General features: G+C 40.9%; 2 protein-coding genes and 1 pseudogene across 4 annotated transcripts; 2 read left to right on the top strand and 1 right to left on the bottom strand.

The window, feature by feature from the left end:
• Positions 1–16,513: 16,513 nt before the first annotated feature.
• LOC105049343 (protein MANNAN SYNTHESIS-RELATED 1) lies at positions 16,514–27,706 on the bottom strand. Of its 2 annotated transcripts, XM_073260783.1 has the most exons (7): positions 27,447–27,706; positions 27,196–27,317; positions 26,382–26,535; positions 26,199–26,269; positions 18,945–19,030; positions 17,887–18,469; positions 16,514–16,963 (listed from the first exon to the last, which is right to left on the bottom strand). In XM_073260783.1, the coding sequence occupies exons 2-7, from the start codon at positions 27,295–27,297 to the stop codon at positions 16,685–16,687; spliced, it is 1,275 nt and encodes a 424-aa protein (XP_073116884.1). In that variant the 5' UTR covers positions 27,298–27,317; positions 27,447–27,706; the 3' UTR covers positions 16,514–16,684. The 2 variants fall into 2 exon arrangements, with proteins under 2 accessions (XP_073116884.1, XP_073116883.1); XM_073260782.1 differs by having other exon boundaries at positions 27,196–27,706.
• Positions 27,707–43,894: 16,188 nt separating this feature from the next.
• Positions 43,895–46,502, top strand: LOC105049344 (uncharacterized; annotated as a pseudogene).
• A 2,913-nt stretch (positions 46,503–49,415) lies between these two features.
• LOC105049345 (coatomer subunit beta-1) lies at positions 49,416–57,496 on the top strand. 2 transcript variants are annotated; one of them, XM_073260606.1, is made up of 5 exons: positions 49,416–49,640; positions 49,743–51,905; positions 55,071–55,580; positions 56,660–56,745; positions 56,917–57,496. In XM_073260606.1, exons 2-5 carry the CDS (start codon positions 49,854–49,856, stop codon positions 57,119–57,121), a joined length of 2,853 nt encoding a protein of 950 aa, XP_073116707.1. In that variant the 5' UTR covers positions 49,416–49,640; positions 49,743–49,853; the 3' UTR covers positions 57,122–57,496. The 2 variants fall into 2 exon arrangements, with proteins under 2 accessions (XP_073116707.1, XP_029121602.1); XM_029265769.2 differs by having other exon boundaries at positions 49,792–51,905.
• Positions 57,497–72,089: the final 14,593 nt, after the last annotated feature.

A 72,089-nucleotide genomic window follows, 5' to 3' on the forward strand; every position in this document is an offset into this window, starting at 1 on the left:
TATCATATTTTTTAATATATTTAGTTTGTAACTAGAATCGAAATATAATTTGAATAGGAAGAGTGGATTAGATTTTAGAAGATTTAGGCATTTTCACTTTCTTTTGAAATTAAAATTGTTGGTGCAAAAATTCGCTGACGTCGGAGAAGCTGAAGTCGAGGGAGTCGCGGTCGCCGTCGGGACCTGCAAAGAAAGTTTAAATCGGAGTTGGAGGTGCTCCGGCAAGATCCTCCGACGCTCAAGTCAGTTCTCCGCCTCAATAAGAATGGAGTGCTCGAACGAAAATTTTAGCAGAGTTTTGAGATAGAAATTAGAGCTTAGAGAATAACGTATCTGGAGTCTTCTTTTTATAGGCGGAGGGTGCAACAGACTGATAGCGACGTTTGTAACCGCCTGGTAGTGGGCCGCTCGGGACCAGGAGGAGTTTGTTAGGAAGAGTAGTGGAGTGGAATCGTGGCCATCATCGTGGCCTGCCACGTGAAGCCTGTTGCGGGGAGTGGAGCAGTGTCCATTGTCGTGACTTGCCAGAGAGTGGTGAAGCCGCGCGGAATCCATCGCAGGAAGTGGGGCAGAGTCGTGACCATTACTATGGCCTGCCAGGGAGTGATGAAGCCGCGCAGAATCCGTCGCAGGGAGTGGAGCAGAGTCGTGGCCATTACTATGGCCTGCCAGGGAGTCCAGGCCTGTCGGCCGAAGCTTGGTTGAGGTGTCTAGCGGGGAGAGGCAGCTATCCATCTGAGAGGAGCTCGGATGTTGCTGGTGAGCCTTCTACCGTTGGATGCCTTGGGCGTTAATACTGCAGGCGAGGGCCACTTGCTGTAGGAGCTCGGTCAGAGGCTTTCCATAGACGAAGTTCGGTTTCACGCAGAATTCGGCAAAGGGTCGACCGGCAGCGGATGTCGGACGGCGTTGGAGAGGTTCATCCACTGGAGGGGTCCAGCTGCTGGAGTCCGTGTGCCGTAGGAGTTCGTCCGGAATCTATCCGCTACAGGAGTTTGATCGGAGTCCGATCTCCGTAGAAGTCCGGATGGGGATCATTTGTCAAGGGACTCGGCCGAAGCCTGCCTACAATAGAAATCCGAAAAGAATTCGTCCACAATGGAAACTCGGGTCAAGGCTTACAGTGAAAATACGGCGCGGACCGCTCGTAGTAGAAATTTGAAGTAGACCGCTTGCAGTAGAAGCTCGGGGTCCGGCCCTTGTAAGAGTTCGGGTGAGGTCTACCTGCAATCAGGAGTTCAGGATGGAAGTCTGGCTCCCGTGGGAACTCGGATGAAGTCTACCTTCAGTCGGAGTTCAAGGATGAAGTCCGGCTCCCGTAGGAGCCCGAATGAAGACTACCTGCAGCCGGAGTTCGGGGAAGAAGTCCGGCTCCCGTAGGAGTCCGGATGAAGGCTACCTGCAGCCGGAGTTCGGGGAAGAAGTCCGACTCCCGTAGGAGTCCGGATGAAGACTACCTGCAGCCGGAGTTCGGGGAAGAAGTCCGGCTCCCGTAGGAGTCCGGATGAAGACTACCTGCAGTCGGAGTTCGGGGAAGAAGTCTGGCTCCCGTAGGAGTCCGGATGAAGGCTACCTGCAGCCGGAGTTCGGAGAAGAAGTCTGACTCTCGTAGGAGCTCGGATGAAGACTAGAAGGTGGTCGACCATCGCAGAAACTTGGGTGGAGTCCGTCCGTCGTGGAGAATCCGGTCGACACTGGTGGGAGTTTACCCGTCAGCAGAATTTGGGAATGTTGCGGAGGCTCGACCGTCGGAGAGGTTCGGAAAGATGTCGCCGAAGGTCGGACGTCGGTAAAATCCCTGGAGGGTCACTCCTGACATGAACTTCGACTGGGGGGTATTTTATACCCAACACCAGTCCCCCTACTTCCGAGTTCGAGTTTTGAATGAAGGAAGTACAGAGAAATTTTCACAGCCGAAGTTGCCCCTTTGAATCCTGCGCACGACCGTCCTCGAAAATCCTGGCATTTAATGCGCGCGTGCTAGAGTCTTTTTAAATCGGGGCGATCCGAAGAGTCCTTTCGAAATTTCCGCTGGAGCGTTGTCCCAGGTACGATGCACTAATGGCTTTGTCAGCTATCAGCCGCTTTTAATCGCCTGCTGTGGCGAGTGGGACACATGGCGAGCATGGATCGGCCTGGGGAGATCCACGATCATTATAGCGCCGGATCCCAGGGTCTATTTAAACCCGCCTTTCCGCCTCCAGGAGTCTCATTCTGCCTGAAAGTTTTGTCGGTGTCTGCCTTCTCTCCGAGAGCTCTGACCTTCCTTGGCGTCCACTTTGGCCTTAGGCGTTCTTCGAGTCATCCCTGTCCTTGCACCCCTGCATCCTTCGGAGCGACTTAGGTTAGTCCCGGAACTTTCGTTCCTTTTCTTGCCATCTAGGTGCCCCTTCTCCTCCATTCTTCTTCTGCCGCATTCCTTTGGTTTGGTCCCCCGCGAACCTTTCGCCTCTTATTTCGCCTGATTTCTCCGAGATTTTTAGGGTTCTTGTTTGAAATATCTTCTGGCACCTCCGCCTCTAGCGGTTCCAGGAGCTCGTCCGTCTCAGTCCTCCAGAACTCTCATACTGTAGACGAACCCACATCTAGGGCTGGGCCTCGTCCGATTTTTGCGCCGGACGTCATTCCCTGTTCTCTGACTCCGAATGAACTTTTACTGATAAAGATTCAGTATGGAGTTCCTCCGGAGTACGATCTGGAGCTTCCTGATCCCGCCGATCGGGCTAGCACCCCCCCACCTGGCCGTTTCTGCCTGCACCAGGAGGCCTTCTGTGTCGGGCTCCGGCTTCCGCTTCTGCCCTTCGTCGTCGCTCTTTTTCATTTTTTAGACACTTCTTTAGCTTCAGTCGTGCCGAATTTCTTTAGGTTTTTGATAGGGTTCCTCTCCCTTTGCCACGTAGTCGAAGTTCAGCCATCTCTTTCTTTGTTTAGGTATTTTTACACCTTCAAGAGCCACCCCTCGGCAAAGGACTAGTGGTACTTCTTCCCCCAGTTCGGCAAGAAGGGGTTGCTGAAAGGTGCTCCCTCTTCAATCCATAACTAGAAGGGGAAGTACCTCTACGTCCAATGTCCGACCTTGAAGCTAGGATTGCCCCCTTGGGGCTCCCTGAGGGACTCTGTCTGCCGGGCTCCCAGCCTGGGGGAGGACGACCTTCAGGCCACCCGGAAGCTTCTTAGTTATCCAACTCCTTCCCTTCCCAATCTTCTGAAGGAGCAGTTTTTGTTCAACATCGGCTTGAGCCCCCTGGATCCTGCGAGTATTCCATCTTTCCTTTCTTTTTGTTTCCTCTTTCTCTTCTTCTCCTCTCCCATTTTCTCTTTTTTCTCTCTCTTTTTTTTTTTTAACCGCGCATCACCTCTTCCTTTTTCACTCCATTACTGATCTCTTTTTCTCTCTCTTCTTTTTTTTCTCTTCTTTTTTTTTTTTTAGGAATGGACGCTTGCCAGGGGCCTCAAGGTTCACAAAAGAAAAGGCACCGCGGGAAACGAGCTTGGCCACGCCTGCCCAGGTGGCTCTCGCGGTCGATGTTCCTTCAGACGCTGAACCCCCGGCTCCCCGGGCCTCTTCAAGCAGTTCTCCCGCTGAGGTTCCCGCCTCGGGGGCCCGCTTCGAGAAGGTGCCAGGGGTTGAGAGGGGGAGGAGAAGGAAGACGGTGGCCCGCAGGGTGAGCGGCCGCCGAGCCGCCATCGAAGAATCCCACGGTTCTGAGGAAGAGCCAGTGGAGAATCCCTTTAATGACAGGGACCTGATAAAGTGACTGGTCGATGGCTGCGTCCTTCCCAAAGTCGTCCAGAGGATCGTTCGCGCCGATCCCAAACAGCGGGTTTGGGACTCTCTTGGATCCTTTCTCGAGGTAAACAGGTTCACTTTCCTCCTTCTCCTCGCTCCTTCGTTTAATTAATTCTTCAACTTTCATTCTGACCTCCCGACCGTCCTTGTAGATCGGGCACCAGCTCCTTGCCAACATCGAGGCGATGAACTGGGTGAGGAGAGATGCTATCCAGGCGGAGGAGGGCCGCCGGGCCGAAGCCGCCCGCCTCAAAGAAAAGGCTGTCGAGGTAGCCAACCTCTGAGAGGCCCTTGAGAAAGAAAAGCAGGCCTCGGAAGAGATGGTGAGGAAGGCGGAGGCCAAGGTAGCCAATTTGACGGAGCAGATTCTGGTTCTGGTCTCGAAGGCCAGGGTCCAAGCGGTGGAGGAGTTTAAGGCCTCCGCGGAGATGAGGGATCTGAACGTCAAGTTCGGCCAAGATGCGTTCATCAAAGGGTTCGAGCTCTGTCAAGAGAAGATGGTCAAAAAAATTTTCGAGCTCGACCTCAGCTTCTTAGACGAGGCATCCGAAGACGAAGTCGGGCCCTCTCCTACTGTCGCTGCCACCGCAGCCCCCCTTCCAAGAACACCGAGCTCCCCAACTCCTACTTCAGAGGTCTGAGACCTCTGACTTTGTATTTTTCTTTTACTGCAATTTTTCTTTTCCCTTTTATCTTTAAAAAATATTCAATTAATAAAATTGGGTTTCTCCTTATGGAGGGCTTCTCCACTCTTTTTTTTTTCTTTCTGCGATGAGACGTGCCTTGACGCTTTTGTCTCCCGATGGCAGTGTCCTGCCGAAGTGCTTCCCTTGCCACAGAGAGTTCTGCTGAAGTCCATGATCCAACATCTGAGGAAGAAAGTTCATCATTTAACAAAAAAGTCGAAGGAGATGGAGGGCAAACTTCGCAGGTTGAGGGAGAGCTACTCTGAGGCCACCGTAGAGGCCACCTACTTTCGGAACCTCCACGTGAAGGGGATCATGGAGTACAGTCGGAGGAAAGCAAACTTCGAGAAGAAGCTCGAGGAACATAAGAAGCGCACCAGCGATCGATCTTGAGCTCAAGCTTCCAAGATCAGCTCTCTCAGAGTGGAGCTGTCGGCTGCACAGGAGAGGATCAGCCAGTTGGAAGGAAGCTCGTCCTGGCTTTCGATTCGGGCCGACTGCGATCGAGAATGGTCGAAAAAATTCTCCGACCTTCAGCAACAGCTCCAGGATGCTGAGGCGAACTATAACGCGTACCGGGCCGGCTGGTGCAAGCAGGTGGACGACTACAGGGGGATGCTCAGGATGGCGACCGACGAGGTTGCCCGCCTTCAAAGGCAGTTATCTGAAGGAGCTCCGTTTGCTCCTGTTCGGGATTCCGACGAACTCCAATCTCTGAGAGGAACCGTAGAAGAGCTATCTGTCATCCTTGGGGAGGGGAAGGCCGAGCTGCAGTAATTGAAGATCCAGCTGGTATACGAGCAGCAGGCAGTCAAGGATGCGGAGGCAGAATCCGAGGTCCTGAGAAAGAGGCACCGAGAGATGGAGAACAAAAGCCAGCGGCTTTATCGGAGGTATATGGAGATGCTAATGAGAGAGAAAAAATTGGAAGAAGAAGTCGAAAGCTTAAGGCACTCTCTGATGAGGGTCGAAGCCGAAAGTTCGAAGTCGGAGGAAGCTGGGGCCCCTTAGGACTCTTTTTGCCTTTCGTCCTTCTATGTGTCTTCTTTTGCCGTTTATTTGTTTGTTGTTGTTGTTTTTTTTTTTGCCTTCTGGGCTCTGTAATGCACACTTTGCTAACAAAATAAAAGGAAGATCTTTGTTACCTTGCCTGCACGTCGTGTTGGATTGTCGTCCGTCGGACTTCTTTCATTTTTTATCCCGTGCGATGTCGATGTTGTCCGAAGGTTTCTTGTTCATCTTTGTATCAGGTCGTCATTACCGAATTTCTTGAGTTTTTTGATTTGTTCGACGTCGACCTCGTCTGAAGGTTCTCAGGCATTGCCGTGTTGATTCATCTTTTCGTTCGTGACCATAGATCTCTCTTTCTCTTTCTCCTACTTCACGGAAACGAGGTCCTTTGTGTCTTTGATATAGTTTGGCCTTCATTTTTTCGCTGGTGTAGTCTGCCGCTTTTCCTTCACATCTCCCTCTTCCTTTTAAGCAAGGGTTTATCTTGGTTTTTATGGGGTCGCGATAGCGTAGAAGGGCCGTCAAGAAGGTTCTCTTCTTTCTTATCAGGTCTCGAATGGCCGGACCTTAGTTGGTGTCAGGACGATGTTCTTCCCTTATTTCTGATGTAGTCGATCTCAGCTCAGATTAGGACGAGGTTCTTTCCCTGCTCCTAACAGGGCTGTGGGGGCACATATGGACATTGCAGGGCCTCTCCCCCCATCCGGTCTCAGAGTAACCGGACCTTCGACTTTGCTCATGTTAGGACGAGGTTCTCCTCCTGTCCCTAACAGGGCTGTGGGGGCGCATATGGGCGCTGTAGGGCCTCTTCCCTCATCCGGTCTAAAAATAACCGGGCCTTCGACCTTGCTCATGTTAGGGCGAGATTCTCCTCCTGTCCCTAACATGGCTGTGGGGGTGCATATGGGCGCTGTAGGACCTCTCTCCCCATCCGGTCTAAAAATAACCGAACCTTCGACCTTGCTCATGTTAGAGCGAGGTTCTCCTCCTGTCCCTAACATGGCTGTGGGGGCGCATATGGGCGCTGTAGGGCCTCTCCCCCCATCCGGTCTAAAAATAACCGGGCCTTCGACCTTGTTCATGTTAGGGCGAGGTTCTCCTCATGTCCCTAACATGGCTGTGGGGGCGCATATGGGCGCTGTAGGACCTCTCCCCCCGTCCGATCTTAAAATAACCGGACTTTCGATTTCGCCCATATTAGGTGTTGTTTTTGTTGTCTGAAGGGGTTATCCCCTGTCATAACAAGTCCATGCCAAAAGGAAAAGATGTGCAAATCTAAAAGGAATCTTGATTTAAAGCGAAGTCGTTCGTAATACATTTACAGGTTTTTCAAATCTCAAGGCTGTAGAAGGTCTGCTCCCCATCAAGGTTTTCCAGAGACGGAGTTGATGATCCCAATTGGAGGCCGATCTCCGGGCTGCTCTTTCCTCCTCGGTGGCTCAGGTTGCGGCAGGGCCCTTGGCCGATCTTCTCTACCCTCAGGCCGGCATCGAATGAACCTGTCGAGCAGACCTCATCTGATGAGCTCCTCGATCTCGTCTCGGAGTTGAATGCATTCCTCTGTGTCATGGCCGTGGTCACGGTGGTAGAGGCAGAACTTGCTAGGATTGCAATTTTCGGGGTGTGTGCGCATCCTTTCCGGCCTTGGAAGCTGCTCTCTGACTTCCATCAGCACCTGAGTTTTCGATGCGTTGAGGGAGGCATAGCTGTAGAATCTTTCTGGGGGAGAGCCCCGTCGAACCCGATGCTCCGGGCTTCTCTGTCTGCGTGCTCGGGGAGGAGTCTGGGTGCGCTTGTGCCCGGAAGGAGTTCGAGAACGTGGCCGAGCTTCTCTCGGCCCTTTTTCGACCGCGGGCTTACTCGAGTCTCCCGCCTGCCGCTCTCTCGCGGTCTCCTCATCCTTCATCTTGAAGGCTTCTTCTGCTTGGGCGTACCCTTGGGCCCGAGCCAACAAATCAGCAAAATCCCTGGGGTACTTCTTTTCCAAGGAGAATAGAAGGTCGTTCTTCTGAAGGCCGCCTTTCAGAGCGGCCATCGCGACCGATTGGTCTAAGTTCCGGACCTCCAATGCGGTGACATTGAAACGGTTGACGTAAGTCCGAATGGACTCCCCCTCCCTCTGCTTGATGTTGATGAGAGACTCCGAACCCCTCCGGGGACGCCGGCTGCTAACAAAATGAGCCGCAAACTGGTGGCTCATCTGATCAAAAGAAAAGATGGTACTCGGCTTCAGCGTCGAGTACCAGTTTCTCGCTGCTCCCTTCAAGGTGGATGGGAAAGCTCGGCACAGGATGGCGTCTGGCGCGCCATGAAGTAGCATCATTGTCCGGAAGGCCTCCAGGTGGTCAACTGGGTCCGAAGTTCCGTCGTAGCTTTCAAATTGAGGGAGCTTAAAGTTTGGCGAGATCGGTTCCGGCATGATCATTTGAGAAAAGGGAGGGTCAGTACAAATGTCCTCACCATAAGTGGGGGGAGCGTGGCGGAGTTCTTCGATCCGCCGGTTCATCTCCTGGAGCCTCTGGTCCAGGAAGTCCTCTCGACTACGAATCTCGAGGGTCTTCTGGCAGAATGGAGGTAGAGATCTTTCAGGAGTAGAATCGTGATCTGACTGAGGGCTCTCCACCCTCGGATTCGTCTTTCCGAGAAAGACGGGGTGACTGGCCCATCCTACCGTCGGATTTTGGAGTTTCGACGGCATTCTCTCCAGTCGCACTGACGCCTGCGGCTGTTGCTACTGCTGCATGGCCTGCACCGCTTCAGCGAGGCCTCTGACCTGCTGAACCAGTAGGTCGAATTGCTCCGCACCAACCGCCGTTGCCAGAGGAGGAGGAGGAGCCTGAAAAACTGGAGGTGAGGCCAGAGCCTGAGATCTGACCGCGGAGGCCGTGGATCACCGAGTGGACGCTTTGCGGGGAGGCATCGGGCAAAGACCTAGTGGAGGAAGGAGAAGAGGATGTCGAAGAAGATGATCGGAGGTGGTCCCATTGAGCGCTTCTTTAAGAATAAGGGTACTGCGAAGACACAGCCCCTTCCTCTAGCGCCAATCCTGTTGGTGCAAAAATTCGCCGGCGTCAGAAAAGCTGGAGTCGAGGGAGTCGCGGTCGCCGTCGAGACCTGCAAAGGAAGTCTAAACCGAAGTTGGGGGTGCTCCGGCAAGACCCTCCGACGCTCAAGTCAATTCTCTACCTCAACAAGAATGGAGTGCTCGAACGAAAATTTTAGCAAAATTTCGAGATAGAAATTAGAGCTTAGAGAATAAAGTATCTGGGGTCTCCTTTTTATAGGTGGAGGGTACAACAGACTGATAGCGACGTTTGTAACTGCCTGGTAGTGGGCCGCTCGGGGCCAGGAGGAGTTTGTTAGGAAGAGTAGTGGAGTGGAATCGTGGTCATCACCATGGCCTGCCACGTGGAGCCTGTTGCGGGGAGTGGAGCAGTGTCCGTTGTCGTGACTTGCCAGAGAGTGGTGGAGCCGCACGGAATCCATCGCAGGAAGTGGGGTAGAGTCGTGGCCATTACTATGGCCTGCCAAGGAGTGATGAAGCCGCGCAAAATCCGTCGCAGGGAGTGGAGCAGAGTCGTGGCCATTACTATGGCCTGCCAGAGAGTCCAGGCCTGTCGGTCGAAGCTCGATTGAGGTGTCTGGCGGAGAGAGGCAGCTATCCATCTGAGAGGAGCTCGGATGTTGCTGGTGAGCCTTCTACCGTTGGGTGCCTTGGACGTTAATACTGCAGGCGAGGGTCACTTACTGTAGGAGCTCGGTCAGAGGCTTTCCGTAGACGAAGTTCAGTTTCACGCAGAATTCGGCAAAGGGTCGACCGGCAGCGGATGTCGGACGACGTTGGAGAGGTTCATCCACTGGAGGGGTCCAGCTGCTGGAGTCCGTGTGCCGTAGGAGTTCGTCCGGAATCTATCCGTTACAGGAGTTCGGTCGGAGTCCGATCTCCGTAGAAGCCCGGATGGGGATCATTTGTCAAGGAAACTCGACCGAAGCCTGCCTGCAATGGAAATCCGAAAGGAATTCGTCCACAATGGAAGCTCGGGTTAAGGCTTACAGTGGAAATCCGGCGCGGACCGCTCGTAGTAGAAATTTGAAGTAGACCGCTTGCAGTAGAAGCTCGGGGTCTGACCCTTGTAAGAGTTCGGGTGAGGTCTACCTGCAATCAGGAGTTCAGGGCAGAAGTCTGGCTCCCGTGGGAACTCGAACGAAGTCTACCTTCAGTCGGAGTTCGGGGACGAAGTCCGGCTCCCGTAGGAGCCCGGATGAAGACTACCTGCAGCCGGAGTTCGGGGAAGAAGTCCGGCTCCCGTAGGAGTCCGGATGAAGGCTACCTGCAGCTGGAGTTCGGGGAAGAAGTCCGGCTCCCGTAGGAGTCTGGATGAAGACTACATGCAGTCGGAGTTTGGGGAAGAAGTCCGGCTCCCGTAGGAGTCCGGATGAAGACTACCTGCAGCCGGAGTTCGGGGAAGAAGTCCGGCTCCCGTAGGAGTCCGGATGAAGGCTACCTGCAGCCGGAGTTCGGGGAAGAAGTCCGACTCCCGTAGGAGCTCGGATGAAGACTAGAAGGTGGTCGACCACCGCAGAAACTTGGGTGGAGTCCGTCCATCGTGAAGAATCCGGTCGACACTGGTGGGAGTTTATCCGTCGGTAGAACTTGGGAATGTTGCGGAGGCTCGGCCGTCGGAGAGGTTTGAAAAGATGTCGTCGAAGGTCGGACGTCGGTAGAATCCCTGGAGGGTCACTCCTGACACGAACTTCGGCTGGGGGTATTTTATACCCAACAGAAATGAAAATAGAATTTTCTTTACTCATTTTCATTCTCATTGTCCTTCTAAAGGCTAACTCTCTCCAACCAAATATATCAAGATGGTAATTAGTGATCTGAATCAGTAGTGGTTTGAAACTTAAGATGATCTGATCCTCAATGATTCAAAATCACTGCACTTGATGAGCCACGATCTAAAAAGTGATTAAAGATTCTAGATATTTACGGATAACATATTTGGTATTCTATAAAAACCCATGATTATTAACCATACAATATCAAAACTATCCCTAATATATTCTATAAAAATATATTTATTAATCATATAAAATATATTATAATAAAATATTAATATATTTATTAATAAATTTTTAAAAATATATTTATTTATTTTGTAAATTATTAATATAATATATAATATCATAAATATGATATAGATATAGTATATTAATAGTATATTGATATACTAATTTTTTTCAATGAACTAAAGAATATTTTTATTTTTAAAGTTATGCCCAAGATCTTTGTCCTGGGATAATCTTAGATTTCCAATCTCAAAGATGGATATTTTATCATTAGGTTGGATAGTAATTTGAGGAGTGAGGTGTCACATAGGTCCTAGGATCATCGTGATACAACTAAATATGATAATTTCATCACTTCCACTCATATCATCTTTAATCTTAGGATGATCATCCTATATTAAATATCCCCTAGGTGGCATTTCTAACTTCAAATAAATTGATAAAGTTTATATAAAATTAGAAGTACAAGCAAAGCTCAAAGGCTGACTCCCATGCTGTAAGCTTAGTCATGAGGTCTATAAAATTGGGAGAAAGGAAAGGACAAGCCCATCTTGTTACTAAAGTAATTATATACTAGCTTATAAATCCATCCGATGTATAGGATGCAATGACCAAGTAAGAACTAAAATTCATTTGATCGGTGTTTCATTTTTTCGGAATAGAGATATCTCAAAACAAAAAATGAAGGGTCATATACCTAGCCTACTCAAACAACCAAGAAATTTGACAGCAGATCACCCTCCTCCTTTGGTCTTCAAATTTTACCGTTCTCCACCCTTTTTTAAATCTTTTTTTACCCCCTCAGCAACTCAAAAGTTACACTTGCAAATTGTTCGTATTGTCACTGTTGAAATACAATAAGCAACAGGACTTTCCATCTAATTAGATCCAACTTTAACTACAAGATCTCTGCTATAGTGTTTAGTAAATAATTCCATGTTTTGTTCTATTACATTCCCCAAAGATATTCTTTGGCATCTCATCTTTTTACTTGTTCTTCGTATCGTGCACCCACACCCGCCAACCTATGTTTTGATGTCAAATTTTCTCAATTTTTTCTCATCTTGATGTGTTATTTCTTTTAATTTTGCTACATATGTATTACTGTCATAATTATCATGATATCCTTTCCAGTATATTTGTTTGCAATTGTTAGTTTGTAGGTTTTGGTGTAACCTAACTCTGGGATCCCTTCTGCACTGATCCATATACTTTGTCAGTCCCTATAACTAGTTAATTCATGAGCTCTATATTTCTTCCTCATGCATGGATTAGTTTGTCATGCAAGGTAGTTCAGATTGTATGTAAATCCATATCTTAAAAATAATAACCTTTATTATTAGGAAAATTATTGTTTCAATATTAATAACTACTAATATTTGATATCTATTGACTTTAATTTTTTGTGTAAACTTAAAATATGCGAGGCATGTGTTGCATTCCTATATATAAAACATGTATTTTATCCATATGTTGTATTCCTCCAAATAAAAGCAGTGCATAATAATGGTATAGTTTTAGAGATAACGAGCTTGCCATTGATCTGGCCTTTTGATTCTTTTTTTTCAATGTCCTATTTTAAACTAAAAGAGCGAACTGCTAGCAACAAAGGAGGAGCTATATCTCTCTTCCCTTGATCTCACTCATGGATAGCCAGCAGTAAAGGACAACGGTGATCGGTTGAGTAATGTAGAGTTTGGTATTCTCTAAGTTGGAAGTATGTTAATCACTAGTCTTTTATCTAGACTTGAGCCCGACTCAATCAATTAGATTGGTATAATGTTTATCCAGGTGTAAACTTCGGAACTAAATCAAACATGCTATTTTAAATCAAACATATTATATTATTTTTAAAAAATATATATTTATTATATGAAGTTTGTCTTTATTCTAAGTATTTTATGTTTATTCTAATATGATCCCATATAAGACAGAGAGTAACTTACTAAGTTTATGATTACTCTAGAGAGTTTGTATTTATATTTATAGAGTTTATATTTATTCTATTAAAAAATTAATATTTATTTTTCTTTCTTGTTGTTTATTATAGAAGGATCCTTGAGTGACCCAAGTTTTAGGGCCCAAACTTGTATTTATTTTGGATGGTTTTTGTTTATCGTCATAAAATCTGTATTTACTTTTTGGGAGTTCATTTTTATTATATAAATTTTTTGTTTATTCTAGGTCAGTTTGTATTTATTCCAGCATTATCACATGCAAGACAGAGAGCAACTCTCAAAGTTTGTATGAATCTTAGATATGTTTGTATTTATTCTGGAGAGTTTGTATTTATTTCCATAACATTTATATTTATTATATCAGAAATTAATTTTTGTCTTCCTCTCTTATTATTTATCATGGGAGGAGCTTTAGATGATCCAAATTTGAGGGCTGGGTCTAATTTGTGTTTATTTCAGATGCTTTGTGTTTATCACCACAAATTTTGTGTTTATTTTAAGGAGTTTGCATTTATTATACTTGTTTAATTTGAGGCAATTTGTGCTTATTTTAGCATGATCCCATACAAGATAAAGAGCAACTCCCTAAGTTTATATTTATCCTAAATCTAGTTTGGAGAGTTTGTGTTTATTTTTATGAAATTTATGTTTATAGTTAATATTTATTTTTCTCTTTTATAATCTATTGTAGGAGGACACTATCCAAATTTTAAATATGTGTGTGTATATATATATATATATTTTAAAATAGAAGATCTATTTTGGCAGAGCTTTCTTTTGATATTTGTCAAAATAAAAAAAAAAATTCATTTAACACCTGTCAGAGTGGAAGGGATCTTTATTTATGAGGAAGCATGAGGGATCTCTTTGTTTACGAGGAAAACAATGGGTAATGCAGCTAGCCCCACCGTGAAAACTAGAAAATGTCGGAGTAGTTCAGCGCCATGGGATTCAAGTGATTGGGCGCCGTGGGATTTATTTATTTAAAGAAAGGGATGTTGCTTATCCATGGAAGGAGGATAAATGACTTTTAAATAATAATAATAATAATAATAATAATAATAATAATAATATTATTATTATTATTATTATTATTATTATTTTAATGAGGTCAGTGGTCTTGCGGGTGCACAGCTGGCTAACATGTCCTCAGAGATAGTGCGGACCTCAAGAACAAAGTTAAAACTCTCATGGATATATGAGTGGGTGCTGATATACTCGATCTAGATGAGATTCCAACTCTTCGAGGGCTTCTTGAGTTCCATCGTGATAGCAAAAAAGGAGAGAGAGCGAGCTCCGAAGGTGAAGAACAAAATAGGGAAAAATGAATGCTAATATAAAAAGAGGGTGAGGGTTTTAGGAAGAACTAGGCGGCAAGAGGCTCACAAGGAACTCTAAATTTAGAAAAAAAATAAAATAGTTTATAAATAGCTTATAATCCATATTATGCATAAAATATTTTTTTACTATTTTAATTATTTTTGAAATACATATACAATAGATATTAATAAACTAATAAATAAAATATTTTTTAAAAAAATTACATTCCATGCATAGCATGGGGTTATAAGCTAGTTTGCATTTATTTTGGATGATTTCTATTTATTGTCATATAGTTTATATTTATTTTAGGAAGTTTATATTTAGTATATGAAGTTTATGCTTATTCTAGATCAGTTTGTGCCTATTTCAGCATGGTCCTATGCAAGATAGAGAGTAACTCCCTTAGTTTATATTTATCCTGTATCTATTTATATTCATTTTAAAGAGTTTGTGTTTATTTCTACAGGATTCGTATTTATTCTATCAAAAGTTAGTGTTTATCTTCCTCTCTTATGGTTTATCATAGGAGGATCCTTAGATGACCTAATTCTTTAGAAAAAAATTTATGTTTATTATGAAGATTTTTTGTTTATTCTGCAAAATAGAGTTTAACATGGGTCAGTTTGCGTTGAGCCACTTTACATCATCTATTATAGAAACTAAATATCTGAAATTCACAAGCATCAATATAATATTAAATATACAAACCAAATAGAATAAATCACATAATTATATAGGAGCAATATATTTATTCACAACTATATACAACCGTATATCTTTACATCTTAACGATTGAATATATTATATATAATGCTTATTTATAACACCTATTCAAGTCATAATAGTGCCAATCATAACATAATTACATGCATATGATCTATAGCACCCATGGGCCTGCACGGTTGTTGAATTGCTCTTCCTCAGATAAACCATCACTAATGTAGGCTTCAAAATTATATCTCTTGCATAAAGTATAACCATCCAGTAAGCTACAAGAAAAGAATTTCATCACCAATCTAGCATTTGCCTTGTATGTTCGAATATTATGACTCTATTGATGATATTTCTTATATGTCCATTGTTTTTTTAGTGCAATTTCTATTGAATACTTGAACCTACTGAGTTTTTTATGACCTTTGTACTTAGAAACTAGAGGATTTTTAATTATTACACTATTATCACTTATTTTTTTATTTGGCTATATTGTATCATAGCTATCAGAAACTGAGTTACAGTTTTCATCTATAACACTTTATTTTTTAAGTAGGCTTTTGCTCAATGTACAAATTTTTACAATAATCGACTTCACCTTATTTATGACAAGATCATATGTTTCATAGAAAGTATGTTTTTCAGAGGTGGCAATCCAAGAAGAGGGGATAAATTGAATTTTTTTAAATTTTGGAAAGTACTTATACTAAAAAATGATTTTAAAAATATTTGAATAGTGCTTAGCAGAAAATAAATAAGCAGCAAAAAGATAGAAGATATATGTAAATTTAAAATATAGAATAAAATCTTTAAACTCCTAAAGAAGTCAGAGTGGTTGAGCTCTTAAATACTTTAATTTCTTCCTGTAATGCTAGGAGAAGATTGATGGAGACTTAAATACTTTTATTTGGTGGTTACTAGCTCAATTAAGTGCATACTTCCTCTCTTTTGTATCGCATATAAATGTGAGAAGATGAAAATTGAAAGCCCTTTGAATGTCTTTTTCTTTCTTTTTTTCTATTTTCTTCTTTCTCGTTGAATGGCTCACTTATTGCTCCAAAAAATTGATTCTCCATTTGAATCCTCTACATCTATGGCCTCAAAAATAATTTTGTATGTATATATATACACTTTCAATCCATCATCTTTTATGGCAACAGCTCCTTATTAAATTGTTTACTCATGGTGTTAATATATAAACTTTTTAAGTATAAAAGTATAATATTATTCTTTTATAATAATACCCCTAAGCAACTAGCTACATTGAAACTACAAGATTGTAGTCTCATGGAAGAACATGAATGTTCCACGAATTCCAATGCCTATGGGTTACTGGAAGCCATATTCAGCGCACCATGAAATAATGGCCTGCCCATAAGGTTCCCACCATTGTAAAGTTCAAAACTTTTAATGGGATAGATGGGTAAACTAGATATATATTATAAAGAATTATATCTTTTATAAATATATCAAGAATATTGATGCAAAAGGATAATAAAGCTATTTATTATCTAAAATAATTATTTATTAACACAATCAGCCAAAAAATTAACCGGAGAGGCATGGAACTTGAGATGATACAATAGGCGTAGTCTAACGCATTTACTTTATGTAACTTCAGATATTAAACTTTAGATAAGGGTGACTTTTCATTAATTGGACAAGTTTGTCCTTCCAAACCCTATCATTCTATAATATAAAATAGATTGTGTAACAACACCATGATAATATTCTGTAATACATGATGTATTATAAAAGAAAATATTTATATTGTATATATTTTCTGGGTGTATTTCTACAAAAGCCTCATATGTATCCAAAAGACTATATGAACATAATTCTGGTGTGGAAACAAATGGAACATATATTAAATTGGGATGTACTCGACACTCTTTGTGACTTTTGTTCCCTTCAACAAATTGTGATCAATGATCCAACCAATGCAGCTCATGACGCTTGTCATATACTAAATAAAGCTGCTTTTATTAACTTATTTACTTCAGTACACTTTGAAGGTTCACTACACTGGAAAAGTAGAAACAGAGAAAAGGAAACTCAACACGAAAAGGATTGTAGAAGTGATTCCACGAAGAGGGGTAGGGCTCTTGCGGCTCTATATTTTATCTAGCACACGTTTAGCAATAGCATGAGTATGCCAGATGGTTCTTCTTGGTGACGTAGGCTGAGATGAAGTTAGAAGCTGGAGCTGAGGAAGCACGCACTTGGGAGGGTACAAGGATTTGCGTCCGGCCAGAAGCTATTCTCTTCCCAGCAACATTTCCATAGAACAGGCCAGAAATTGCAGGCACAAACACATCGCTGTGGGAGCAAATGTGGAAGTCAAGAGCTTTCTCTAATTCAGAACTTTGTGACCGGAGGAATGCACCTTTCTTGTCCGCAGGTATGATATCATCCTGCAACAATACCAAAAGACAAGCAGGTAACACCTCACAAGCACAGCATGGTAAGCGCATTGGTGCTACTTGATAAGGAAATGTCAAAGCCATGATCCAGACCGCAGAGAGAGTGACAAGAAGCAGTTCATTAACAAGTTCATCAATGTTTGGCACATTATATCAACCATCAGATTTTCAGAAAAAAACAACATGCAAGTTTGGTCTTTAGGCTGTGCCTGATTGTTTCCTTGATTGGTTTTTTTGTGAACATACAAAATGAATACCATATTATAGGTTCTTTTAGAAGATGAATGACACCATGCAAGACAAGGTTATGTATTAAACTTGGATATCAGCATGCAAAATATAATATCAGATCACCTGTAAAAGTATAACGTTTCTCATGGCAATGTAGGAGAAAAAAAGTTTCTGCATTTGTCATAATACCAAAACATTTACTGTATTGTCAGAATAAATAAAGCCTCAAGTTGTAAAAAGAAGCCTCTTTATAAATGTAAGGAATCCATTGATAACTTTGTGTAAGAGTAGTGCAGCACTGAATGACCTAAAATGAAAAATCACTTACTCCTTTCTATGCTAAGATTAAGCAATGAACAGAAAGAAAGCTTACATGTAAAAGCCCAATACATAATTTAACTTACACGTCAGCCATGCAGCATATAATATAAGCTCCCACATAAAAGTATAATTTGATGATAATGAATGGGAAAAGAAGAAAGCTTCTGATATTATCATAAGCATAGCAGTATTTGTGATTTCACAAAAGAAACTTTTGGTTACTCAGGCCTGCTCAATAAATGAAAGATTGCTTTTATAAGTCAAACTTTTGTTTATTATCCTAAATGCTATATAACAAAAGGTCAGTGACATTCTTGATAAAGTTGGGGTGAAACAATAAGTGATTAAAAGACGTTACTCACCTTGGTGTAAGTTTTTGGGAAGATCTCTTTCAAAGAATTAAGACTTTCATGCCACCAAGTCTGAGTCAGATAAATAGTGGTATCTCCATTAAAGCCAATTTTCCTCAAAAAGTCCCCAATCTCCTGTGCACTGTAACAACTTTTCCTTCCTCTGTCTCTACTCTCTTTGCAGCTCTTTTTCTCGAGAATATCAACCCTCAGGTCAACTGCAATGAAATGACTGTCTGATTTGCGGCTAATTGTTTTCAGCCTCTCCACCATTCGTTCAGCCACTTCATAAATTTCAGGTTTCAGTTCAAGGCTACTGAACATTGCTAAGCAAGCAGTTGAATCCAAGTCATCATTCCGCTTTTCCCTCACTTTCATATTTATCGAAGGGAAGAAAGTTGCAAGCCTCAAGTAATTCTTCGTTCGGAATATTGGTTCAACATTCGCCATAATGAAGTCTTCCGACACCCTATTAGGGACTCGGACAACTGCTGGCTTTTCAGTTGCCACCTCAGCAGGTACCTCCTTAACTATCTTTATCACACCATCCATGCTCCTCATGAATTTATCTGAATCATACATATCTTCAAAATTCCTGCAAATGCATTGAGAATTTTGAATCCTCAAATGGATTAGAAGCTATAAAATCGGCACGCAACTGTGAAACTGACTTAACTTTTATCTCATTCTTGGCAATCAAAAAATAATATTGGAGGTAAATAGGTACTAAGAGAGATTGCAAATTATCTTTCATATCATAGGATAAGGTATTCATTATAGAAGCAATTACCTAAATAGTTTAGGCCTAAGGAGAGAAGAAGAGGTTATTGCAATTCCATCAAGCAATTGAAATGAAATTTAGTAATGTTTTTATTACATTTAAAAAGATAATTGATGCACTCTGTTTTTCATGTTGGTTTTGCACAAAAGAAATAAAATGCTTAAACTTAAGCTTTTGTCATCACGGAGGATGCAGTATATTAGGTAGCTGAATAACTGGACAAAATAGAAGGCGAAACCTTTCACCGGGGATGCAAAAAAAAGCATGTGCTTACAATTGAAGCACTTACTTCTTTTGACCCAATTCACTTCCTCTGATGTCAGGCAGCACTAGTGTAGCACCCAGATACCTTGCAATGACCACCGCATCTGTAAGCTGATGAATGAAAAATGAATACAGATTACTTAAAATTTTCCCGACACATTACATTTTAATAATGTGGGTTGCATTTTGGTCAAAGAAAAGAAGAGAGGGAACTAATTAATACTGACTATGAATGATAAAATCAAGAAGCATAACAAAATAGACACATCTGCCACATTAGATATAGGATGTTTTGCTTCCAAATACGAGAATAGAACAACTAAACCTTAATCCATAGTTCAGGTCATGAGATCAATGGATTTGCATCATGAACTGGTAGACCCAGCTAACATGTTTAGGGGGTTAACCCATTTTAGGTCAGTTTGACATGAATATGACCAAAACCTAATTAACTTATTTAACCCAGCTAAATACCATGGAAGGGCATTTTTAGTCCTTTAGGTGGGGATATAAATATCTAAGAGAGGAGAGAAAGGTCTCGGTTCCTCTTCTCCATCTCTCTCCCACTTTCCCATTTTTCCCATTTAGAAACCCATCGGTTACAACATGATCTGTACTCTGTTGACACCCATCTCCACCCTACCAAAATGCCTCATGCCCCGAACTTCATGCTCTTCCAATGCAAAGATCAAGCCTTCAAGCTCTTACTACTGAAAACCACATATCTCCATTCAATCCTTTTCACTGGTTTTATTCTTTTTTAATGGTTGCTAAATAAGAGATGATAGGGATAGGGGAGGTTTTCTTTATTAAATAATTTTCCTTTTCTTTTCATTTAGAAGCGGGCCTATTAGAGAAGAGCTTAGATGGGGTACTCTTTTCAATACAAGAAAGGAGAACAAGGGGAAAGAGGGGCTTCAAGGGTCCATTCTTTTGTGGGTTAAAAATTTACTTGGGAATCTATATTTTCCTAGGTAAATATTTTCCAGCAACATTTAAACAAAAAAAATAATTTATCCATATTTTTTTACACATAGGAAAGTGGCTTCGAAGTCTGTTACCATGTTCTTTTATATTACTAATTTTCTAGATAAGTTGCTAATCCATATTTTCCATAATTTCCTTTTATGCCTCATAGATTTGGACAAAGTGGATGACTGAGTTATTGGGCATTGAATGATAGAGGCGTTGGAAATGAGGATGGGACATTTTAGAAATAAAATTAAATACCTACTTTACTGACTAATGAAAAAATGATTTAGCCACCTTCTAGATGGATAATATTTTTTCCTCATTTTATGAGTAAATGCTATCTATGAAAAATAACTTACCCATCTTGAAAAATGTGGAATATAGTAAGTTGGTCAATGGAAAAGTTGACCAACTTTCCCATGATATGTACCCACCAAAGAACGAGAAGGGAAACAATGACCCTCTCCTCTTCCCCTAGTAATGGTGATTAACACATTTCTAACCCCTTATTTCAATTTCTCCTAACTTTATGCATGTTATAGATCAAGTACAGTTGACCATGCTAGGTTGGGTTAATCATGTCAAGATAATAAACCCCTTCCTCCATAATTTCCTCTACTTTTGTCTATTATGCATGAAGTCAAGTTAACAGTGTTAGGTTAGGGTCAATCCAATCAACCATGTCAACATAAGAAGTAAATTAAGCCATCTCCAATATAATCTGACATGAGCTATTGTTAAATAGGTCAACCCTATCATGGCATGCCACTCATTTAATAAATAGGTCATCTTTGGTTTTGAGATTGTCACTTATTAAACATGTCAGGTTTCGATTGATAACTTTCTTACAGTAGGTGCATCTCAACCTGCCTGAACCTAACTAGATCCAAACCAACATGAGCCATCATCATCCATGAAGTGGGAAGGCAACTATGAACCATAGCTATTTACATGACCCAATCCAACCTAGACCCAACACATCTAAGTTGACCCACTGCATTCATGGCTCCAGTACAATTCAAACATTCCCAACCCACTTGGTTGTCAGACTAGGTTTAAGTCAAAGGGTCTCGAGCCATTAATTCAAAGCTGAACTATTAAATACATAACATAAACATTAGAAACATTTGGGTAATATAAACCAAATATGCTAATCTGACAGCTATAGGCTATAATTTGAGAGAATTTTATGCCCTAGGAAGATATCAACTCCAAATCCTTATCAGAACCTAGAAGTTGCCTCCAACCTTGCCCTCTCCTCTCATTCATCCCATCTCTAGGCCCGATCTCCCATCAATACCAACATCAACCTCCTCTTCTTTACCTAATGAAAAGCCCTTGCCACCAATGAGGCCGCTCTCCTCCCAGTTCCCTCACCACCAATCTCTCACCTTAACCGGTTACTGCCATTCCCATTGAACTCACTCTATTGCCACCCCCTCTTCTCCACTTCTCTAGCCGCCCCACTAACAAATTTGGCAATGCCAACTCATCTCGGTTATCACTACTAGATCTAGCCAACTCAGTGTAAATGCAACAACCACATGAACAATTCCAACCACCCCAACACAGATATGGTTTCCCATCATCAAATCTAGGTAACCTAACTTGATCCCACTGCCCCATCACCAAACCTAGCAACCCAACTAGCTTTGGCGGCCATATCACTAGATTTGGCTATCTAACATAGATCTGACTACCTTAATGCAAATATGGCTTATCCATTGCTGAACCTAGCCACCCTGTCACATTGCCAATTGCTCCAACATATCCAACCACTCAAACATAGATGGCCAAAGACAACCACCCCAAATAGATCCAACTTGTCTACCACTGAATCCAACTGCCACAACATAGATCGTATCATAGTATCACTAGATCTAGCCACCTTGATGCTTGTCTGTCTTTCCCACTACCTGATCCAACCACTTCAATCAAGCCACTAGCTATTATTATTAGCCAGGTAAATAGCTCATGTTTGTGTTAGCTAGGTTATCTTAAGTAGGATCAAGAATGATCATGGTTGACCCACTAGTGCACCATGTTAGATTTAAGTTTTTCGCCTATATGAACTTGACATAGGGCATGGAATGAACCCAAATCCAACCCAACCAACATATTGCTACCACTAAACCATGATGTTGCCTAAACTCTTGATACATTACTAAGAATCCAAGTGTCTTAAAGCACATAACATATTAACCTCCAAAAAGGAGCAGATCTACGGCACTTTTGTACTATCTAAATATATGAACATAAAAATGTGCCTATATATAAACCAAAATATATTGACAAGTAAACTAAGTTAACTAGCTAATGGTTTTTTTTTTTTTTATTGAAAAAACTCCCATTCACACCATCTAAGATTAGAGAGAGAGAAGAGAAATATGTATGATATCTAGAATGATGACATCCATAGCATTATCACTTGGAATAAAGTGCCACCTAACTAGACACTTGGCTTTAGGAGTGCCACAAAGTGTCATAGCATATCCATGTGTTGAAAAATGCCAACACCCAACACTATGAAGTTCCTAAAAACAAAAAGTGCTCAACTAACCAAAGAAAATTATTGTAAGCATATTTTTCAATAAAGATAACCAGCACATGTGCATACACTAAAAGAATTCCCATATTTATGGAAATTAAATTACAAAGCGAAATAAGCATAGCCAACAAGAAACAAAGTGTGACTAGAAGTTTGTGAGTAATTAAACAAATTTGCTAAAAGCATATTGTTCATAAGATAATCACCGGTGTTAAAATTTGACACCTCGAGATTCAGCCCACATTGAGCTCACAGCGAGGTTCACGGCGAAAAACGGAATCCAACGAGATCAAGATCACCCCAAACAGAGCTCGAATGGAGGAGATACGAGCTTTTGAAGTCAGCACGAGATCCGAGCCGGTGGAGGACCGGCGGCGGCGCGGCCGCAGGTGGCGGCGCCCGAACAAGATGGGGCCAACGAGCGAGACGCGCGACCCAAGCGCGCGGCCCAGGCGGGCGGGCGGCCCAACCGGGCGCACGGCCCAGTCGGGTGGGCGGCCCAGCTTGTGCTCGGGCTCGCGTGCGGGTGCGGACCAGGCCCGCATGCGCGGGCTAGCCCAGGCACCTTGCCTGGGCCTGTACCCCGGTCCACCGTGGACTGGGCGGTCCACAGCTGGGCCTGTGGACCGCGTGGGCGTCTCCCACGCGTTTCACGCGGTCCACGGCACTATTCCGTGGATCGGAGTGCGATTGGACGGCGTAGGTGACTCCCGGTCTTGATCCAAGGGTCTGGGACTTGATTTGGGTTGATTAAGGAGTCCTAAACCTAATCTAAGTCATGTTTAAGCCTATAAAAGGCCTGGAACAGTGAATTGTGTGGTGTGTGGTCTTCTGGTTTTGCCGCAAACCGCCGTACGGAGCCATACGGAACCCGAGAGAAGAGAGAGAGGCGGAAGCGCTGAGAGAGAAGGAGCAGGAGACTCCTGGACAGCGGATGCCAGGCACTTTAGGGGTTCAGGGGGTCTTCCAAGAGAGAGCTTTTGTGAGAAAAATTTCTAGTGAGAGAGAAATTAGGTGTACAAGGATTGAGGGTGAGATCTCCTCTTGTAATTTTTTTTTTCATAGTGAAGTTTGCATGCGCCGTGGAGGCGAGCCCTTTTGTGGCTGATCCACGTATTTTGATTTTTTTGTTTTGTTTTTTCTTTCTTCCTGCTGTATTGTATGGTACCGAAAAGATTTTGGGAGGTGGTATCCTATCCAGACATCCACCCAACAAGTGGAATCAGAGCAAGGTGGTACAAGGACGCAGATTGCAGCGGTGATGAACAAGACTGAAGATGGAGAAGACAGGAACAATCAAGATGGAGATCAACAAGTTTGATGGTAAGAGCAATTTCTCTTTGTGACAGGCAAGGATGAAAGACGTGCTCATCCAACAGGGATTGATCGATGCTCTCTTGTGCGATGAGAAGCCGACCACCATGGAGGTGCGGGATTGGAAACGGCTACAGATGCAGGCGGTGAGCACCATCCGCATGTACCTGACGGATGAGGTGATGATCCATGTGCTGAGTGAGATTTCTCCGACGGTGCTGTGGTCGAAGCTCGAGGAGTTGTACATAGCGAAGTCTCTCACCAACACTCTTTTCCTCTGGAGGCAGTTCTACCAACTGCAGATGATTGAGGGACAGCGTGCAGGAGCATCTCAGCCACTTCCAGAAGATCTTCACCGATCTCCTCAGCGTTGGTGAGAATATTGAGAAGAAGACCAGGGCGCTGGTTTTACTGGCGTCGCTTTCTCCTTCGTACGAGTCCTTGGTGACTGCTCTTCTAGTGGGGAAGAACACCATCAAGATGGACAAGGTCACCGCGGCGATACTCCAAAATGAGGTTCTCAGAAGGGAGAATCCAGCTTCGAGCTCAGATGACGGTCCAAGTCCAGGTCCAAGTCCAAGAGGGACTTGAGCAAAACCAGGTGTTACCAGTGTGAAGAGTTGGGGCATCTAGCCAGAGATTGTCCTCAACTCAAAAATCGGACGGTGGCTGCTGTAGCAACGGCCGGCAGCGATTCAGATGGAGATGTCCTAGAGATATCTGACGAAGTATCTACTTCTTTCCAGCAGTGAATATTAGATTCTGCATGCCCCTATCATGTATGTTGCAGAGAGGAGCAGTTTGACTTTCTGAAGAACAGTGAGGGCACTGTATATCTGCCGGATGGATCAAACTGTGCGATCAGAGGCATTAGGACGGTCAGCTGGAGGACACATGACGGTGCAGTGAAGAGATTGGGGGAGATCCAATACATACCCGATTTCAGACAGAATCTTATCTCACTTAGCAGACTGGATTCGAGAGGCTACAGGACGGTAGTTGGTGGAGGAATCCTGAGAGTGCTACGCGGCGATAGGATTGTGTTGGAGGGGAAGAAGGGGAGCAGAGGATATTATTACCTGGCAGGAAGTCCAGTGCAAGGTGGAGCTCCAGGTGGAGGCGGATCGGGCATGAGACAGGAGACTCGGAAGGACGAGAGACGACGTCGCAACGTGAGATTCCTATTGCCGCATGACGATGCCCCGAGCAGGTCTCAGGTCAGGAGGAGCACAGCATACGACGGAGATGGGATCGAGCAGCCTGGCTCGACTCCCATGTTTGCCCATCCATGATCAGCAGGCGACTGCCCCAGGGCATGGGGGCGAGGAGATCCAGAAGCCCTCGGAGTTTGGAAGAGACCGAATATCGAGTCGATGTGGAGATTGTTAGGATTTGACACCTCGAGATTCAGCCCACAGTGAGGTTCGCAGCGAAAAACGGAGTCCAACGAGACCAAGATCACCCCAAACGAAGCTTGGATGGAGGAGATACCAGCTTTTAAAGTCGGCACGAGATCCGAAGAGGCGGAGGACCGCCGGCGGTCTGCGGCGGGCCGGCAGAGCGGCTCAGGCAGGGCCAACGCGCTGGACGCGCGACCCAGGCGCGCGGCCCAGGCGGGCGGGCGGCCTAGCCGGGTGCGCGGCCCAGCCCGTGCTCGGGCCTACGCGCACGGGCCGACCCAGGCCCAGGCGCCTTGCCTGGGCCTGTACCCCGATCCGCCGTGGACCGGACGGTCCACGACTGGGCTTGTGGACCGCATGGGCATTTCCCACGCATTTCACGCGGTCCACGATACTATTCCATGGACCGGAGAGCGATCGGACGGCGTGGATGACTCCCGGTCTTGATCCAACGGCCTGAGACTTGATTTGGGTTGATTAAGGAATCCTAAACCTAATCTAAGTCATGTTTAAGCCTATAAAAGACCAGGAACAGTGAATTGTGTGGTGTGTGGTCTTCTGATTTTGCTGCAAATTGCAGTACGGAGCCGTACGAAACCCGAGAGAAGAGAGAGGACGGAAGCGCTGAGAGAAAAGGAGCAGGAAGCTCCTGGACAGCGGACGTCAGGCACTTCAGGAGTTCAGGAGATCTTCCAAGAGAGAGATCTTTTGTGAAGAAAACTTCTAGTGAGAAAGAAATTAGGTATACGAGAGTTGAGGGTGAGATCTCCTCTTGTAAAATTTCTTTTTCATAGTGAAGTTTGCATGCCCTGTGGAGATGAGCTCTTTTGTGGCTGATCCACGTATTTTGATTTTTTTGTTTTGTTTCTTCTTTCTTCCTGCTGCATCGTATAGTACAAAAAGGTCTTGGGAGGTGGTGTCCTGACCAGACATCCACCCAACAACCGAAAATACAAATATTAAACCATTGCCCTGCATAACTGAAATAGACTGCAAAGAAGCATTAGATGCACAACCAACAAGAAACATTGTGAGACCAAGATACCTGCGAGACATGGTACTCAGGACCACCCGTCAAAGAGAACGTAATGTAGCCTTTTGGTTGCTCTGCCTCCACTGTGAATGCGAGTTTGGAAAGGGAAATAATCAAACCATACTATTTAGATTCTTAGAGATATTTCCACTATGATAATGATAAATGAAGTTCTAAACAAACTTTACAACTTACTTATAGCAGGTTTATTCCAACAAGTTTTTAGTCCTTGGCCATATTCACTCCAAGGCCCTTCTTTCACTTTAGAACCTTTGCGTTCTTCTGAATCTTCAACTCTCATTACACTATATGTATTATCCGGCTCTGACGATAAGGTGAGAAGACCCACCTACACACACACAAAACAATCTATGCTTGGTTATCTATCAATATTTAAACTGATTTCAGCATGCAAAAACTAGGATGATTTTTCATGAACTCAATGGGGCATCGCAAATCATGGGGAACTACATGAGTAAATAAATAAACTTCTTCCAAGATTATAACCAGGGTCTTGCCAACATTACGTAAATGACAAAATAGAACAAATCAATGTCATGTTTTCATAGGGAAAACGAACAAATCAATCTCATATCCAGCATGTATTCAATATATACTATATGAGCATGGCATGAAACTAGACTACTTTGTCTCCTTGGATGGATGGTAAAACATTGTAAAAGAAGAAAAATGAAAAAAAAAAAAACAAAAATTAACCCAGAAAGATGCAAACAGAATCGTTAAGGCTCTGTTCTTATGCAAGCCAAGAAACAGAGAAAACGGGATCCACTACCAAATCTGAACATTACCATCCAACCACCAAACGAAGTCAAATTTCTACAAGTCTTGATATGAAACCTCGATAAAAATACCGATTTCGACCGAGTTTCCATCACACAGAATACTTCAAATCACCGACAATCAAAGCAAGAAGACCAAATCAAGAACCTGAAGGAAAAACCCCCAAGAAAAAAAAAAAAAAATCAATTCAGATCGAGATATTAATCACCTCCGCATTATCGAAGTGGTCCTTCTTGATCATATTCCCAAGCATCGCAAACATGGAGATCGTCAAGAACGCCGCCAGCACCTGTCTCGGATCCACCGCCATTTCCCCTCTTCCAGAAGCACCTCAAGAAGAGAGAAAAGAGGGGAAGAGCGAGGAGAGAACCAGAGCGGAAGAGTTGGTATGGGCCTCAGAGGTCCGCAATGGGATCAATTTAAAGACGGGAAGGGGAGGAAAGGGCCGAGAGCTTTTACTGGGATCCGGCCAAGGGAGCGACAGCTCAGAGAGAGAGAGAGAGAGAGAGGAGTCCAGAAACCCCCAACTTCGGCCGAGGATGCGACGGTGAGCGACACGAGGGGCGACGGGGGGAGGCGACGCCTGACGCTTGTTAAAAAGAAAGAAAGGATGGGAGTTTCCGAGTGCCGACACTCTACGAGATAGAGAGACAGGGAGAGCCCAGCGGAAAACGAGACCACTCCTCGCTCTGAGTCTCTGACTAGTGACTACCGGTCCTCCTTGCTTTGTGGGCTTTTTCTCTATCTTTTCTGTTCACTCCCACCTTTTCTATGTTTTTTTTTTTTTTGGATTGATTTGGTTTCTTTTGGTTGGTGAACACTGCTGGTTTGGTGCGATTTTTATTTTTTTTTATTTTGTTTATATTTGGAAAGAAGGAGAGTAGGCCGTGGAGAGATTTAAAAAAATGGTAATCAGATGGACATTGAAATGGACTGCTCAACTTGAAGTGATCTACTTGATAATTGGGGTTTGGAGTTTGGTTGAGGGCTTGTGACTGGTGGTTACTTTTGGAAGAGGTATCTTCGGACATAAGGGTTTATCGGGTCGTGTAATAATTGTGGCTGACGGTTGCCTCGCCTAGCGAACGTTGGGCCAGCTTTGAGACCTTTTTATGTGATCTCGGATTAAGTCATAACTCAAGCTTACTAATTAAAATTTAAGAAATTCTCTACTTGGAAACTATTCATTGAATGTAAATTTAGGAAAATGATTAGTAACTAGTAATTAGTCAAACAAACTTAATCAGGCATGAGGTTGGTGAGAAGAGTAAGAATTGATTAGCTAATTAGATCAAACATGAGACTAAAATACTATTACACGATGCTTTTAGTTGAAAGATTTTGGTAAATCTTGTACGGACAAGTGGCTTAAAGATGACGTTTATAATGCCAATACTAGCTCAACTACAATCACCGGCGGTGCCTGCAAAGTGGCTCATAGAACGACAGGCAATGGTTTAAGTTCAACAGTACTTGATACTGTGTGCAGCGGCTGAAATATGCCAATTCATGGCTTAGCTGGCTATCATAACCGCACAAAAGATGCACAATACGTGGCTCATGAAGCAGTGTTCATGGCTCCAGTTAACCAACAGCTGGTGCCATGCATAGTAATTACGCTTTGTTGATTCACACGTAATTATTGTACGCTGCTCCTCGAGGCACATAGTATGCATGAGAGATGGTTGAGATTATAATATCTATCAAAATTTTAGATGAACTATATTTTTATTGATGTTAAATTAATTAAACATCTTTTTACATCAAAATCTAATTTTAGAAGGTGTAGCAAACAAGTACACTAATTCCATAATACGATAAACAATGGTAACCTATTTCTTTGTATTATAGATTTGACAAGGTCTTTTGGCATATGCATCTATGAATATTTAAATCTGTCATGAGGATACGTATAGGATTATATTTAGTTCTATATTAGTCATGTTCTAGATAGGTCTAGAATATTATATAGAGTAAAAAACTTAAAAATATTTTTTAACTAATTTTTTTTGAATAAAATTTTATATTATTATTATATATATATATATATATATATATAATATATATATATATATATATATATATATATATATATATATATATAGTTCGGATCGGAAGATATATTTGATTCATTCAAACTAGACTACCAGACTTGTTCGAGATCAAAGATAAAAATAGGCAAGTTGGTAAAGTCGTTAGATATAGGATATTAATTATTTGGGTTTGATTTCTGCCCTCATGCCAATTTTACCAAACTTTATCCTGAATCATATACAATTGCCCTTTGCATGCGTATTAAGTGTAAAAGGTACCTCATGTCATTTGCCGGCATTGTTTTTGCATGCTCGTGTCTATATTTATCATTTTTTTTTCATAAAAAGTTATTGTCTTTGGAAAAGTCCAGAGCAGATCCCCACAAAAAATATTCTGAAATGGAGGAGACAGCATCATGTCGACGTCTTCAAACCCAGGCGCAAATTGAGGCAGCTGAATGCCCTTTGCGGAGGCCCAGGTCCGAAGATTTGATGTACTGCGAGAACGAGAGAAAGATACGCAGGCAACTGCCGACTTTGACCAGATCTCTGTTCAAGGACCACCGAATCAGGCATACACTTGACGTCAACAGTCTATCTATTTATTTAACCTACATCGTGTGGGTTGCTCTCAGGCCAAGGTGGGTTGGGTCCGGATCCGTCTTGATCATGATCCAACATGAGGTGACTTCAGGTCTAAAACTTAGACCAAGATCAGACCTGGCCCATTCATTCAAAGGCTGAATTAGGTAGGCACAGCTTAGTGATGGCCGTTCTTTACGGAAATTTGGACTTTAGTTTGGGACACTAGCGGCCATGATCCTTAATTTGAGCTGATAGACCCCAGAATGTGATGACACGTGTAATAAATTTTTATTATCATGACATCCTCGACGTATTAGCAAGCTACATGGTAGAGGATTGCCCTCCCCCAATAGTTCTATGGAAAAACCACTTTATATACCTTGGTTTTGACTATTTGTATGATCAGAATTTGTTGATCAAAATTTAATTACTTCTCGGTCCATTTTTCTGATGGCCATTTAACTTTCTATCTACAAAGCTATGTACAGCATGGGATACAAGCATGCGTATAAAATAGGGGTACCTGTGAATAAAATATGTGTAAATGTTTAGAACCGTACACAAAAGATTAAATGGTTAACGGAACTTGTTGAGGGACTCCATACCAAAGTAGTTCGATCCGATTAGGGCTATCGACGGGCTGTTTCAAAGAACTGGACCTGTTCTTACCAAAAAAAAAAAAGAAAAAGAACTGGACCTGAAAGTCTCGGTTTGTGCTTGAATTGTGACCTTAAAGCCGAACTAGGTCAAAATACGAGAAGGTCAAAAATACTCACGAGCTGGGCCCGGAGTTAGGCTGAAAACGTTACATGAAGGGGGCATTGTCTTCCAACAATAGAAATTACCCCTGCTCGAGTGTGGTCTGTTCCAGTACCATCTAGCCTGGTTCAAGCCACGCTAGTCCGGGGTTTTGCAAAATTTTTTGTGCACCGTGGGTGGACGGTGTAGAAAATCCGATAGGAATATACCATCTCACCCGATTGGTTGACATAATCATCATTTTTCAACACGTATTTAATATCTATAGTCAGTTTTTTCATTTAAAAAAATTTATATGCACTTTCATAGGTGGCAGATAGCTATAAAATCTTGTTCAAGTAATTCTTTATGCATTATATGCAGTATAGTAAAATTGATATGAAATATACCGTCCAATCATATTAGATCATATAGAGCAATTAATAATAGAATAGATATTTAATAATGTTCAGCTTTTTTCTATCAGATTTTTGCTGATAAAAATATCCTTTCCCTTCATAGAACAAAAAAAAAATAGTATTATCACTTCTTAATATCTTATATGATTTTTGTGAGTATATATGATATTTTAAATAATATATATAATTTTTTATATCTTTATATGATATCTTGTTGGTTATTATGACTTTCTGATGTCATATATGACTTACTATATCTTTATATAATATTCTGTGAATATATATGACATTCTAAACAATATATACTTTCTATGAAAATATATATGACATTCTGAATACTATATATGATTTTCTGTAAATATATATATTATCCTGAACAATATTTATGATTTTTTATATTTTTTTATGATATACTGTTAGTTATTATGACTTTTTGATGTCTTATATGACTTTCTATTAGTTATAATAACCAATCGGATATCATATAAAGATATAGAAAGTCATGTACATTGTTTAAGATGTCATATATATTTACAAAAAATCATATATATTATTTAAGATATCATATATATCAATAAAAAGTTATATAAGATTTTAGAAAACCATATATATTGCTTAGGATATTATATATATTCACAAGAACTATATATATTATTCAGGATATCATATAAAGATATAGGAAGTCATATATATTATTCAGGATGTTGTATTTATTTACAGAAAATTATATAAAATATCAGTAAGTTATATTATTATTATTATTTTTTGTTTTAACGGAGGGAAATGATATTTTTGTCATTAAAAATCTGATGAAAAAATTGAATGATATTAAATATCTATTTTATTATTAATTATACTGTATGATTTAATATGATTGGATGATATATTTCATATCAATTTTACATGCGGTGCACAATAAATTACACAATCTTGCTATTGGTTGTTCCAAATGGCCCATGGCCGTGCTGAAATAGAACTTCGCCCAAACAACTTCTGCAGCTGTGAATTCTTCTTTTCGTGGAAAATGACAGCAAAATGGGGTTTTAACCCCACACTTCTACGGCTCTAGGTACTTAGAGACATGGGCTCGAAATAAAAGGGTGACGAAATAAAATTTGGTGCTCCAACTGCTTATGTGTCAACAAATATCTTTGTGAACACGGAGAAACCATACCCTACACTAGGTGCGCCATGTTAGTGGTACACCATGCCAATCAGAATTTTCATGTCTACGGGGTCCATTCATCGTACGGCTAGTCTTGGACTGTCTTCTTGTCACCTTATCTTGAATTATATCTATGGTGCACGGCTAACGAGGAGCATCCAGTGTAAGGTATAATGTCTCATCAACAAGGGCTTGTACAGCCGACAAACAGAAACCATGACAACTTAGAACCAAAATGCTATAATCTATTTGTAATCATATATAAATTCACAGTTATTAGTGTGCTACCCGTGCATGTGACATAATTTGCTAATGTACAATGTGACCAGAATCTTTAATTACATAACACAATCCGTCGTTGAGCTGTGATTACTGAAGCCATAGTTTGAGAATATGATTTCTATTTAGATCTCTCTCTCTCTCTCTCTCTCTCTCCCCCCTTCTCTTTTGGCAATGCAGCAGAATTTTTTTTTTTTTTTTCTTTCAAGAGATATTCTTTCTTTCATTCTGCTAATATAATTCATGAGAGAGAGAATCAAAAAAAAAAAAGAAGAGAGGAAGAAAAAGAGATCTCTTTGATGTACTATTAATTTTTTACATAGTAAAAATTTTTTGCCTCCGCCCGTGGACGTAGGAGTATCATTTTGATCTCCAAACCACGTAAATCTATGTGTTTTTCTTCTTCTTCTTCCCTATATTTCTTTTCGTTCTGTGTTGGAGATCTGATTCTGGTGTCCGTTCGTGTTAGTGGCATTATTATTTGTGTTTGTGTGCGAATTTATCCCAACAAACTGATATCAGAGCCTGGTTATCAGGTCGCTCGTTCTGTCTGCACACAAGCTCCGTTTGCTACTTTACGAAGGATTCCAGATGGCTGCGAAGTTCGAAATCGAGAAGTTCGACCGAAATATTAGTTTCGGTATTTGGCAAGTCAAGATGCGCGCGATCTTGACGCAGCAGGGGTTGCAAAAGGCGTTACTTGGAAAGGAAAAGATGCCGGCCACATTATCTGAAGAAGAGAAACAAGAGATGGATGAGAAAGCTCTGGCTGCGATTCAGTTGTGCTTGTCGAACGAAGTTCTGCGGAAAGTCATCCATGAGAAGTCAGTGGCTGCTTTATGGCTCAAGTTAGAGTCGTTGTACATGACAAAGTCCCTCACCAGCAAGCTACATTTGAAGCAGCGTCTCTTCATGTTGAAGATGGTTGAAGGTACATTTGTAAAAATCCATCTTGATGAATTTAATTCTATTCTTATGGATCTAGAGAATTTAGAAGTCAAGATTGAAGATGAGGACCAAGCCCTTTTATTGCTCTGCTCTTTACCACCATCATTTAAACACTTTAGAGAAACTCTACTTTATGGTAAAGAATCTATTTCTATTGAAGATGTGAAATCATCCCTATTTTTGAAAGAGTTGATGGATAGGGACTTAACTGGTGGTAGCAGTGAAGGGATTTCTGAAGGCCTTGTGGCCAGAGGCCGTTCACAAAAGAGAACTTTTGAGAAAAAAAAAGAAGAGCGCAGATCAAAGTCAAGAAACAAGTTTAAAGTCTGTAATTACTGTAAGAAAAAAGGACACATTAAAATTGATTATTACAAGTTGAAAAACAAACAGAAAAGAGAAGCAGAAAAATCTGAGAATGCAACAGAGGCTGGAGTTGCAAAAGATGAGTCCGATGATTATGTTTTATCTGTTAATATTGTCAGATCCAAAGATGAATGGATTTTAGATTCGGGTTGCTCCTACCACATATGTCCTTATAGGGACTGGTTCTACATCTATGAGCAGATTGATGGTGGAGTTGTTTTGATGGGTAACAATACCCCATGCAAGACTGTTGGGATAGGTTCAATTCGAATTAAAATGCATGATGGCATAGTGAGGACATTGACACAGGTTAGACATGTTCCTGACTTGAAGAAGAATCTTATCTCCCTAGGCACCCTTGAAGCCAATGGGTGCAAGTATTCAGCTGAAGGTGGAGTTCTCAGAGTTTGTAGAGGTGCTCTTATTTTGATGAAAGCCAAAAGGTCCAGTACTTTGTACATTTTGATAGGCACTATAGTTACAGGTGCAGCAGCTGCTGCATCCCCTTCTATGTCAGAATCAGAAGTTACTAAACTTTGGCATATGAGACTGGGATATATGAGTGAAAAGGGCATGACTATGTTGAGCAAGAGAGGCTTGCTTTGTGGTCAGAGTACAGGTAAGGTGGATTTTTATGAGCATTGCATCTTTGGGAAGCAGAAGAAAGTCAGCTTTCAAACAACAATTCATAGAATCAAGGCTACTCTGGATTATATTCATTTTGATCTTTGGGGTCCTGCCCGTGTTCCTTCTAAAGGTAGTGCCAGATATTTTCTAACTTTTATTGATGATTATTGTAGAAAAATTTGGGTGTTTATGATTAAACATAAAGATGAAGTATTCGGGCAATTCAAACAGTGAAAGGCTTTGATTGAAAAACAAACTGGAAAAAAAATTAAAAGGCTAAGGACAGATAATGGGCTTGAATTTTGCTCTGGTGAGTTTAATGAGTTTTGTGAAAATGAAGGCATTGTCAGACACCGTATAGTGAAATACACTCCACAGCAAAATGAAGTGGCAAAGAGGATGAACAGAACTCTTTTAGAAAGAGCTCGTCGTATGTTGTCAAAGCAGGTCTTAGCAAAGACTTTTGGACAGAGGCAGTGTCTACAGCTTGTTATTTGGTGAACCGTTCTCCAGCTACAGCCATTGCATGCAAGACTCCAGAAGAGATGTGGTCAGGTAACCCTCCTGATTATTCTGATTTAAAAATTTTTGGATGTTCTGCTTATGTTCATGTTAATGATGGTAAATTAGATCCAAGAGCTAAAAAGTGCATTTTTTTTGATTATGCATCAGGGGTGAAAGGATACAGATTTTGGTATCCTGATCCCAAGTCTCCTAAATTTTTGATTGAGAAAAATGTTACTTTTGATGAATCTGCAATGTTATCTCCTAGAGAGGAGAAAGTTATTTCAACTGATGCAGGTTCTTCGGGTAATGGCATGAAACATGTGGAGTTTGAAAGTGGTGGTTCTACTATTGTGAAGCATTCTTCCCAGCAACAACAGCAGGTGATAGATTCAGCTCAGGTGGAGGAAACTCCACAAATGCAGCAGTTTTCTCTAGCTAGAGATAGGCAGAGAAGAGATATTAGACTACCTCAGAGATATGCAGATATTGTTGCTTATGCATTGTCAATTGCAGAGGAAACACTTGATGCTAATGAGCCTTCCAGGTATTCAGAGGCTATATCTCATGAGGATTTAGCTCAGTGGATAGTTGCTATGTAGGAATAGATTGAGTCTCTCATGAGAAATAAAACTTGAGAGTTAGTGAAGGCTCCTAAAGGAAAGAAGGTAGTTGGCTGCAAATGGATCTTCAAGAAGAAAGAACGTACTCCAGGTGTTGAAGATGCTAGATACAAGGCACGGTTGGTTGCAAAGGGCTACAGTCAGGTAGAAGGTATTGATTATAATGATGTCTTCTCACCTGTTGTGAAATATAGTTCTATTCGTGTTTTACTAGCATTAGTTGCTTCTTATAACTTGGAGTTAGAGCAAATAGATGTAAAAACAGCCTTTCTGCATGGTGAACTTGAAGAGTAGATTTATATGCAGCAACCTGAAGATTTTCAAGTTGAAGAAAAAGAGGACCATGTTTGTTTATTGAAAAAATCATTATATGGTTTGAAGCAATCTCCTAGACAATGGTACAGGAGATTTGATACCTTTATGACACAATATGGATACTCTAGGAATAGTTTTGACAGTTGTGTCTACTTCAGAAAACTATCAAAAAATTTTGTTATTTATCTGTTGTTATATGTTGATGATATATTGATTGCAGCAGTAGATATTTTTGAGATCAATCAGCTAAAAGCTTTACTCAGCAGTGAGTTTGAAATGAAAGACTTAGGAGCAGCAAAGAAAAATCTTGGGATGGAGATCTAAAGGAACAGGGGTGCAGGTAAATTATTTCTGACACAGGCCAGTTATGTTCAGAAAGTTTCTCAGAGGTTTGACATGTGGGATGCCAAACCAGTTTCTACACCACTTGCTACTCACTTCAAACTTCTTTATCACCACTTCCTGCTCACTTCAGCTTCTTTATCACCTCGGTCCACAGATGAAGAGGTGTATATGTCACGTGTTCCATACTCCAGTATAGTTGGCTCTTTGATGTATGCTATGGTCTGTACCAGACCAGATATTTTACAGGCAGTCAGTGTTGTGAGTAGATATATGTCCAATCCTGGTAAAGTACATTGGCAGGCAGTGAAATAGATTTTCAGGTATTTGAAAGGTACTGTTAATACTTGTTTGGAGTTTGGCAGGAACGATGATGTTTTGTCTGGATATGTTGATTCAAACTTTGCAGGAGATCTTGATAGAAGAAGATCTCTTACTGGTTATGTTTTCTCAGTTGATGGTTGTGCTGTTAGTTGGAAAGCTACACTTCAACCTACAGTTGCATTATCTACTATAGAAGCAGAGTTTATAGTAGCAACAGAGGCAGTGAAGGAAGCTATGTGGTTAAGAAGCTTATTTGGAGAACCTAGTTTGGAACAGAAAGAGACTATTATATACTGTGATAGTCAGAGTGCTATTCATCTCACTAAAGATCAGATATTTCATGAGAGAACGAAGCATATTGATGTGAGGTACCATTTCATTCGAAAAGTCATTGCACAGGGCAATATTGTTGTGAAGAAAATTGGTACTGAAGACAATCCAACTGACTTGTTAACAAAACCTCTTCCAGTAGCTAAGTTTAAATATTGCTTGGACTTGGTTGGAGTCTACAGCACTTGAGGATATCTTTCGAAATTTTGGAAGAGATGAGAATTTTTTACTATTTTTTTTTGTGAGAATTTAAGTTTGAGGAGATAGATCAAGATTGTGGAGAACATTCGTGTTGACCAAGCCAAAGGTGGAGATTTGTCAGGTTGACTCGGTCAACAGAGCAGTCTCCCTTTTCCGTTTTCGTCCACGATTTTTGTGGGGGCGATTAAGGAAACCCCCCCACATGCGGGCCTCTCTTTTGGCAATGCAGCGGGATTTCTTTTTCCCACACGCGGACCTCTCTTTTGGCAATGTAGCAGGATTTCCTTCTTTTTTTTTTTCTTTCAAGAGATATTCTTCCTCTCCTTCTGCTAATATAATTCATGAGAGAGAGAATCAAAAAAAAAAAAAGAGAGGAAGAGAGAGAGATTGAAAGCTTCTCTTTGATGTACCATTGATTTTTTATATAGTGAAAATTTCTCGCCTCCGTCCGTGGACGTAGGAGTATCGTTTTGATCTCCGAACCACGTAAATCTGTGTGTTCTTCTTCTTCTTCCCTATATTTTTTTTCGTTCTGTGTTGGAGGTGCGATTTTGGTGTCCGTTCGTGTCAATGATATTATTATTTGTGTTTGTGTGCGAATTTATCCCAACAACAAATAAATAATATTGAGAAACTCTGCGCCAGGAATATATTCTTGTGATGCAAATTATTAGGATTGTATGATGGATGTCCCTGCCAAGATCCTCATGGGTAACTATCAAGATGGAGTAACATGGTGGGTTCTGCTTTCCACCTCCATTGATCATTTCTCCGCTCATAACACCCGTCGTGGATGACAAGTGCGGATTGATTAGCTCCATCGTAAGGATTTCTTTTTTTTTTTTTTTTTTTGGGTAAGAATCACAAGGATTTCTTTGATCCCTGAGGATGTACACAAAGTTTCGTGAAGGACAAGCATGTCTATGTCTCAGCCCACAAATCCTCTTATTCTAGTGCTGTGAGCGGGGAGTGGAATGGTGTAATAAAAGTGTTTTTATGGCGCAATAGGCTTGCTATGAAAGGGGGGATAGCTGCAGGGGGGCAAAATCAGTTCGGAGAACAGGTTTAAAGCTATAGAAGGATTTTTTTTTTTTCCTTTGAGGGGGAACGGAGGTAGACAAAGCTACCCCCAGCATTCATTGTTGAACGAAGAAAGTTAAAAAAAAACAGAGGGAAGAAAATGCCGTGGGGAAGAAAGGAATGATTACAGAAATAGGTTACAGGATAATATAACAACAACAATGATACATATTGGTTTCATGGAGTCGCTGTGTTGAACCAGTGGGAGTGACATCCAAGCAGAGGCCTCAGGCGAAGGATCGCTTGATGGCTATCTTTTCCACTGTCCGTGGGGAGGGGTCCCTGGATAATGAAAGAATCAATGGCTTTGTGCGGCACCCCCGTTAATTGAGGATGCTTTATGGAGAAAAATCCTCCTATTCCTCTCTAACCAAATTTGCCAAGTTGGAGCCGTGACCAACTGATCCCAACCCTTCCTGAGATCCCTCTCAATATTCTTACTTCTCCAGACTGACCAAATTAAAAGTGGATGGAGTCTTTGGGTCTACTTGTGATGTTCAACACAGTTTTGACCACAAACAGCGGGCTTCTGACGAACGAGCATTTGAGAAATAGGTGAGTTGTAGAAGGATTCATGCTCTTTCCCGTGACATTTCAAGGTTTTTTACTCTAACTCCTGTATTTTTCTCTTTTTTTTCCTTTTTAAAATTTTTTTACCCTTAAATTACGAACATAGTGACAAACGATAATTGAAAGCTCTGTTAATCCGTTTCTTATTTGCTTATTTTTTTTCTCTTTTTTTTGCCTATCATCTGCAGTCGTGGCAGAGGATATAAACATAAACTAGTCGAAGATCCGTGCGTTGTGCAAAACCGAATGTACAAAAATAATTTTTCAGATGCTGTTATCTTATTTTTAATTATTCAGATATTGTTATTTGCAGGATTATAATATATAATATTTGACAGTTAGAAATATTGATGTGCTTATACTGATGAAAGAATAATATTAAACAACTAATTAACATAGAATTAAGGAAACATAGACCTATGCAACAGTGCAAAAAGAAGCAACAGTGAATAAGAAAGAATAATTCTACATCTTATATAGGAGGATGAAGCGTTATGCATCTATTAAATGAAAGTTAATATATATTCTTAGTGGACTACAAATGTTAATAAACAAACAATTTTAGAGTTCCCAATGTACAACACATGGCCTCATGATTTACTCAAACAATTAAAAAAATAAAATTTTGAAACAATAATTCAGAAAATATCAACGGCATAGTAACTCAATACCATACAAAAGGATCAATTAAACATTAATAACATATCAAAAGAAATATTTTCAATATTTAAAAGATATACATTATGCTGGCCCTAAATTCTTCTATTGATTTTCACAGACGATGATTACACAATATAAAAATTAGAACACCAGTTATCATAATAATCATTCAGAAAAGAAAAAAAAGGAAAGAAAGATAACAAGGCATACCCTAGGAGAATTCTTTATTATGGACGTGCAAATATGTATAAATCTATGAAATAATAATTTTTTCTCAAATTTTATTATCTAATATCAGTGAATGATTAATTTTAATAAAATAATTACTAAAACCATTATCAAAATTAGATTTTTTTTGAAAAGTAAAATAGTATTGGGGTTCGGGATGATGGGGGTGACCTTTGGAGAGATTACAGCCAACCTGCTCCATAATTTTTTCTATTTTTTTCTTTTTTTTTCTCACTTATTATGATATAGTGGAATAAAATACAGACACATCACTGTGTTTGCCCACTCGCACCATCCTTTCATTTAATACCCTATCAAATCCATTTTTTTCCTCTTTTTATCGATACAACTCAAGCTCTCCACCATTCTCCTCATCATGCACAGCCGACCATCCCTCTTTTAATACCCTATCAAAGCTAAATAGAAAAATAATATTTTTAATTATTATTAGAAATAAAATAATAATAGATATATATATTTTTTCCTCCCCTTCCCCAAATATTTTCTTTTTTTTTTTTACTTTTTTTCCCCTTCCCTTCCTCTCGCTACCTCCCCTCCGCCCCCGTCGCGTGAGGCCCAGATCGCTGCCATCCATGCCACCCTCACCGTGGCCTCACCCTACAACCGTCCACGCTGCACCCGCTTTGACGCCACCAAACCCCCTCCCCTCCCCTTTCTTCCCCCAGCTCCGACACCACCAATCCTCCTCGCCTCCCCTACCCGGCTCCGGGTGCCTCTCGCCCCCCCCCCCCACTCTAGGCTCCGGCTCCGCCTCACCAGCTACAAAAGTGGGCGTTTGTGAGGCTCGAAGCAAAAAAAAAAATGCTACTGAAGAATAAAAAATAGAGGGGAAGGAAAGCACCTGAGGGAGGAGTGCAAACAGAGGGGTGCGGGCAGTCGCCGGTGCTTGCGTGGAGCCGTGGGTCTTGAGTTCATCGGGGTTGGGTGAGGGAACAAGAGGAGACAACGACGAGGCAAGGCCGTAGAGGGTGCGGGGGGCGGCCAGGAGTCCTAATTGGGAGGCTTAGAGCGGCTGAATATGGAAGTTTCGATGATGGTTGCTGGGATTTTGTGTTGGTAACTTTTTTCTTTTTCTTTTTTTTTTCTTTTTATTTATCTCTTTTTTTGAACATATAAGAAGGAAAGCACCTGAGATGGATGGAGGTGGGCGGAGATTTGTGAGGAAGGAAGGCGACGATGGAGGCGGCCGTCCGCAAGAGCTTAGCAAAGAAAGAAACCAGTAAAGATCGGCGGGAGGTGGCGGCAAGCAGAGAGGAAGGAAGTCCAAACAAAGTATGGAGGAGATCCGCATGAGGTAGCAATCTGAGTTGGCAATACCACAATATTTGGAGAAGCTAAGTTATCAACGCCATTATACTCCTCCACGGAGTATTACTATATATATATATATATATATATATATATATATATATATAGTAACTTCAACCTAAGCATTTAAATTAGAAGGCCTAGGCACAAGACTGAAGGAGATTAATTGTTGGCGGACGGATGTGAGTGAGACCATTGAAATTACTTGAATTTAAATACCTGGGACTATTAGTAGGAGGCAAGAGTTCAAATCGAATTAACATCGGGTATAGGTCAATTCATGTAGATGATTTTACACTTTGATGGTAGGTTATGTGAACAAAGTAAGGATCTTATCCTCTTAGAAGAAGATGATAATGGTAATGAAGACTACGATGACAACAATCCGAGACCTCTCCATTTGGATGAGGCGTGTGTTCTATCTCAATTGATTAAATGCGAAAAGAATATATTCAACGAATCCCAACATGTTTATTTGTAGCATGAGTTAGGAAATTCTTTTTTATGTTAAAAGAATTAAAAATGGTGGGTAGCGAAAACGTCTCATAGGTTGGCTAACAAGCAACGCAATAACTCATTAGAAAAAGGATATCGAGCTTCGGCTTATCTTCCTATGTTCCCGCGGTGCAGCCTCGATAGCTATCAACAGCCCACCGTTAGATGATTTTAAAAGCTCCCTTGGCTGCGTTCTTTGAAGTCTCGCCAGGGACTATAACAACTATTACGTGAGTTAGGCCTATTATAATAATAATAATAATAATAAGTAATGTCCAGCCTTACCCTTACGTGCCTCTTATAAAACGTGGGGGCATCATCTTGTCCCTGTCTCAATTCCTGTCATCAGAAAAGAATTAATAATCCTGGATATAATACCATGCCAATTTATCAATGAGGTGATGTCAAGGAGATAACCATACAAGAAATCTGGACAGGTCCTCATGTTAGTACACGGTTTAAAAATACAAAAATTACACTAACGTCAAAGGTAGGACCAGTATGCCTCTCGTATGAATGTTTTTTTTTTTTTTTTTCCTTCATCGGTAAAATGGAACACTCGTAATCTATATCTAAAGGAATTGATGATGTTATCGATTTCTTTATTTGACATTAATGTCGACCTTTTCTTCGTGAAATTTTGTCGTGACTCATGATTCATGCATATAAAATCTTAAGGAATCAAGCAGTATCCACATTGATCAGATGAGAGCACAGTACTTGAAGAAAAAAGAAAAGGGGAAAAGGAAGAGATCACAGTTGATTACCATGTGATAGCAGCGAGGATGGACGGAGAATTGGTTGGATTTGTTATTATAAGTATAAAATAAGATATATACAGACCCGCACAATCATATAGAATAGAAAAAAAAAATGGACACAAGATTTACATGATTCAACTGTAAAGTCTACATCCACGAACAAGACATGAGAGAAAAAATTCTATTACGATGAAAAGAGAGATACAATTATTCAGAACTCTCCAAATTCTAGTCCTAATCATATTTTTCAAATCTCTCACAAAAATTATCGAGATTGATAAAAAATATAATATTTATATTGATCCATACCGTAAAAAATGTTGCCTCTGCACCTCTTAACAAGATCAGTGGTGGATTTCAGACCCGAGCCTATCGGCCTATACCCTCCACTATCATCACGGATCTTATAAAATATTTTATTCAAATCATAACGTGGATTCTTCGAATCGAATCATAATTCAAGTTCATAAAAATATCTAGAATTTAAATCATATTAATAATATTTTTGGAGCTGATCTGAGTGCTCATATGCAAAATATTTGTCAATAGTACCGGTGAAAAGAACACAGATGAAGCATTTTCTTGGGACAAAATATACGTGATCGTAAAATATCTACTTCAATCCCCAGCTTATCCAAGTTCCGAAATTAAAGTTCTTGAAACATATATGGACCATGATTTCCACCTTTCATCAAATTTATACAAAAGTTTAGAAGTCTGTTTTAATGAATTCATCAACTAACTTTGATGTGATAAAACCAATCACCTAAAGAATTACATAAATATATAAAATCCATTGTCAAAATAAACCATACGAAAGATCCACTCTTATTTAAAAATGTCAACTGTCCTGATCTGTACCAAAAAAATGTCAAAATCAGTCCATATATCAACGGTCGGCCACGTTCGTAGAAGATCAAGGTATGCGTGAATGCAGGCTTAGGAAGTTGACAGGCAAAAAGAAAACAAAAGCCACAATTTCTACTATCCAATCTCTGGATGACTTCAGAACCAAAATTTTCTTGGAAAAGACAAGGCCTACAGAAGTCCTTTAAATCTACTAAAATAAAATGGTAGAGGTGAGTACCATAAGGCAGCGGCCAAAAATGGCTGCTAAAGTTAGATAAGCCTAGTTATCCGAGGACAAGGACCGGATTACACAATAGGATGAGCGATTGACCCAATCACAACCTGCCACGCTAATTTTATATTGCAAATGGATCTTATGGTGCGATTGAGAGACACTCGTGGCACGTTGCATGTTTAATATCATTTAACTACTTGGACCATTGGTTATTTTGGAACTAGTCTAAATTGGAGGCTTATACTAGCTAAATTATATTGTGTAGACGACGGTGGGATACCTACAACATGATGCATGAAAGGAGAGCTTTGGTATGTGGACGTTACTTTCATTAAACCAGCGACTGCAAGGGTGGAAAGTGATTGAGTTTATAAAGTTTCCCTGACCTTCATTCTTAGCTAGGCTTCCATCCTGCTAGTTCTCCAAATATACCAAAAAAAAAAAAAAAAAAAAAAAGAGAAAAGAGAAAAGAGAAAAATATTCATAATATCTATAGATATAATCAAAAAAAAAAAAGAGAGAAGAACCGGACAGGCCCTTAACTCATTTTAAGAGCTCTCTCAAGCTATTTGCTGTTCTGTTCCCCACAACATCTTTCGCTGTCCAATGACGTGGCGGGTCCTAATTGGCGGCTCGATGCTCGGTCTCGCTCGGTATCAGCGGGCGGCGGCTCCGCCGCCTCCGGGAGCCGCCCCACTGGTGGAGGACGGAGATGATAGGAGTGACCCCAGAGTTGACTCTTCCACACGAAAACGTGCCACGATGCGGGCTGCGGACACGTGTCATGATGCCACGGATGTACATCCGTACGTACGCTAGAAGCAACCCCCTCCGGTCTCGCACTGCTGTGGGTCTCATCTTCTATATTAATAGCTTACTCGAAGTTAATATTCCAAATCAAGCACCCCTTAAGCAAGAGACCCAGATACCCAGGAGGTAAAAAGCTTCCAGATTTACTTTTCAGTTAGTAGTACGTTTTCTCTAGTCTCCTTTTGGTCTTTGGTTTTGGACTCTGGCATTTATGTGTATCAGTTGTCGTGTTTGGTTCGATGCCAGGGGAGATGAGGATGGAGGCGAGGAAGAGAGCGCAGGTGGAGAAGGACAAGACACAGAAGGTAGAGAAGGATAAGGCGCAGAAGTTGGATCTCAGTGGGATGAGCTTGAATTCCCTGCCAAACCCTACTACCCAGTTGTTGTGCATCACCAAGCTCGACCTCTCCAACAACAACCTTGAGGTAATTAAGCATGCTTCCCCTTGATGCTCCATAAGTAAATGATACACTGCTTAACCATCGTTATTGAAGATTTCCTTATCATTTTCTTAGAATAACTTCATATGATTTTATATGGTTTTGGAAGCAAAAAGTAATATGGAGCGATTTTAAATCTGTTTATAGGTTTTTTATACATCCAATTATTACCACAAGCCTTGCAAAAGCAGATGCAGGCGCACAGAGAGGGAGATAATATTTTATATTTTTTGCAATTATATTTCTTTCGTTTTTCCTTGATCTGGATAATATTGGTCCGCAGGATTAATATCATCCGATGGAAAGGAGGGGAACCATTAATTTGAGTGTTTATATATTTAAATATTTTAAAGGCCGCATGGGTTTGGTAGGTTGGTGCATACCAGGTCCACGCTTAGTTATGCATATAAGTTAGCAATTAGCCACTAGATCCCCATCAACAACTTGATGGCATCCTACAGACAAAATAGGCCTTAAATAATGAGACAGAAAAGCCAAGGTTTGTTGTTTTGCACCAAAAGGATTCTGTGGGATGAGATGTACGCAGCCATATGTGGAAGAGTCTGTTTACACTTTTTGAACCTAAGATCTAATGGATCAACTTTACTCTTACACCAAATTAAGTTGGCTTTCATTAACTTATCTACAAACTTTTCTCCGTAAATAACTTACTCGAAATAAAGGACAGGTGCCTGCTTTCTCAGCCTCCTATTTCATCAAAAAAAAAAAAAAAAAAAGGAACTTATCTACAAACTTTCTTTTCGTGTCTGCATGCATAAAAATTATTCTGGAAGGAGTTTCTACCTTCCATCATGCAGAGCAAGTCTTAGAAGGGGGTGCCAACTAGATTAGCTAGCAATTGTTGGGCTCCAGACCTTTTCGGTTAATATAGAAACAAATTATGTGCTTATTTTTTAAAACTCTATCTTGTAATCTATGGTAACAGAGCATTCCAGAGTCGCTTACAGCGAGGCTTTTGAATTTGGAGGTGTTGGACGTGCATTCGAACCAGTTGAAGATGTTGCCCAACTCATTGGTTGTCTTATGAAACTCAAGGTCCTCAATGTCTCCAGCAACCTTATCGTGTCCCTTCCCAATACCATCGAGAATTGCAGGTAATCACCATGCCTCGAACTTTATCCCTACGCAACTCTCCTAGACCTCATCAAAATAGTGGGAGAGTCCATTCACTACTACCATATATAACTTGGCCAGCTCCCATTTTGTTAATAAGGCCATTAAGTTGTCCATGACTTGTGACATTTCGTTTTCAATCAACTTAATTTTTTGAATGCTTGATGATAAAGAATTACACATCATATCGTGAGCAAGAGTAGGAAAATCACAGCTTTGTTCTCTTTCAAACAGGGCTTTAGAGGAGCTGAATGCCACCTTCAACAAGCTGACAAGGCTCCCTGACACCATAGGCTACGAGCTGACCAACCTCCGGACTCTCTCGGTCAACTCCAACAAGCTGGCCTTCCTCCCATCCTCCACCTCCCACCTGACCTCCCTGCGCTCCCTCGACGCCCGTCTCAACTGCCTCAGCTCCCTCCCCGATGGCCTGGAGAACCTTATCCGTCTCCAGTCCCTGGACCTCAGCCAGAACTTCCACCACCTCTGTTCCCTCCCCTTCTCCCTCGGCCTTCTCGTCTCTCTCACCGACCTCGACGTCGGCTACAATAACCTCACCGCCCTCCCCAACTCCCTTGGCTGCCTCACCAAGCTCCGGACCCTCCATGTTGAGGGCAACCCCCTCGTGAGCCCTCCCATGGACGTCGTCACACAAGGAGTAGACGCCATGCGCGAGTACTTGAGTGCAAGGATGAATGAAACGGGGAAAAAAGACGGCCATGCATCGACCAAGACGTCGTTCATCGGAAAGTTGGTGAAATGCACGACGTTCACCGGTCGGAGGATATCGAACGGTGGGCTAAACGGAGAGAGAGATGAGGGGTTATTGCTGCCGGACCACCGCTTGCTCAAGGGATTTGCAACTCCGAAGCATGTGGGAACGTTCTCACCCCGTCGACTCTTCTCATCACGGAGGTCTCGGTCTCTGAAGCTGTAGAGTTGCATGGGTTATGTACGTGTTTGGTGAGAGAATGATGTTGGTTACATTTGCTCTTTGAAGTATATATATCTGTAGATTCTTGTTGCAGGACAGCGAGTGAAATTCTGGTTAATTAATTATAGGACTTTAGTTTGTGGTTAAAGAAACAAATCAATATCCATAGATCATGTTTTCTAGGTAAAATAAACCTCAATGACATCTAGCCTATCCAGTTAATTAGCAAACTGGAAAATGGTGTGCGAGTTTAAAGAAGAAAGCGGCATAGGAGTCAAGGGTTTAGATGGCTCCAGTTCTACATTAAAAATGGTCATAGATATTTCTAAGCAATGGCAAAGCCCTTTGGAAGAAGCAGGTACCATAGACTCTTTCTGACAGATTCAAAGTTTCTCTCCAATATGAGAAGGTATCCTAGACTCCTTGCCCCCTCTTTAAATTCCAACAGGATACAGACTAGGAAATGGAAAAGACATACTCTTGTGGAAGACCCGTGGTCAAAAGGAGCTTCACTATCCTCACAATTTTCTGGAGCCAAGTCACCCTCTTACCGGGTTGGGCTTAATATGTTACAGCCCGTGGCTCAAGCTCGGTATGGCCCATAAGGGCTTGGGCTGGCATGACCCCAGCCCGTGTGCCAGCCCACCCTATTAAGATGGATCGTGCCCTAACATGGCCTGTAATATATTTTTTTTAAATTTAAAAAAATATTTTTTTATAAATTAAAAAGAGATTAGGGAGTAAATATAAAAAAGATGAGGAAATATTAGATTTTTTTTTTGTAAAAAATAAAAAGCCACCTTATAATAGTGGGAGGTTTGATGTGGACCCCTATCAATTTATTAATAAAATTCAAAATGATATAAGAGAGGGAGGAGGACTAGGTCTAACCTTCAGAATACAATGAACAAGAGAAAAGATATAGAGGTGACTTACCTCAACAATTAAAAAGTAAAAAGATACATTATAAGAAATTAAAAATTAAAAATAAATGATAAAAATCTTATTGATCATCAGTAGTGTTTATGTCGTTATCATTGGATATTGTATCATATCCACCTTTATCTTAAAGTCTCTCCTCGGCATCCGATCAATCTTTAAAGCATAGGAGCATCTCAATTATATTGCCAGTCATCCTACTTCTTTTTTCATCAAGAACATGTCGATCTGTATTAAAAGTGGATTCTGATGTTACTGTGGACATTGGCACAACTGAGATATCACGTATAATGACAAACATAACAGTATATTAATTTTTAACATTCTTCCACCAAGCTAACACATCAAAACTCTCTATTTAAGTTTCATCGTATGCAAATTGAAGATCATTTCGTAAATAAAATTCAAGTTTCACTGCTTAAAAATGAAGATGTAGATGAATTTGAAGCATGTGCATATTTTTTATGTACAATAAATGAGAAAATAGATGATGAGAAAGAAATACTAGAAGGAGAAGTGGAGTTTTGTGAAGCTGATATGGGCAATCTAGATCCATGAACTTTTTCATCGTATAAAACACAAATATCATAAAGAAGTTGGGTTACATCAGCTTTAGCTGGTTTATAATTTTTAAGCATGTTTTCATTATACGCATTAAATAAAATTAGCACACCATTCAATTTAATATGTGGATCAAATACAGCAGCTAAGTTATGTATTGGACATACTTTGTTCTAATAAAACATCATCATATCTATCTTGTGCAAATTTTTGACTAATGATATATGTTTATTAAATATGAATAAAAAATTAGATAATAAATATAAAAAAAATATTAATAATATTATAAAAATTAATCAAAAAATCTTTCAAAATGGACCAACAGACTGTGCCTGATATGGCCCACCACCCTTGAGCATAGGACCGTGCCAAATCCGGTTTTTGTTTCAATGGCCCATCGCACGGCTAATCTACATACCATGAGCCTGAGCCCCATTCTCCAAAACTTTCTGGAATTTGCTAGCTCCGCTTATGGTATATGAGGATCCTTCAGTGGCCTGATTGCAAGAACACTAAAGATCAAAACAACATTTTTCAAGAAAAGGGGTACTAAGTTAAGAAAACGTGTATTTTGCAACGACTTGAAGAATCCATTAGTCATTTATTGTTGCATGGCAAAATTTCTAAACGTCTCAGGGAAAGTGTACCATATAGCTGCCGTTAATCTGCCACCAATTTTGCATCTCTTCTTACCTAATTTCCGGACAGATTTGTGAAAAATAAATTAATGTTCCTAAACAATTGAAACTAGTTTTTGACTTCTCCATGGTAGTGATCTTTTGTACCATTTGGAAAGAGAGGAATATAGAAAGACCATCGCACTCCCTCTTTTTTTTTTTTTTGTTTTCTATCACTGGACTGTGCTTTCTGGCCAAAAATGATTTTTATGTTTTTCCAAAATTTTTTAAAAGATAAAATAGATCTGGACATTCTTTTCATAAAACAAAATAAAATTTTCCTTCTAAATTTTTATTTTTTTTTAAAAAAAATTGATTAAATATAGTTAATCATATGAGATGTTCAGAATCATCGAAAAAAAATGATAATAAAAAAATCCCTACATTACTCTATAATAGATAATAGAAATTTAAATTACAATTCTACTACTACTTCATAATAATGTTAGACAGTTTTATTATAGGCCGCAAAGATATTACTTAACCTAAACTCCAAACTAAAGATGAATGTGGCAATTTATGACCCAACTTGCTAATCTGACTCATAATCGACTTATTTTGAGCGAGTTCAGATTTGAGATAAATAGGTTGGCTTTTCTAGACCCGTTTACAAAAACAGGTTCAAATTTTTTTTATCTCCAAACCATTTAATTCATTTTGACATGTTGATGGTCGGATCAACTTATGACCTGACCCAATTACCCCATTTACCTGCTTAAAATATTTAAGCCCATTTGATCATTTTAGATTCGTTTAGCCAATTTTATCTGATTTGACCCAATTATAGAATGGGTTGAACGACTTGGGCCGGATATCCGTTTAATGGACGTTTCGGAGGCTAGGCTGAGCTTAGGCCGGTGGTAGCCCAGTCCCGACTTAAGCCCAGCCACTAACGCACCGGTGCTGGCCTTCAGGAGAATTTCTCCTGAGGCATGTGCTTCTTCCTTTTCGTGGACCCCTCTCCTCCGCCCTCCGTTGGGATTCTCTTCCCCTCTCCGGTTCTTGGAGGTGAAAAAAATCCACTCCCTCGATATTTCTTAATCTTCGACTCTATCCCCATTGGCAAACTCTCTTTAGTTTGCCAAATCCTGTCTCCGGCGCTCCTGATCCGTGCTTAGAGTCGTCTTCTCCGATCGGATCTCCACCTCCTTCGAGGTAATCGCCAGATCCATTATCTTTCTAATTACTTCTTCTCGATTCGAATCGAATTGTTGAATCTGATAGGTTTGTGATCTTTCCTCCCGTAATTGAACCAAGATCTGAAGCGGTCTAATCCAGATCTGGCCCCCTGTTGGCCCCTTTCTAGGGTTAGGGTTAGCAGCTGCTGCAGCAGCAGAGCGGTCAAGGTTTAGGGTTCGTGAAGAAGCAATGGAGAAATCTTGTACGCTTCTGATCCACTTCGACAAGGGCTCCCCGGCCCTTGCGAACGAGATCAAGGAGGCCATGGAGGGCAACGACGTCCCGGCCAAGATCGACGCCATGAAGAAGGCCATCATGCTCCTCATCAACGGCGAGACGCTCCCCCAGCTCTTCATTACCATCGTCCGCTACGTCCTCCCTTCCGAGGACCACACCATCCAGAAGCTCCTCTTGCTCTACCTGGAGATCATCGACAAGACCGACGCCCGCGGCCGCGTCCTCCCGGAGATGATCCTCATCTGCCAGAACCTCCGCAACAACCTCCAGCACCCCAACGAGTACATCCGCGGCGTGACCCTCCGCTTCCTCTGCCGCCTTTCGGAAGCCGAGATCTTGGAGCCCCTCATACCCTCCATCTTCACCAACCTCGAGCACCGCCATCCTTTCATCCGCCGCCACGCCCTCCTCGCCGTCTCCGCCATTTACCGCCTCCCCCAGGGTGAGCATCTCCTCCCCGACGCTCCCGATATGGTCGAGAAGCTCCTCTCCACCGAGCAGGACCTGTCGGCCCGCCGCAACGCCTTTCTCATGCTGGTCACCTGCGCCCAGGACCGTGCCGTGAGCTACCTCCTCTCCCATGCGGATCAGGTCCCCGAGTGGGGTGACCTCCTCCAGATGGCCGTCCTCGACCTCATCCGCAAGGTCTGCCGCTCCAACCGGGCCGAGAAGGGGAAGTACATCAAGATCATAATCTCCCTTTTGAACTCCCCTTCCACTGCGGTCATATATGAGTGCGCTGGGACACTTGTCTCCCTATCATCCGCACCCACTGCTATCCGTGCCGCCGCCAACACCTACTGCCAACTCCTCCTCTCTCAGAGCGACAACAATGTGAAGCTTATTGTCCTCGACCGGCTCAATGAGCTCAAGTCCTCCGACAGGGACATCATGGTGGAAGTCATCATGGATGTGCTCAGAGCCTTATCAAGCCCGAATCTTGACATCCGCCGCAAGACCTTGGACATTGCATTGGAGCTGATTACCCCGAGGAACATTGACGAGGTGGTCCTCACTCTCAAGAAGGAGGTAGTCAAGACCCAAAGTGGAGAGCTTGAGAAGAATGGAGAGTACAGGCAGATGCTGGTTCAAGCCATCCACACTTGCGCAATCAAGTTCCCGGAGGTCGCAAGCACTGTCGTCCATCTCCTGATGGATTTCCTTGGAGACACCAATGTTGCATCTGCCATAGATGTGGTTCTCTTCGTGCGAGAGATAATCGAAACCAACCCGAAGCTCAGAGTTTCTATAATCACGAGATTGCTCGATACATTCTACCAGATTAGGGCTGCACGTGTCTGCTCATGCGCCCTTTGGATCATTGGGGAATACTGCCTCTCATTGTCTGAAGTGGAGAGTGGGATCGCAACAATTAAGCAGTGCCTTGGAGATCTCCCATTCTACACTAGCAATGAGGAGGGGGAGGTGACTGATGTTTCGAAGCCGCCACAACAGGTGAACTCCTTCATTACTGTTTCATCGAGAAGACCGGTGATTCTGGCGGATGGGACATATGCAACACAAAGTGCTGCTTCCGAGACTTCTTTTTCTGCCCCCACAATTGTTCCTGGTTCCTTGACGTCAACTGGAAATTTGAGGTCTTTAATTCTTTCGGGTGACTTCTTCTTAGGGGCTGTTGTTTCTTGCACTTTGACTAAACTTGTTTTGAGATTGGAGGAGGTCCAGCCATCAAAGGCTGAGGCCAACAAAGCTTGCAGCAGTGCCTTGTTGATCATGGTCTCCATGCTTCAGTTGGGGCAGTCTTCATCTGTATCCCACCCGATTGATAATGATTCTTATGACAGAATTGTGCTCTGCATAAGACTGCTCTGCAATACTGGTGACGAGGTTAGGAAGATTTGGCTGCAATCATGCCGCCAGAGTTTCGCAAAGATGCTTGCAGAAAAACAGTTCCGAGAAACAGAGGAGATTAAAGCAAAGGCCCAAATATCTCATGCACAGCCTGATGATCTTATTGATTTCTACCATTTGAAGAGTAGAAAGGTAAGGGAATATGAACTTGTCACATTTCATAAATCACATGTGCACTTATATTGTTGCATTTCTTGGTATAGCAATTTATCAACTCTGAGACATCCAACTGACAATTACTTGATGGTGGCTTTGAAATTTGTACAGAACTTAAAACCATAACTAATAAAAGTGGAATCCATATATGTTCTAATACAGAAAGTTCAATATGACAATGAGACCCATATAATTTGTTTATTTTTGAGTACATGGTAAACTTACTGAAAACAAGAAAGCAACATGAACTTGTAAACTTGGGTTCTGTTCTAGCAGTCTGCAAAAGAATCTTGAAAAATAATGGTCAAAGCCATCAGAAAAAAAAAATAAAAAAATAAAAAAGGATCTCTTAATTTCTGCGATGGGAATAAGTGTCTAGTTTTCTTTGTTAAAGTGCCTCTTTATTTTTGACTATGGGAAAAACAACATTTTTTGTGTTACTTGGTGTTTGACACCTTAGGTTTGGATCATTCAGCCATATTACATGTAAGTGACTTGGAGCTGGTAGTCATCCTTTTCTCTGTAATTTTGTTTCTTGAATACAATGATCTTCATTGAATAGCTATACATTGCAGAGATTAGAGAGGGTATGGCTCATAAGAGGATTTTATTGTGTGAGATGCATGTTAAAAGTAGATTACATATGAACATTTGTAGGATGAAATGAGATGGTGTATTTATTAGAGAAGGTTACCATTCAGATGATGAAGAGAAGAACTAATCTCTTAAAGTGAAATCTAGTGTAATTTAGCTAAATGAATTGCTTTTGGATTTTTGGATTCACTGATTTGAAAACAGAATATTTCACTTGACTTAAAAACACAATCAAATTATGTAATAGGAGTTTGTAGTTTTGGAAGTTGCAGGGAAGGAGATTCCTTGTTCCATACATAATGTACTTAAATGGATATGTTCAAGGATGTGAAATTGCTTTAAGCAAGCTATTTTGCTATAATAATGTATGAATTTTGGTGTCAGGCATATGGATGGCACACCAAAGTCTTTGAGATCCGAAAAAAGTGTCCAAGAACAAGACTAAATGGATTTGGTTGTATGAACATCATTGCTTTTCTCTTTTTATGTATGCATTACTTTTAACACTTTCTTTAATCCATGAAGAATTTGTCAGTTATTAAGCGACTGTGCTGTGACCAGCCCACTAAAGAAACATATCTGGATTCATCAAAATATAAATCCTTATAGACCTATGTTAAGATCATATATGCCTTTCAACCATATTTTTATGTTTCTTCTATATACTATAGTCATTAAGTGGACTCTAGTAGCAAAAGAAAATATTTTTTTAAGTATTTGTTCATTAAGGATCACTAAAATAGTTTCATTAACTCCCAAAGTATCATAAGCACTAATAGATGATGCTATGATATAGTAGGCTATATGAAATAGATCAAATTAATAGATTGCATCTCACACAGATACTTTTTAAAATTTAATAATTCAAAAAAACAAAGAAAACAGGAAAAACAAAACATGTTGATTGTGTCAACATTAGGAGGCACAAAAATTTATAGTTCATTATGAGTTGGGACACTATTGCCGGTATAATAACTTCTGTAAGAAATACTTACATGAATAGAAAAGGACCTGTTCAAATATCATCTACCAATATCACCAAAAACATTGGTAAAATACTTCTATGAGAAGGTTTTGTTGAAAACATTAGGAAAATCACAAATATTTTTTTGGTTTCAACCCTGCAACATAGAAGGACTAGGAAAGGAATATCTATAACCATTTTAAAGTGGATTAGCTGACTGGATTTACAAATTTATTCGAACTATCAACTAATTCCGAATCAGAGGTTCTACTTTTTGAAATTTTTAGGATACTTGTTTTGATTTGGCTGTTATTATCTGTCTGTTCCATTAAAAGATAAAACTACCTGAAAGACACTATGCTTTTCAATGTAGTGAAAGGAAAGAAATGGAATATCTGAACTGGAAAGAGCTTGACAAGAATTGCTAGTTTTAGTCTTAAGGGCATTATCTTTGACAACTTGGTGAAAGGCTGCTGAACTCCCACCTAAATATTGCTTGGATGGTGAGTCAAACTTCATGAGGTGCTTTTAAAGTGAGAACCACTTTAAAAGCTAGCATGTGTTTGACACTAGAGAGTGCCACAACAATTTGCAGGATATGTGAATTAGATTATAGTGATTGAAGGTGCTGGGCTGGGCAATTGAGTCTATTAATTCATTGTGAAGCTTTGCAATGCTTGTTATATTTGCATTGTACTACTGTTTTACACATGGTTCTCTATATATCATGAAAGCTGTTTGGCTCAATGAATTATGTCTTTTACATATTAGTGATTATGGTTTCCAATCTTTTCTGTGAAGTATTTTTTATCTTGGTCTATTATCATGAAAATTTTGAAGGATGGATTGCAGTTAGGGAAAAGAGATGGTTTCTGCATTGAGATTGCATTGAGTATTGTAAATATTTGTGATGCCTGGCACAAGAGGCCACCAGAAATAATATAAAATATAGACCATTGACCTTGGTACATGTCGAAAATTGGATGTGGGGAAATGGGAATAATTCATCAACTAGAATGAGTTATGTATGTGGAAGAACACTATTTGGGTTTTATGATAGTACATATCGATTAGATAAAAAAATAATCTGGAGTAAACTGGAGCAAGTTAACTGGTTTTCTTTCTAAGTTTTAAGTTGATTCGCAATCACTTCAATATTTTACTGTGCACTTACAAGCTACCCTTTTTTATCTGCTTGTCTGAGGTAAATCTATGACGATGCTAATGTTCTTTAAGATGATAAAGCAAGTTTAATACTCTAATTCATAACTCTTTTACTTTATTTCAAAATCTGTAATATGGTAACTGACTATTAATTTATACTGTAAGATTTTTGGGTGGTGCATCCATAAAGATCCAGACTTGGGTAATTATAGTGTGTGTGGGTCTCGCTCCCTCTCAAAAAAGAAAAAAGAACTGTAATATTCTTTTTATTTAAATGATTGTACAAAAAGATAATTTTCCCACTTATAAGACTTTAACTGCGCCACTTTCATGCTATTATTTGTTTAATGGAACCACTACAACTGCTCTGTGAAGGATTTCTTTTCATATTTTGTGCTTTTGGCACCTTCTGTTTACAGGGTATGAGCCAGCTTGAATTAGAGGATGAGGTTCAAGATGATTTAAAACGTGCAACTGGAGAGTTTATGAAGGATGGAGATGATGCCAATAGATTGAATCGTATTCTGCAACTCACAGGATTTAGTGATCCTGTGTATGCTGAAGCATATGTGACAGTCCATCATTACGACATTGTTCTTGATGTTACAGTCATTAACCGAACAAAAGAGACTCTTCAGAACTTGTGTTTGGAATTGGCAACCATGGGAGACCTCAAACTTGTAGACCGCCCACAGAACTATACTCTAGCACCAGAGTCAAGCAAGCAAATTCGAGCCAATATCAAGGTCTCATCAACAGAAACAGGAGTTATATTTGGTAACATTGTTTATGAGACTTCAAATGTGCTTGAGCGAACTGTTGTTGTCCTAAATGACATTCACATTGACATCATGGACTACATATCTCCCGCTACCTGTGCGGATGTGGCATTTAGGAGTATGTGGGCAGAATTCGAATGGGAAAACAAGGTTTGTCACCTGTCTTCTCAAATTTTGCTTGATATGGATGCTAGCTTATATCAGACCATATCTATGTTATCTGGAAATGATATGAAGCAATGTAGAGCATTAGTATAATTATTTATGTTGCATAATAGTAATATGTATGTTAATTGTTTAGTATTTTCAAATGACTTAGGAGCCTTTTCTTGTATATTTGGACTTTATTTTGAATTTTACTCAAGGAAAACTTGGTATCAACTTTTGGATTGGATTTACATTGTTACCCCACGAATTGTGTTTACTAACAAGTTCAACATGCTTAATATTTTCCCATCTTCCCAAAATGTTATGGAGATTTTTAGTGCATAGTTGGTATATGACAGTGCACTGCATATGCGCATTTACTCTTGAGATTTGGAAATGATACATTGGAGGAAATGGCGGATTTCATTTCAACTCTCAGAGGTGACTAAGAAAAAAGTGGACTTCTTGCAAAGGGTTGTGGGAGCTGAGTAACCTTTGCATGGGAAATCCTTCTGCCGTCTCTACATTTCTTTTGGCCTGAGCCTGTATTCTGTTCTCGGTCTTTAATATCTTAACTCAGAGCAAGGGCAGCTTTGTTCAATTTCAGATGAGGGTTTTGCTCTGTTTCTTATGCAGGAAAACCGTTATTTTTGCAGCATGTCTTAATAATATAATATTTCAACCAACTGGCATGGAGGTTGTTCTTCCAATTTTAAATAAGCAAATCCTATGTGTATTTACCTATGTATCTCTGTATGTGTGTAATTATTTGTGTTAATCCACATGAGAGCCATTTTTGCATACTTTTACTGTGACCTGATTTTGTTTTATGATTCTCATTTCCTGGTTCAAGACAGCTACAGTTACATTTTATATAAACAAAAAACAATGAGGAAACCCATATTTCTTCTAGCTGACAGTTCCTCATTTTGCCTCAAATCTTCAATTAACTTATGCGGATTATATTTTGCTTTATGGCCAGTGCTGCCTGTCTTTAATAGCATTTAATTGCACTGTGAAACATATTCTGTTCTTGCAAATGAATAACTAATGAGCAGTATTTTTTCTGGTTTGCATTTCAGGTGGCAGTGAACAGTGTAATTCAGGATGAAAGGGCATTTTTGAATCACATCATCAAGTCAACAAACATGAAGTGTCTCACTCCACCGTAAGTTCTGAATCCATCAACATGTTACATGTGTGTGTGTGTGTGTGTGTGTGTATGAAAATGAAATCAAATTATAATGCGATGAGTTGGTGTTTCTCCTTTTAGGTATGGTTTTCTCCGCATCTGAACTAATATTAGTCTTGTTTTCATTTTAAATGCCATTGTCTGCAGTTCTGCATTGGAGGGGGAATGTGGCTTTCTCGCAGTTAATTTGTATGCAAAGAGTGTCTTCGGAGAGGATGCTTTGGTGAATGTCAGCGTTGAGAAACAAGCAGATGGGAAGCTTGGTGGTTACATTAGGATAAGAAGCAAGACACAAGGAATTGCCCTCAGTTTAGGAGACAAGATCACACTCAAACAGAAGGGAAGCAGTTAGCTGAAAATTCTCACCCGACGAATCTCCATTGTCAATTTGTTCATCTTCTCGTACTGCCTTTTTATTTTTAAGTTTTTGCCAGTTTTCACATTCGGTAATTTTCCCACCACCCTATGCTGCCTTTGTATGCTTATGGGTTAGTAATGGTATCATGAGGGCCAGCATCTGTCTCTCGTTTAGCTTTACTTGTGGTACATGTATACGAGAACAAAATCCTATGACTATTTAGCGCAGGGAGCTTTCTTTTTTTGAAAGTCTGCGTGCACAATCTGACCAAATTAGCCATCATGTTGAAGGCGACCTATATACATTGGAGGACTTGCTCATTTATATGAACTGCGGCTATGGAATTTTATAAATAAGGATTTTTGTTTATTCTCGTCTTCGGAATATGCTTCAGAGTAGTGTTCTTTATATAAAGTCTTCTTTCATTGTCAGACAATCTTAGATTGATGATGTATATGTTGTTTTTTTTTTTTTTTTTTTTTTGGTACATACGGACGGTTACATCATTTTGATGTGAGAGCGGTCTAAAAAATCAGAATATAGAAGTTTTCGTAGGGTTAGTGGGATGTTATCATCCTGTCGCCAAGCTCAATCTACAGAGTGTTCTATAACAAACAATACGATCCAATCTGTCGTGTTATTCATCTTCTAATAGATATATTGCACCATCACTGCAGTTGAAAGGTGAAGCGTAGTTCAGATATTAGAGAGAAGAGGATGGGCTTCTAGCTGTCTCTTGCTGTCGTGGATCTATCCAATGATGGTGGCAATGTTATTCTCGACGAAAACCTGCAGCTTTTGTCTGAAAAAAATGATGTTCGTTCAGACAGCATAAAGCTCAGCTTCTGTCTGAAAAAAATGATGTTCGTTCAGGCAGCATAAAGCTCAGCTTCTGAAATTGGAGGCTCGAAGAGATGGAAATCTTTAGCTGCCAACAGTTTGGCATTCGGATTCTGGATGACAAATCCCACACCATCCCTCCCATCTTCAATTCTGCCATCAAAGTTTATCTTGACAAATCTCGAAAGAGGGGGCTTCCAAGAGATGAAAATGACCCTTCGGATCGCTGCAAGAGCAGCAAAGGAGTTCTAGTGAATGGGGGTATAAAGGGACAGGCTAGCAGCATCAACATGACTATACTCCGCAGACAAATAGATCACTCTCTCCAACACTTGGTGTGTAAGAAACACCTCACCCTCGAAGACTAGGTTGATTTTGGAAAGCTAAATTTGGTAGGCGATGTAAGCCAACCTGCCCCTCCAAGTGGAGGTCATCCTGTCAGCTGCACTCCGACTCAAGAAAGACACTAGCCAATCACCTCCAGTCGTCTCCTAAGGTTGGCCGCCAGCCCTCCTCTAAATCAGCTTGGCCCTCGGACAATGCAAGATCGCGTGCTTTGTTGACTCATCCTCCAGCCTACAGATCGAGCAAGAAACTAACAGTTCCATGCCCGTATCTCTGAGATGCATGCGCATCAAAAGTCGGTCCCATGCAAGCTTTCAAAGAAATAGTCTCACTCTGGGGTGGGTAGGTACTCTCTAAATTTAATCAATCTCGATCCTCCTAACCATCACTGGCCTACACATCTCAGAAAGGTCCCTCAAGAGAATCCTAGGGCAGCAAGATTGGCCCCACGCCCTCAGATCTTGACTATGGTAAATCGGAACAATAGTGGTGAGGATCTGATCAACAAACTAACAGCCAAATAATCTAGTGATCTCTGATACTCTCCCTCGATCTGGGACTCTTGGCTCCACACTCCATACCGGGCCTTCAACACCTTACTCCAAAAACTGTCTAGCTGGATAAGGAATCTGACGGCATGCATGAAAATCGTAGTCTCCCTCTTGACTACCAGGGATTGAATCCCTAGACTACCATTCCTCATAAGCTGGCAAATCACCTTCCAGGATAGCAAGTGGATCCCATGCCTGTCATTCTCCGAGTCCCACAGAAAATTTCGAAACCACTGCTCTAGTCCTTTAAGATAGGAAATCGGGACATCATGTTGACCAAGAGGTACACCAAGATAGAATTGAGCACTGATCTCATAAGAGTCGTCCTGTCCATCATAGAGAGGGCATTGACTTGCCAACTCTTAAATCGATCCTAAACTTGCTGCTCCAAAAGTCTATAGTCGGCTCTCCAGAGACACTGACTGGTGATAGGAATGCTTAGATAGGTCAAAATCTCAGTCAATTTTGAAATCCCCAACCACTTCCGAATTGCCTGCTTTACCTGGATCTTCATCTTGAGGCTAAATATGACTGCGGATTTCTGCAAGTTCACAAGCTGACTTGACATATGATAGCAAGCCTCAATAATGGATGCAAAATACCTCACGTTTTGCATCGAGGCCCACTGAATAAGGAGGCAATCATTTGCGAAGAGAAGGTATGAGAGCGACTGCGCCTCAGGGGTAGGCTAGTAGGGCTCCAACACCGACCTCCGGATTACCGTCCTCAATGCCCGAGATAAAGCATCAGCACACAAAATAAATAGATAAGGGAAGAGTGGACAATCTTGACGAAGCCCAATAGTCAAATGAAAGAACTCCATCAGGGCATTATTAATCAGGATAGCAAAGTTAGGAGTCTCCACACAATCCATGGTCCAGTCAAACTCTCTCTCTTGGAATCCAAACTGTCGAAGGGTCTACCTGAGAAACTGCCATCTCATTCGGTCAAACGCTCGCTCCATATCCAGCCTGATTATCATGAGGCTCCGGTGGATGGGAGTATGCTGCAGATCATGCATAAACTTTTAAGCAAGTAAGACATTATCAGTGATATTCCAGTCGCTGACAAAAGCATCCTGCCCCAGACAAATTAGATGAGGCATAATTGGCTTCAACTGATTGATCAGGACCTTGGCACACGTCTTGTAGAGAGTGGTATAGAGACTGATCAATCTAAAATACTCTAGAGTTGATGCATCCTGCCACTTTGAGATAAGGATGATCAGAGTCTTCTTCCACTCTTCTGAAATGCCCCTAGACTCGAATACCGTCTACACCACCTCCTCTCTGACAGTAGACCAATACCGACGAAAAAAGAGTGGGGGAAAGCCTTCCGACCCTGGGGCCTTATTCTCTTTGAGAGATCAAAGAGACCCCCGCACCTCCTCGATCGACATCAGACAGGTCAGAGCCTCGTTCTCTAGATTAGAGACATCGGTCATGGGCTGGGACCCCTGAAGGGGCAAATCACTGCCCAAGGATGCCATCCAGCGAGATCTGAAAAATTGAAAAATCTGCTCTCTGATCTCTTCACTATCATCCACAACTTTATCACCGCTCTTTCTTAGCTGCTTGATACGGTTGACAGACCTCCTGATCATAGTGGACTGATGAAAAAATCTGATATTCTGATCACCCTCCTTGATCCACTGAATCCTGAACTTCTGCCTCTATAATGTCTCCTACTGTCGCAGTAAAGAATGATGCATCGAGAACTTATGATAAAGCTTTCTCAAATCAGGCTCTTGAATACCCCCCTCCTAATCCTTCCTCAATTGCAATGCTGTAACGTTCGCCTCTACCCCCTCGAAGCACCTAAAGATACGGTTTCATCACAGGAACCTACACTTGGCTAATGCTAACCTCCGATTCACTCAGCACCTCGCATCCCCATGGATCGGCAACCTCTACCCCTCTCGAATTAGGTCCTACGATCTAGGGTAGAAAGTCCAAATTTCTCAAACCTGAAAGGGATCCTGGGTAAGCGAAGGCCGTTCGTCGGGATGAGAATCGGATAATGATCCGATGTGATCCTCAGAAGATGCTAAACCTGATGCCTCGAGAAGCACTGGACCCACTCTACAATGGCAAGCGCTCAATCGATCCTCCCTCAAACTCGAGCCGTCCAATATCGATTGTTGCATCAGGTGAATCTGAGACCCAAGTAGTCGAGATCAATAAGACCTACATTGCTGATAAAGTCTCTAAACTCTCTAGAATCACTGCTATCCCTAAACTGTCTACCTCCCCTCTTCTCATGGGACCCCACAATGCAATTGAAATCCTCGACGATGAGGGAAGGCAAGCCTTGCAAGATCAATTTGGAGATGTCGGATCACAGCACCCTCTACTCCCTATACTCAGTGTTCGCATAGACCCCGAAAAGCAGCCAAGGTCCACCCGTATGGTTCGAGATGACTAAGACCACCTGCTGCTCGCATCTATGGAAGGCAGCCATCATGATCGAGCTGCGATACCACATCATCAGGATATCCCTGGATAGACCTCTAGACTTCACTGCATATGTGCTCCATACCATCAAAATCTGACGTCTAGCCCTTGCTAGACTCATCCCAAAAAGATGGTTCTCAAGCATAACACAAACATCAGGGCTATGCTGCTGTACCAATCGATCGAAAGTCGACCAAAATGAAAGCTTCCCTGCCCCCTGGTTGTTCCAAATCAGTAACCTCATGGTAAAGACTCACAGAGAGTGGGGCCCACTCCTATGCCTCCACATCTTGAGAGCTCACCTCAATCCCAACAGCCATCGAATCCATCGACGATGGGCACTCTCCCTCCTCTTAGATTGCTTGCCACAATCTTATGATAGCAACCTCATGGATAGGATCCTAGCTCCCCACTGATGCATCCATGTGAGCGAGGTCCACTCCCCTGAGAGGCACTAAGTCCCTCTCCATTCTGGGCTCCATCCCCTGCTCAGCTCCACTCTCCACCACTAGACCCCTCAAAGCGGAGTCCCCTTCCTTTGTCTGGATCGAAGCCTCTCTTCCTCCCCAGAGGTCCTTGTCGAGAAGAAAAAGACCCCAGGGTCATCAGTGCCAGCTGCCACCTCCACATGGGTCTCCAAGGGGGCCACAGCCTGGCCTTTTCCCTTCTTCCTTGAGAAACTTTTCTTGGGCTCCTCAAGACCCAAATCCTTGCCATTGGGCTTGAAAGGTGCTCGGCCCGCATCAAAATCCAAGGGCCAGACGTGCTTGGGCTGGATTGAGCCCACACCTGGCTTCATGGCCTGCCCGCCATCAGTAGGGCCCGTGCCCTCGCATCAGCCCAGGGACAGCCTATGCGCTGCCCCTATCAAAGGCCCAAACTAGTTGTCACCTGGGCTCAGGCCCGCAATCAACTCCGCATGCATCTCCACAGTCCCCTTACTAAATCTGACCGTTGGATTAGGCTGGGATCTGATTGAAGATCACCATCATGTGATTTTGGTGGGCTGGATCCAGCTGTCGGATCCAGCCACCGAGTTGGCCCGATCTGAGTCCACACTAGCCGCTACCGATCCAGGTTGACTTGTACAGCTTGATCCAGCCACCGAGTTGGCCCGATCCAAGTCCACGTTAGTCACTACCAATCTGGGTTGACTCGTCTTTGAATCTAGCTGAGTCAATCCAACTGCCATCTTCCTTGGATCGCCCTATGTCTCCGTCTCCAGCTGCCATTGACCAACAGCCACCATCCACGACCCCAGGCGTGACCCTTCCGTGGCAAGTTTCCCATCCATCCCCTCAGCCTGGGATCCCATTAGCGAGATCCCATTGCCTTCCCCGTTTCGGCACACCTCCTCCAGCAGGTGGAAGCGGTCGCAGCAGAAGCAAAACCCCTCGAGTTCTCGTAGATGAACCTCTGCTAGAAAATGCAGGCCGGTCCCCTGACAAGCACCCCCAGCCTCAATGGCTGGGATAGATCGACCTTCATGCATGCCCGGGCGAAGCCAAGGCGACGTAGCTCCACCGTGCAATCATCTACTGCAATCAGATCTTCGACCAAGCGAAGCATCTCCTGGATCGCTGCCTCCTCCCAAAACTCCATTGGAAGCCACGAAAGTCGGACCCAAAGCAGGGCCATTCCAATCACCCCCTCCTCTGGAAAGAACCCTGGCCGTCATGCTTCCACAGCCAAGACTTGTCCGACAATCACCCACGGTTGTTAGAGTATCAGGTCCCTGTCCCCAACATCCTTGAACTGGAAGAGAAGGAAGCCCTTCTCTAACCCGTACGCTGCCACCTCGCCCTTCACCCCTGCCCGAAGCTAGAATTCCTTAGCCACCAGCTTCGGCACCACCCGCCGGCCCAAGCTCCTCGCAACCACCGCTTTGGCTTCCCAACGCTCCGCGCTCTTCCTTAAGACCTCCTTTGGAGGTGTAGCAACCTTCGAGAACCATCGGACCAAGTCGTTCACCTCCTTCATCGTCGGCTCCGGTGAGATCCACACCATTGGACCTTGCACTACTATCTGCCACCTCGATTCCGACCGATCATCCGCCTTTGAGGCCGTAGGGTGGTCTCCTATCTTACTCGGCATCCCCTTCGACACCCAGTATATGCTCCGGCCCAATAGATCATCGGCAATCTCATGAATCAGGATCGAAGCATAAATCTCAAAGCACATCGAAAAAAGCCCCATAGCGGTCACTATTCAAATACAACTTCAAACTATTAACATATTCCCTTTTCCCTGTATACATTAGCTCAAGAGCTACATGTGTAGCTAATAAGCTATGCATCCCTTATGAGTTATGACTTCAGGCTCTTATAGTCATCGATCTGTGATTAAGATTTATAGCGATAATTTTTGATGCAATCAATACAAAAAAAAAAGAGCGGCCTCCAATACCATGATAAAATAATGATAGCTTTTTTTGTTGCATAATTGGTTTACTAACAACAAATATGATTGTTTTTTCTTAATAACAATACTGTATATTCAAATTTTGAAGGTACAAATAGAGTGTAATTGTCGAAGATCGCACCGGCTCTACAATTTTTATTATATTCGAAAAACTAGTAGTTGATCATGAGCATACCAGCATTCAATCTTGTAATGGATTCAAGAGCTGGTAGATTTATTCTTTTGAGCATTATTGAAAAAATTCTCAACAATACATGAGCTTCTCATATCATGTTTAGTTCGCAGAATCTTGGCATTAATAATCGTAATTTCAAACTAACAACAGTTTTTCAAGAAGACGATCTTTAGATGAAAAGTCTACATCAGGCATTTGATGCCGAGTCTTCTTCACTGCAAAATCCGAAAGAAATATCGATCAGAGCTCCACGAAAGCAAGTTCGATCAGAGTCTTCTGAACAACCAACTCCAAAAAAATGGCCCTTCTGAATTCGGTAGCACATTATTCTAAAAGATATATTATTATCTACATGCCGCTTTTGCAAAACAAAAATTAAATTTGCACAACCTGAGGAGGGAATCTCTCACACCAATACACCATCGTCGTCAAAAAAGTTAGCGTAAGGTGATCCAACTTCTACAAAGTTTTTTTTTGGTCCATTACAACTCTTCTTTAGCTGAACTGTAGCATATCGATGATCTCATCAAATACTAATACTGTATTTTCTTTCAATATTTCAACGAAAAGAAACAAAACAAGACCAGACAGAAATTAATATTTATGTAAGATTAACATTGCATTGATCACTGCCAATGTTCTGACAATCAAAATGATCAAATCTATTAACATTGCATAGATTTATTTCTCCTCCCCTGCTATTTAATCTATTCTTGCTATTTAACATAAAAATATATGATGTAACTTTTTCACATTTCTTTCTATCAGCAATGAATATTATCATATTGAAATTATTTTCTAATTGTTCCAGATAAATCCATCGTGAAGCGTGGGTCTTTCACTAGTGTGTGTGTGTGTCAATATATATATATATATAGAGAGAGAGAGAGATAGACTGGGCTTCGATTGACTGGATCCCAGTCCATCTTTAGACGGGGGTTTGGGAGGTGTTAGGTTGAGCTGACATTATTTAAAAAAAAAAAAGAGAAAACATATTGAATGGAAGATGAGACTCATACGTCTTTTGTTTGGATGAAATAGAGAGTTTAGAAAAAATAAAATAATGCTTTAATGGCGATGGGACACGTAAAAAAAGCTTCATGATTTAGCCTACCTGAGATGGCATTTGAAAATAATAAAAAGAAGCTCTTCCCTTTCTCTCATCGGCAAACAATGATTCGTCCTATCTCTCCCTCTGTTTCTCACCAGCATAACACCTCTCATTCCCTCTCTCTCTAGTGCAAACATCTTTCATATCCTCTCTCTCTCCATCTCTCTCTCTCCGGCACAAACCACTCTCATTCTTACCTTTTTTTCTCTCTCTCTGGCAAAATACATTTCATTCTCTCTCTCTATTTCTTGCCAACTAAACACCTCTCATTCCTCTCTCTCTGATGCAAACACATCTCATATCCTTTCTCTCCATCTCTCTTTGGTGCAAACACCTCTATTCCATCTTTCTCTCTCTCCAGTGCAAATGTCTCTCATCTCCTCTCTCCATCTCTTTCTCGTTAAGATGTAAAGATATATGGTTGTATATTGTTCTGAATGAATGTATTACTTATACTCATCTTAAACTCTATTTCGAAAAATAAACATAAACTCTCAATAATAAACTCAAAATTCCCTCCTCAAGGATAATAAACTCAAACTCTCTATAACGTATGACTCATACACAACAATATGATTTGCTCTGTTAGGTTTTGTACACCTAATATTATATTAATGATTATGAAGTTCAGTAATTTACTCCATATGTTGTATTATATTATTTTTGACTTAATGGTGCAAGGAGATGATTTGAAAGCTCAGGATAATAAGCACAAACTTTAGATAATGAACATCGAAAGGTTTAGAATGAACACAAACTCAGAGTCCAAAAAGGCTTCATCCAAAAGATAAACAATAAGAAAGAAGAATAAATACTAAGTCTTACTGAAATAAATATAAACTCCAAACAATAAATACAAACAGACTCAGAATAAATACAAACTATCCAGATTGCTCTCTACATATTATGAACCCATGGAAGGATAAACACAAACTATTCTAGAATAAATACAAACTTTATATAATAAATAAAAATTATGAATAATGAATAGAAACTTTGGGACGATAAATAAAAACTGTCAGGATAAACACAAACTCAGAGTCTAAAAGTTGAGTGATCCAAGAGTTCTCTCAAAATAAACAATAAGAGAGGAGGATAAACACTAAGTCCTGTAGAAATAATCGTAAACTATCGAAGGATAAATACAAACTCTAAATAATAAATACAAACAGGCTCAAGATAAATACAAACTACTTAGGTTGCTCTCTGTCTTTTATGAACCCATAGCAGGATAAACACAAACAACCACAGAATAAACATACATGCCATATAATAAATAGAAATTATGAAAAATAAATAGAAACCTTATGGCGATAAACAGAAACTGTCTAAGATAAACACAAACTCAGGATCCAAAAGTTGAGTGATCTAGAGATTCTCCCAGGATAAATAACAAAAGAGAAGGATAAATACTAAGTTCTGATGAAATAAATATAAACTATTGAAGGATAAATATAAATTTTAAATAATAAACACAAATAGACCCAGGATAAATACAAACAGTGCAGGTTGCTCTCTGTCTTTTATGAACTCATGGCAGGATAAATACAAACAACCCCAGAATAGACACAAACATCGTATAATAAATAAAAATTATAAAAAATAAACAGAAACTCTGAGATGATAAACAAAAACTATCTAGGATAAATATAAACTTGAGGTCCAAAAGTTAAGTGATCAAGGATCCTCCTAGGATAAATAATAAGAGAGGAGGATAAATACTAAATCCTAATGAATTAAATACAAACTATCAGAGCATAAACACAAACATCAAATAATAAATACAAATAGGCTTAGAATAAATACAAACTGTCCAGATTGCTCTCTACCTTCTATGAATCTATGGCAGGATAAATACAAACTATTCCAGAATAAACATAAATATTGTTTAATAAATAGAAATTGTGAATAATAAATAAAAATTCTGGAGCGATAAACAAAAACTATCTAGGATAAACACGAACTCGGGGTCCAAAAATTGAGTGATTCAAAGGTCTTTCTAGAATAAACAACAAAAAAGGAGAATAAATACTAAATCTTACGAAAATAAATACAAACTATCAGAGGATAAATATAAATTTTAAATAATAAACACAAACAAGTCTAGAATAATTACAAACCGTCCAGGTTACTCTCTGTTTTTTATGAACCCATGACGGGATAAATGCAAATATCCTAGAATAAATATAAATATCATATAATAAATAAAAATTATGAATAATAAATAAAATCTCTGGGAGGATAAATAGAAATTACCCAAGATAAACACAAATTTGGGGTCGACTCTAAGAGAAATGAGTCGACTCCGACACACTAAAGTGAAGCTGGCATACAGAGAGAACGCTCCATGGGATGACCCATGGGTGGATCTCTGCTGATCAACAGGTGCAGAGTTTGTATTTATTCTGAATAGTGTCTATTTATCATTATCAAATTTTTATTTATTATTCATAGTTTTTGTTTATTATATAAAGTTTGTGTTCATTATGGGATAGTTTGTATTTATCCTGTTATAGATTCATAAAATGCAAAGAGCAACCTGGCAGTTTGTGTTTATCCTGAGCTTATTTGTATTTATTATTTAGAGTTTGTATTTATCCTCTGGTAGTTTGTATTTATTTCTATAGGACTTATTGTTTATCCTTCTCTCTATTGTTTATTTTCGTAGGACTTAGTGTTTATTACTTAAAAAAAATATAAAGAACAAACTTACATGTCTAAAAATTTATTACATCAATCACAAAAAATAAAGTTGATTCACCTATTACTAAATATTTATATATATCAAAATAATAATTCCATTGCAGTAATTAAATTTTTGATTACTGGTTTCATACAATTTTACACACAAGAGATTCACAATACATCTAAATATTTTGACAAAATATAAATTTTTTTATAAATATAGAAAAAGAGTAGAGCCAATATATGTATGGTCGCATCAGTGGTACAAAGCAAACTATGATGATCCCACCTTGCGATCCTTCACGATCACCTATGCAGCATATTTGGCACGTAACTCCTGCATATGAGCATCCGTAATTGTGATCTACCACCCCATCATCAGACTCTCTATAAAATACATGATGTAGATGGCACAATCAGACCTACAAGCAAAATATTTCATGCCCATAGTTAATAAAACAAACAACTTATATGTTGGATTAGTTAGCATGCATGTGTCTTGTTTAAAGAATAACTTAATATCTTTCTTACTATCAAAATAGTAATGCAACCATTAATATAACCGATGCTCTCCTTCGCACCTCTCTTCCTTCTCTTTACCTTCTCGACAGCTCCCGAAATAAATTACATTAGGTGCTCGTGACTGCCCTAGCCCATACATAACGGCCAATATCCCCTAAGGGGTCGATAGTGGAGAAGATCCACAATGCAATGCTAAGATTAGATAGAGGAAACAAAAATGTACCTACAAGGTATGCAACAAGCAATTACACCACCGATCGGATGCCACTCGAAGATGAATCAGACAACAACTCCTTGATTTTATCTTCCAATGCATCCTCCTAACTATCCTTCGTGCAAAATGTGTGATCCTAACCATACTTTAGAGAGCCTTTTTTATATCAATAGCTACCTTATTTAGGGGTAGTCCCAAAATGAGGGCGATGTCCTCAGCACAAAAAGATGCGGGGTGGTGGGGTGGGGCCTGGTGAAGTCCTAATAAGTCCGACAGCTGGGGGTGGCGATCGCGGGTCTAGGAAAGAGCCACCGATAGTGGACTTAGGAGAGAAGGAGAGAGAATGTCAGATGGATGAAGGGTTTGTGAGGAGAGGATGATGCCGAATGGGTAGGGTTTTTGGAAGGAGAGGAGGGCCGACGGGTGAGTTTGAGAGGAGAGGAAGAGGGCTGGAGGGGAAGGGGGTTTTGGGGAGAGGAGGAGGGCAGGTGGGGTGTTTGGGGTTTGGGAGAAGAGGATGATGGGTTAGGGGTTTGGGATGAGAGGAAGATGGTGGTCGAAGGGGGGTTTGTGAGGAGATGACGAAGGTAGCAGATGAGGATTTTTGAATGTCTAGGAGATGGCTTGGGAGATGGTGGCCGTGAGGTGGAGAACATCGACTTGGGAGGAGACGAGACGGCGGTTGCGGGGTAGGGGATTTTAGATGAGACAAGGATGGTGACTGAAGAGAGAGAAGAAGAGAGGAGTAGGAGATGATCGGAAGACGACGGTCATGGGTAAAGGGTTCGAAGGAGATGAGGACGATCGCCAGTGAGAGAGAAGAAGAGAGGAGAGAGAGAAGAATCTCTATAGAAATAGATTTTGAAAGGGAGAGAGAGAAGAAGAGACGAGGAGGTGTGAGTCTTCTTACGTGTCCCATCTCACGTAGGCTAAACCATGAAGCTCCTCTCACGTATCCCATCCCCATTAAAGCATCGTTTTATTTTTTTTTTAAACTCCCCACTTCATCCAAACAAAAGATGCATAAGTCCCGTATCCCATTCAATGCGTTTTCTTTTTTTTTTTTAAAAACAGTGCCGGCTTAACCTAAGCCTCCCAAACCCTCATCTGTTACTTTTTAGAGCTGCATTGGGATTCACGCCCATCCAAAGGCTAGGCATGTGATCGGAGATGGACTGGGATCTGGTCAATCGGAGCCTAGTCTCTCTCTCTATATATGTATAATATTTCTAAATTGTTGATGGCAAAAATCAATCCGACTAGGATGGTTTAGAGGGTGCTGATCAATTTGCTCCATTTGTAGTACCGAAAGATAGAGCACCGATTTTTTTTAGAGAGTCATGAATCTTGTTGTTGCTTTATATTGAGTGCCGATCTGCAATACCTTGAATAAATGGAATAGAAAAACAAAATAAAAGAGAAAATACAAGGAAGGCCGGAGGGTCAAGATCCTTCCTTTAGTGCCATTTGGTTGCCACAAAACTTTGAGATATGATCATGTCTAATTGTGCTAGAGGTCGGTTAGTATCCAAGCAATAGAGGGACTTATTCCTTTAAAAAATGATCTGAAAATAGAAGTCAGGCCACTTGTTGAAGTTTATCCAATAGAAAACTCTCCAATATTTTAGTCAGTCGGAGTTTTGGAAACTGTTAGAAAAAAAAAAGAGAGAGAGAAGGTGGAGATTTTATCTCTTTAAACTTATTGGAGGATCGCTTTTTCTCTCTTCATGCAGAGGAAAGATCGTAGGTCGTTATTTGAGCTTTTGGGATTCATCCATGGTGTTCAGTAACGGGGCAGATTCATGTGCGTGGGTGGGAAAATGGCTCGGATTGCATGGAGTCTCATTACGCTGATCATTTTTTAGGAAGTTAGTTGATAGGAGCCAAATCATGATCATTAGTCCGCCTCATCGGTAAGTCACCAAGGTGACTCTTGGGGTGGTGGCTGAGATCAGGAATTGGGGAACACCACAACATAAGTTTGTCATGGTTACCTCCTTCCGAATGCAACAAATACGAGGAGGCTTGATCTTTCGTCATGTCTGAATCACGGATTGAAACGGCTTCCTTCTCCTAGTGAAATAAGCCTAGCCTGACCGGTGTACCAGCTGGAATTGTTCCATACGTAAGTAAGTGAAACAATCAGGATATTTTATGCAAAAAAAAAAAAAAAAAAAAAAAAAAAATCCACTTTATAATCGGTTATAAAAGAAAAAATCAGATTGTTCTCCCTTTGCAATGCTGTCCATATTCGACCTCTCTTGGATTAAATTATCTCTTGCTTAGGAGCAGGGATGATATGATATCTTAGATGATGGCAGAAAATTAAGATAGAAGTGGGGTTAAAGATTAGAAGCGGGTAGGCGATCGAAAGGGTTGCGAAGGAGGGCGGCAGCATTCATGAAGATGCCAAGCGACGGGAGTTGGAAAGGGGAAGGCAAGTGGTTCTCACGTAGCTCAAGAAGAAGGCCGAACCTAAACAAAGGGAAATGGGAGGACGTGTACCATGAGATGGTGCGTGAGGAGTAGAAGGAGGGAGGGAGCAGTGATAAAGGTGAAGCTACCAAATGCCAAGGCTAACGAAAAAGGAAAATGATGCCCATGAGGGGGCAACATGATGGTGGCTGGAAAGGGGAAGAAGATTGTATGTTCTTGTTTCTAGGCGATACATGCATTACTCTAAATGATATACTCATAATATTTGTTGACATAATTTATTTGCCGTAGACATGATGTGATACTCTGGTGTATATTTATTCAGTCTCCGATAAACATAATATCTACTAGATATACACTTACATTTTTAATTATATCAAGTCTGGTCCCCAAATGCACACTTGCTCTTACTAGATACATGCATTTGTTTTCTTGAGATATAATTATCTTTATTGTCTCATGCTCCGGTGCACACATAAGCAGTATGAGATACACATGAGGTTACATAGATATGCTCCTGATAAGTAGTAATTGTATGTGGATACTTAACCTTTTTTTTTTCCATTGATATTATAGTTTCTTCTCAGATTCGTAGGGAGAATTGAAAAATGAACACGAACCTGGTCACCTCTCCAAAATTCAGATGTAGCTCCTTCGTCAATAGTATGGATGACACATCAATGGGGAGTCTCCAAAAATCCTCCTCCTGTGTCAGAAACAAAAGAACAGGTCGTGAGGAAAAAAAAAAAAGGTGAGGTAAAGCAAGATAAATAGTAAGAAACCCTGACTAAGTGAAAATAAACCAATGCATCATAGCTGATCCGTGTAAAGCAGACCATAGAAAGATCAGTACCAAAGTTCATCTTCTTCTAGAATTCACTATTGGTCTCGATGAGTATTAAAAAACCTTTCAGCTATACCTTTCTGGAATCACCACCACCTCCGTGTCATTTTCTCCACGATCATATGCGGCCCCTTGCAAACATCAACTAGGTTGGCCTGCACACTTTCTAGAACAAGGTCCTAAAGAATATATAAGATCTTAACATTCATTATAATCTCAAAATCCCACAAGCATACTATTAATCAAAATTTTATAATAAATATTCTACATTAACAAATATCAATTTTTTTATAATTTATAAAATTTAATTATTGCTGATGCTCTATCTAATCAATTCTTTCAAATCATAAACCCAACCTTAGTCA

This window comes from Elaeis guineensis, chromosome 7, assembly GCF_000442705.2.
Source record: "Elaeis guineensis isolate ETL-2024a chromosome 7, EG11, whole genome shotgun sequence".
In the NCBI taxonomy this organism is placed as follows: Eukaryota; Viridiplantae; Streptophyta; class Magnoliopsida; order Arecales; family Arecaceae; genus Elaeis; species Elaeis guineensis.

Bases quoted from the DNA above. Each gene is read 5' to 3' on its own strand.
- LOC105049343 (XM_073260783.1), bottom strand. From the start codon at position 27,297: ATGGCGGTGGATCCGAGACAGGTGCTGGCGGCGTTCTTGACGATCTCC. The intron at 26,270-26,381 runs GTAAGTTGTAAA...TCGCATTCACAG, and splicing joins TTGGAATAAACCTGCTATAA to TGGAGGCAGAGCAACCAAAA. The intron at 16,964-17,886 runs GTGAGTAACGTC...GTATTGTTGCAG, and splicing joins TCCCAAAAACTTACACCAAG to GATGATATCATACCTGCGGA.
- LOC105049345 (XM_073260606.1), top strand. From the start codon at position 49,854: ATGGAGAAATCTTGTACGCTTCTGATCCACTTCGACAAGGGCTCCCCG. The intron at 51,906-55,070 runs GTAAGGGAATAT...TTCTGTTTACAG, and splicing joins ACCATTTGAAGAGTAGAAAG to GGTATGAGCCAGCTTGAATT. The intron at 56,746-56,916 runs GTAAGTTCTGAA...CATTGTCTGCAG, and splicing joins ATGAAGTGTCTCACTCCACC to TTCTGCATTGGAGGGGGAAT.